This window comes from Bos indicus x Bos taurus, chromosome X (assembly GCF_003369695.1).
Source record: "Bos indicus x Bos taurus breed Angus x Brahman F1 hybrid chromosome X, Bos_hybrid_MaternalHap_v2.0, whole genome shotgun sequence".
Classification (NCBI taxonomy): domain Eukaryota; kingdom Metazoa; phylum Chordata; class Mammalia; order Artiodactyla; family Bovidae; genus Bos; species Bos indicus x Bos taurus.
Window position 1 is genome coordinate 11,863,961 of NC_040105.1, and position 72,089 is coordinate 11,936,049.

The 72,089-nt window shown below is 40.0% G+C and overlaps 1 pseudogene; it reads right to left on the minus strand.

Annotated features, from left to right (window-relative positions):
* Positions 1 to 2,773: 2,773 nt before the first annotated feature.
* On the minus strand, positions 2,774 to 56,604 carry LOC113887631 (annotated as a pseudogene).
* Between the last annotated feature and the right edge of the window lie 15,485 nt (positions 56,605 to 72,089).

Below are 72,089 nucleotides of genomic sequence, written 5' to 3' on the forward strand. Positions count from 1 at the left end.
TAGAATTGCCAAGACATGGAAGTAACCCAAATGTCCATTAACAGATGAATGAATAAAGAAGATGCAGTATATATATACAATGAAATATTACTCAGTGATAAAAAGAACAAAATAATGCCATTTGCAGCAACATGGATGGACATGGAGATTGTCATACTAAATGAAGTAAGTCAGAGAGAAAAAGGTAAATACCATATGATATTGCTTATATGTGGAATCTATGGGATTCCCTGGTGGCTCAGTTGGTAAAGAATCTAATCTGCCTGCAATGCAGGAGACCTTGGTTTGATCCCTGGGTTTGATCCTGGAGAATGGAATGGCAACCCACTCCAGTATTCTTGCCTGGAGAATTCCACAGACAGAGGAGTCTGGTAGGCATGGGGTCACAAAGAGTTGGACATGAATGAGCAACTAACACTTTCACTTAAAAAATGAGACAAATGAGCTTACAAAACAAAAATAGTGTCACAGATATAGAACAAACTTATGGTTACCAGGGGGGAAGGGGAGGGGAGGGATAAATTGGGAGATTGAGATTGACATATACATACTACTACATATAAATAGATAACTAATAAGAACCTACTGTATAGTACAGGGAACTCAACACTCTGTAATTACCTATATGGGAAAAGAATCTTAAAAAGAGTAGATACATGTATATGTATAACTGATTCACTTTGTTGTACACCTGAAACTAATACAACACTATAAATCAACTATACTCCAATGAAAATTTAAAAAAACCACAAAGATGTTGACACCCTAATCCAGAGAACCTGTGAATGTTACCTTACAAGGCAAAGGTGACTTTGCAGTTATGATGATGTGAAGGGTCTTGAGATGGGGAGGCAATTCTGGATCATCTCAGTGGGCCCCCTTTAATCATGTACTCAGTCACTCAGTTGTGTCTGACTCTGTGACCCCATGGAGCCCACCAGGCTCCTCTCTCCCTGAGATTTTCCAGGCAAGCATACTGGAGTAGGTTGTCATTTCCTTCTCCAGGGGCTGTTCCTGATTCAGGGATCGAATCTGCATCTCTTGCATCTCCTGGATTGGCAGGTGGGTTCTTTACCACTAGCACCACCTGGGAAGCCCTCAATGGTAATGGGAGACATGGCTGTGGGAGAATGGTCAGAAATGCTGGTTTGGAAGATGGAGGAAGGGTATCATGAGCCAAAAACTACAGACGACCTCTAGAATCTAGAAAAGGCAAGGAAATGGTTTCTCTCCTAGAATCTCCAGAAAGGAATGCAGCTCTGCTGACACCTCTATTTTAGCTCAGGGAGACCTGTGTCAAGACCTACAATCACCAGAACTGTAAGATAATAAACTTGCATTGTTTAAGCCAGTAAGCCTGTGATAATTTATTACAGCAGTAATAGAAAATTATGCATGGCCAGAGATAACTGACACAAGAGAAAAAAGTTAACAGATTTTTCTCTCTCTTCTGGTCTAAATAATCCTTTTTATATAATTCAGTCTGTATTATAGAATATTCAGTCAATTTAAATTTCACCTCCCCCTTAAGGCTGCTTTCCTGTTCCCCCTTTCCCCTAGATGTGGTTGGATGGGGAAGCTTGTGACCCTTCTAGTGTTAGGAGCAGTTGGGGCCCATTTTTGTAGGGCTACTCTGGTTTCTAGATGGGTATTACTGTGAGGTTGTGTTTGCTACACTTCTGGAACTGGCTGCCTTTCACATGCATGGCTCAAATCCATGGCTTGTACATCTTGTGATCTGTCGTCTCATTCCAGGTAACCATCTCTCCTTGCTTTCTGGGCCCCACTTTGATTTTCTTTGGCTTTTTAAACCCTTCAAGGTTTGACTCACTCTTCTGTTCGTCCACTCCCTCAATGGCCTTCACTATATTGCTCAGATACTAGGCTCCCTTCTCCTCCACAGAGACCCTTCATGGAAAGTTCCCCAGTAGATTCTCAAGCTTCACTTTGGTTCTTCCATGAAGCCTCTGGAAACTTTCAGATCCATTCCATGTATGGAAAGTTGGGGGACACACAAGAGAGTCACAACAGGACCACTTTCCACAATGTTGTCCCTCCTTACATGCCTGTCATCTCAGGAGTTCCCAATTAGGATCACACACACCCCAAACCACTCATCTTTCAACTTTTCTCTGAGACGATGTACCAGACCTCTCCACTGCAGGATTCAATCCAGAGCAAGGAAGCCAAGGCACATCTTCTCATGCTTTCCTTCCTCTTCTCCTTCTTCTTCTCTATATCCCCCCAAGATGGAAGGAGAGGACTCATTCTTTCTATCTGAGAGGAATTCCCAATGCATTCCAGACTCCTCCTAAATAAAGAGGTATTTTCCTTGCCCCAAATCACTGGGTTTATAATGGCAAATGGGATGCAGGGAGAAAAACTGTGTTGCTAATGATTTAAGTTCAAAAAATGTGTTTCTTTTTTCATGTCTATTATATGCCAGGCACTAAGCTAGGTACTATGATGTGAAGTATAGCATCATTCATGAAGATATTTCTGTTTAGAGAAGACTGCGGAGTGTGTGCACGTGTGTGCGTTTGCATGTGACTATGAAAGAAAATATGAATGAAATTTTGTCCAGTGTGATAGAAGATTATTTACACTATGTTTTGGGGCAGATTAAAGAACATGAGAGATTTTATTAGAATGGCATATAAAACTGGGTTATGAGTCACTTAAATTTGCAAAAAAAAAAAAATATTTATGAATAGAGTACTGTGGTCAATGTTGGGGATTTTCTCCCTGGGACTTGGAAATGATGAACCTGAAAGAATGACACTCGGACAGTCTCTTGCAAGGACTGACAAGTTTATTTCTGCAGTCAAGCCTTTTTATAGAAGCAGGAACGAAGAGCTTAGAGTATATAGCCAGCAGAGCGCCTATGGGGTTAACACCTAATTGGTAAAAATATTTCAAGGACAGCACACTCTAAGTGACCCATGTGTTTATCCCATAACCCATTTTCTCAAGAAACATCCTTAATATTTATTATTAAATCTTGGCACCGGACATAACCAAAGGCAGGAGATGTTTTTCTGCCTGCAGCACACAAAGCCGGGGTACTTCTGGCCCTTCGCCATTTTCCCAAGGACTTCCTCCAACCGGCTATTTTGTACTGCGCTTCCCAACATATCCTCCTTTTGTTTTTAATTTAAGCATGGCAGCTGCTAGTTAGACTCCGTTGTGGGAGGCATGGAGTCTTGAGTAGAGATATCTATATCCTATAAGCAATGACAGAAAAAGCGAGATGATTAATACATATATAAAAATGTTGTTTCCTGAAAACCAAGTTCTAGGGTCTAGAGATGATAGGGTTTGGTTAAAGTATCATAAAATTGAGTGCTGTACAATTCCTTAAGTACCTTAACTTGAAAATTAGCAACTTGTTGTTTCAACAAATTGATGTCTAAACTTGAGTTATCTGTGAGATACTGCAAATGCACTTTAACTTTATCCCAAGGATAATCAGTGCTATTATAGAGCATGTTAGACAAAAAGAAGCAAAATTCCAGTGACAACGTATACGTATTTGGAAAGTCAGTTGCTGCACTTGATCTCCTAAGTGGATAACCACAGTTTGTAACTCATTAATTCGTGTTTGTAATTGCTGATCTATTTGAGCTTGTCGAGTCCAAAGATCATGAGAGTCTTTGTGCCAAGCAATGATAAAATCATGATTTTGTATAGAATTATGTAAAGCCATACCAGACAAAGTTCCTACAGTCACAAAAAAATAAGGCTTAAGATGCCTGCAATAATCCACCCAATGATGCGCTTAGATCGCCTAAGTCCAGTTTTCAATAATACAGAAAGAAATACAGAATCAGTCCAAGGTTCAGTTAAGTTTACAGAAAGCCATAACTCAGATCTTTGTTTAACTAGCACAATGCTAGCATTGTGATATGAAATGGTGTGATTAAGGCAGGTATACAATGCACATGCAGTACAATTGACAATCTTGGTCGATAAGTCAATATCAAAATGCCCTACAATAAACAAATACGGAAGGTGAACACATGATTGAATATAGCCAGTACTATTGTATAGGAAGGTATAATTAGAAGGATGAAACATACCCATAGTCCCATAAACACTAGAGAAGTACTCTAAGGCTACTGGAATTTTCCAAATGTGCCATTGCTCTGGCCCCACAATGGGGATGATCATCCTGGGGTGTGGGGGTGATAAGCCCCCGTTATACCAATTCAGCAATATGTCCTTATCAGTCCAGAAACTTGTCTTAGATTTATGAAAGCCTCCAATGCTTGATCTATTAAACCAGGAGCAGTTATGATGTTCCTCCTGCTCTTCAGAACAGTTTACAAACAGCCCATGAGGTCCCCAGTCAACAAATTTAAATGTATGATTAGTATGATTTTGCTGAATTACAGAAACTTTCCCAAATTGGCCTCGACAGTCAGACCAATGTAACGGTTGTATCTCCTGTTTTCTTCTCCAAGATACAGTATGACATGAAGGTTCCTCTGGTTGAAAAAGCGAGTTTGAATAGTTGGCTATCTGGCCTGGATAATGTCGCTTGGAGCCATTAAGTAAGAAAGATGCCGTAGCGAACATTCCCGGATGCAAAGCAGTCCCATTGTTGGCAGAGTATGCCCACCACTGTGGGAGGATAGTCATGCAAAGGGGATGAGATCCGAAACAGATAGGCAAGGTTTTGAATCCCACGGAAATGTTGATTGGCTTTCCCTCATCTTCTTCATGAATTGGTAGCTTTATGGACCAGGGACTTGGAAAATGCACGCTATCATTAGTAAAGATCATAGGGGCTTTATCTACCCAATCCACTATGGAGAGAAGTGGTGGGTTGGGTATGTATGCCCAATAAACATATTTTGCACTTACCCCAGAGGAACAGGAAAGAACAGCTAACATTGCCAGAAACAGCTTATCTGGAGTCACAGGAGTTTCAGTACTCTTCAGTGTCTGCTCAGCCTGACGAGTCATGTTTTTCACTTGAGCCCATGTCGGGTAAGGATTCAGACGATGGTGTCTCCTCATTGATTCCTCCAGGGTCATTGACGAGACCCTTTGTGTCAACTTCATCACTTCCCAAGGGAGTCCAGTCTTGGGGTCCCTCTCGGTAACAGACATGGCGAAGGGGAACCCAGATTTTCTCTCCATCTGCAATGACAAGACCATAACCCTTGCCTAGGAGTCGTAAGATTCCTGGCAGCCACTGATTAAATTGCTTATACCATATTGGTGTATTGATTTCTAATTTGCTGTTTTTGTCTTCTGCAAAATTTCTATCTGCACGAGTATCAGAATTATGTTTTGTTAAGTTTAAAAAATTTAGGGAATAAAGAGTTAAAGATAATAATAATTGAGGGTTCATAGGATAAGAAGTGTATCTCCTCTTCTATATTCCCCCTTTCTGTTTTAATAAATGAGTTTTTAGGGTGCAGTGGGCTCTTTTAATAATGGCTTGACTTTGGGGATTATAGGGTATTCTTGTAATGTGTGTGATGTTTCATTCTGATAAAAATGAATGAAATGAGTGCGAGGTAAATACAGGTCCATTGTCTGTTTTCAGGACTGAAGGAATCCCCATAACGGGGAAGGTGAGTAAGGGTGCGGAAATGGCGTGTTTGCTGGATTCTGAAGAGATAAGTATTGTCCAGATAAAGTCGGAAAATGTATCTATTGAGACAAAAAGCAAAGAAAACTTTCTTAAGGAGCAGTGAGTGAAGTCAGATTGCCAAAGGGAATTAGGTTGTTGCTTCCAGGGATTAATTCCTGAAATTGTAGTCTGTAAATGCAGAGGGGCACAGACATTACAGGTTTTAATAATATGCCGTGCTTCAGTGAGAGGAATATGGTATTTAGAGTGCAATCTGTTAGCATTGGTATGAAGATTAGCATGTTTGTCATTGGCAGACGTAAAAATGGGAGCTATGAGCCTGTCAACAGCATCATTTCTTGCAACCAGAGGGCCAGGTAAACCTGAATGAGCACGCATATGTGCAATAAAGAAAGGTTCCGTATGTGATCAAATTAAGGCTTGAGTCTGTGAAAAGAAAGTATATAATTCTTCATCTAGGTTGTATAAAAAGGAGGTAACAAAATTGGGAAAAAGGGAAGCAAGGTATTTGGAATCAGTATATACGTTGAAGGATAATGGTTGAAGCGACAAAAGAGCATATAAAGCATACAATTCAACTCTTTGTATTGAAGAATAGGTAGTGGTTAATTTTTCTTTGATATCAGGGCCAATAATCCCTGTTATGCCTTTCTTGTTGCCATGAATGAAATAGGTGGGTGCATAGGAAATAGGCTGGGATGCAATGATATTAGTTACAATGAATTTAGTACATTGTAGAAAGTCCTATAATTTTCTCTTCAGCAAATGAAATAACATTTTGAAAATCATTTAATGCCATTTGCATGGTCAGGTTATATTGTAAGGCAATTTGCAATTCCTTTTTTGTCAAGGGGACGTGTATTGCATATGGATCAAAGCCAGTCAAAGTTTGTACATGGCTTCTTCCTGACATAATTAATTGCCCTATTTTCTCAATATATGATACAATTTTTTAGACTGTTTAGTTTGTAATATACCCATTCTATTGGGCTATGTTGAGTTATAATTGCTGTGGGTGAATGTTCAGTGGGGGATATATATAAAGACATTGGTTGATCATGATCTAGCTGAGTTGAGAAAGACTGTTGAATGCGTTTCTCCATTAAGGCCAGTTCTTCTTTGGCCTCTTTTGTTAGCTGCCTAGGGCTATTAGGGTCAGGGGATCCCTCTAAAATTTTAAATAGGTTTTTAAGGCATAGGTGGGGATGCCGACAGATGGCTGTAGCCAATTAATATCTCCTAGCAATTTTTGAAAATCATTCAGTGTGCGTAGAGATTGCACAGAAATTTGAGTTTTTTGAGGTTTGATTTTAGATTCTTCCATAACATGTCCTAAATAATTAAAGGGTGCTTTCTATTGAATTTTATCTGGCACAACAAGCAAGCCATGATTTTGAAGAGTAGTAGTAACTTCATTATATAACTGTTGCAAACAGAGTTCAGATTCCATAGAGAGAAATATATCATCCATGTAATGAGTTATAAATGCAGTAGGAAATTTATCTCTAATAGGTTGTAATAAAACAGATATGAGATATTGGCAAATGGTAGGAGAGTTCATCATTCCCTGAGGTAGCACCTTCCATTGAAATCTTTTAACAGGAGCCATGTGATTTATAGAAGGAATTGAAAAGGCAAAATGTTTTCTATCTTTAGGGTGCAGAGGTATAGAAAAAAAGCAGTCTTGTAAGTCAATAATAATTATAGACCATCCTTTTGGTACCATAGAAGGGGAGGGCAATCTGGGTTGTAAGGGCCCCATAGGTAACATGGTATTATTAACATTTCTTAAATCTATCAACATTCGCCATTTTCTTGATTTCTTTTTTATTACAAAAACAGGGGAATTCCACGGGGAAAATGAAGGTTCTATATGAGCTTTTTGTAATTGTTCATTTACTAATTGTGTAAGAGCTGCTAATTTTTCTTTAGTTAGGGGCCATTGAGGTGTCCATATTGGGGTATCAGATTACCAATCGAGAGGCAGCAGTGTTAACTCAATGGCCCCCATTAAAAAGGTTCATTTAAAGAAATTGTGGCTTTCGTTTGTTCAAGAAAATCCTGTCCCCATAAATTGATAGGGATATTAGTAATATATGGTTTAAGATAAGCTACAATTTGATCAGGGCCATACATTTGTAATAGGATGCATTGACAAAAGTTTGTGTGACATCAGTTTCACCCATTCCTAATAGTCTAGAAGGAGCCATAACCTTACCCCGATCAAGGGGCCATTTTGCAGCTCTAATGATTGAAATGTCAGCTCCGGTATCTAATATGCCTGTGAAATTTTTTCCCCGTATACGTAAAGTAAGCATGGGTTTCTGATGTTCCTTTAATAAGGTGGATAGTGCAGCAGTAAGGTTGGTACTGCCAAAGCATCCCTGCCGAACTTTATCAGATGCCTTCATTGGTTTGACATATGGCAAAAGTAATAATTGTGCAAAACGTTCCCCTTTTTGTAAGTATATATTTCCCATTTTCATAACATTTACCATAACATGTATTTCCCCTTCATAATCTTCATCCATAACACCGGTCAATACCACTAAACCTCTCATTGTGCAGCTATTACATCCCAAAATTAGTCCCACTGTCCCAGGTGGAATCAGGCCATAATATCCAGTGGGAATTTTGTGGGGGTTGTATAATTCTATTAGTTCCATATCATAAGGACTAGGTATATCAATGCAAGCACTTTTAGATGTAGCTGCTTGTAGCATCATAACACTAGGTCCTCCTTTTGTAGTGGGGCTAGAGGATGGCCCCTTTATTAGTTTCCCTGTTGTTTTTGTTGTGCATCAGGGTTCAAGGTGTTTCCATCCTTATCAAATTTAGAATGACATTCATTCAGCCAATGGAACCCCTTTTTACATCTTGGACGTATTTTTGGGGGTCTCTTCTTATTAGAAGTAGTATTATTTTTTTTTCTGGCCTGTGTTGGCAGGTGGTATTGTTTTTTCATATGGCTGGGCTTCCCATAATTAAAACATTTGGCAATAGTAGCTTTCTGTACATTAAAGGTTTCTAATGTTGCCAATTTTGCTCTATGGGAACTAGATCCAATATCCTTATAAGCTTTCAAATATTCCATAAGAGAGTTAGTCTCTCGAATTGGTCTAAGCATGGATTGACATTCCTCATTAGCATTTTCAAAAGCAAGTTGTTTTAAAATAATATTTTGTAAAGTCACATCCTTAATAGATTTTTCGATTGCATCCTTTAATTTCCCTATAAATTGAGAATATTCCTCTTCATGTCCTTGAATAATCTTAATAAATGAACCATCAGAGTTAGTGCTATCAACCTTTGCTTATGCCCTGCAGGCAGTTTCTTTAATGAAATGTAACATCTGAGGGGTAATATTAGCTAATTGCGCAATCATATCAGCCATGGCTCTTGTTCCAGTGAGTATATCATATGTTAAATTGGCAGGGTTACCATGAGATTGCTGGTCAATCATCAGCTGTTGGGCCTCATCATTAACCCACATTTGCCATTGCAGTAATTGTTGAGGATTTAAAATCATCTTTGCTACTTGAAAAAAATCATATGGCATCCAATGGTCAGCCCATCCTCCGAGAAATTCTATACAGTAAGAAGTAGGTCCATACAGAGTGCATGCTTTCTTAAAGCTAGACAACATGCCGAAATCTAGATTAGCCCAAGTATTTTGGCCTTGGGCAGGTTGATTAAATTGCATTGGGAAAGCGAAAGTGCAAGCAGGCATCTCCCGAGGAGGAGTGAAATGATTAGTACGAGCAAAGTTAGCAATTGCTGTTACAGGTGGAGCAGAAGGAAAAACCTCAGATTTGGGCTGTCCGTTGAATGAAATGACCTCTGTTCTAAGTGGCTTCAGTTTTGATATATCCTGTATATATATGTCTCTAAGTTGTTTTTCTAAGGATTGTGTCTGATTGAGCATAACATTCTTATATTTCAAAGCACCTTGCATATCTTGTTCTTTAAGCTCATATTCATGTAAAGATTGAATAGTTTTTACTTCCAAATCAACGTTATGCCCTTCAATTTGTTCTATGATGGCCTGTATGAGTGACCATGTAACCCTTGCTGATATGCTTGCAAACATTATTTTTAACCCTTTTCTATAAGTCTAGATTGAGTGTCCCCTCTTCTGGGAACCATGAATTGTTCCAGTAAAATATGATAGTAGTCGTTCAACTGATCTCTTGAAACATTAATACCGTTTTGTTTCAAAAAATGATGCATTATAGAAATGAAAGGAATTTTACTGTTATGTTGTCCCATCCTGCTTACCTCTTTCTGCAGGGGCTCATCGCTTTGTTCAGCCTTCCTTTCAAGTCCCTGTTCATGGCACCACTTGTTGGGGATTTTCTCCCCGGGACTTGGAAACGACGAACCTGAAAGAATGACACTCGGACAGTCTCTTGCAAGGACTGACAAGTTTATTTCTGCAGTCAAGCCTTTTTATAGAAGCAGGAACGAAGAGCTTAGAGTATATAGCCAGCAGAGCACATATGGGGCTAACACCTAATCAGTAAAAATATTTCAAGGACAGCGTGCTCTAAGTGACCCATGTGCTTATCCCATAACCCATTTTCTCAAGCAACATCCTTAATATTTATTATTAAATCTTGGCGCCAGGCATAACCAAAGGCAGGAGATGTTTTTCTGCCCGCAGCACACAAAGCCAGGGTAGTTCTGGCCCTTCGCCATTTTCCCAAGGACTTCCTCCAACCGGCTATTTTGTACTGCACTTCCCAACAGTTAGGATTCTGAGATTTCTATTTTTAATTGTAGTTGATTTACAATGTTCTGTAAGTTTCAGATGTACAGCAAATTCAGTTATACATATGTATATATCTATTTTTTCAGATTCTTGCATAGGTTATTACAAAATACTCAGTATAGTTCTCTGTGCTATATAGTAGGTTTTTGTTGGTTATCTATTTTATATACAGTAGTACCTATTAATCCCAAACTTCTAATTTAAGACTGAGCTTTTACAGCAATACACTTGGTTTTGAAGCATAAGGCAAATAATTTGTATGAACGTTGGGAATAATAAGAATGGAAAAGAGTCTTTGCTAAGCTTTGATATTTTAAATAGTCCTTTCTATATCCAGTAACATCAGATCTAGGTCTTGAATTTGATGTGCTGATTCATAACTTCAGATTTTATAAAAATAGGGAGCAGCTATGTTGACTTGTTGAACAAACTCCCAAGTCAAATTCTCAGCTTTATCCTGGTACTTGTTTTTTTTTTTTTTTTTTTTTTAATTATCCATTAAAAATCTAGTGTGCAAGTGAGGACAACAAAAGCCCACAATAAGGATTGTCAACATGGCTTGTGTAAGAGCACTCTGCAAATGGTACTGTGCTTCTTTAGCTTGGGTTCTCTAGGAAAGACTCCGAGGAGGCAAGGATTCCTCTACTCATGATACATTAAGGAAGTGCTCCTAGGGAAGCCTGTAAGAGAGTTGGAGAAGCAGAGCAGGGAAGAGAGAATGCCACAAACACTTCCAATCTTGGGCAAGGTTTTCAGAAAGTTAGCTTTGGTCTGATTCTTCAGGGGAGATCTGGGGTGTAAGTTAGGCTCTAGATTTTGCCTCAACTTGGAAAGTAGCGAGGCTTTCATGCTCTGATACCTACCAGTCATTGGTTCAGGGCTGCCAGGAAAATATAGTATGTGGGGAACATCAATCTCAGACACCACTGGGTCTCAACTGTGCAGAAGACAGCTCCAGTTACCTGTGGGGCTTCTTCCAAAGAGATCTACAGGTGCAGGGATTAGAAACAAAAGTCTTCATAAATCAAACATGGGCATGCACTGAAATGGCACAAGGGATCAGAAGGGATCTGGGTGGAACACTGTGAGTGTTCATGACCCATGTCACCCAAGCTAGCATCAGGTCATATGATGAGAAAAGACTAAACTTACCCAACATATTCTTACTGTTGCCTGAGGATTCTGGGAGAATCATTAACCTCAGTTCAGAACAGCCAATATATAATTGTGATGGTGCTTAAATCCCAAGTCACTCTCCCATCTCTTTCCATTCCAAGAGAAGAGACTCACTATGTCCAGAGCTAAGCTTTCATTATCAAGCTGAAATATTTTTCAGTTTAGGAATATTATTTTCCCAAAGATGGCACCATTTATCATGACAGAAGACCAAGGACATTCCTTTCACTGCCCTTCCAGTTGCACGGTGGTGGTTTAGTCACTAAGATGTGTCTGACTCTTGCAACCCCATGGACTGTAGCCTGCCAGGCTCCTCTGTCCATGCAATACTCCACGCAAAAATACTGGAGTATGTTGCCATTTCCTTCTCCAGGGAGTCTTCCCAACCCAGGAATCAAACCTGGGTCTCCTGAACTGCAGGCAGATTCTTTGCTGACTGAGCTATGAGGGAAGCCCCTAAATGCAACCCCAAAGTCCATGGAATTCTCTAGGCCAGAATACTAGAGTGGGGTAGCCTTTCCCTTCTCAAGGGGATATTCCCAACCCTGGGATCGAACCTCGGTCTCCCGCATTGTGGGCAGATTCTTTACCAGCTGAGCCACCAGGGAAGCCCAAGAATACTGGAGTGGGTAGCTTATCCCTTCTCCCGCAGATCTTCCTGACTCAGGAATTGAATTGGGGTCTTCTGCATTGCAGGCAGATTCTTTACCAACTGAGCTATCGGGGAACCCAACTGCATGATGCTCTCGTTTAAAGCTCCTTTTCCTGGCTTCTGAGGCCCTCTGTAATCTGACCCACTTGACCTTTTCTAAATCTGTCTCCTCCCTGTTCTTTCAACCTTCATACTCCCTTCTTGCCGGGTAGATTTTTAACTACCCACATCTCATATCCACTGTAACATGTTCATATCTGCTTTGCCCCTTTACCCTGGCTGTTTCCACTGCCTGGATTTCCCCTTCCTTCCCTTTCACCTGTGCAAACCCCAATCATTGTTCAAAGTCCAGCCTAAGTCATTCTCTCCCAATAATCCCTAGACAAATCCAGGCCTCACTGCTGACACCCTTATTTAAATTTGTTGAGTAAGTAGTCACTAGAGCATTTTACATGCCTCTCTATTGGGCTTTATCTATGCACTGTGAGTTTGTTGTGAATTATACTCAACTCTAGTGCTATGGTTTGGCCTAGTCCAGTTGTCATCAGCCCCGAATGCCTTTTAGACTTACTGGAAAGGTTTTTACAAAATACTATTGTCTGTTTTCCACCAAAACCAAATATATCAGAATCTGTGGAAGTGGAGCCCAGTGCATATCATTTTGTAAGGCCACTGAGTGGTTCCAATGTAGAGTCAGAGTTGAGAATTTGCTCTGAGATACAACTGAATACAACCACTGTTACAAGTAGTCACCTCTAGAAAACAGATACATATATTATGACAATGGGAAATATCCAACACTGGAAAGAGGTATTTTACAACCATCCTACAAAAGCCCTGCATCATCTTTTGCTAAACAAAACCATAAAAAATAAAGAAAGCACACCCATCTATCTCCATAACTTCAGATCCAACTTCAGATCCCTGTGTTTGGTCTTTAAAATCTCATTTTTGCTAACAACTCACAGTGGAATTACAGATATGACTATCATCATGTTCCCTAGATGAAAACTTTTTAGGAGTTTTAGGCAGAAAGAAATTCAATACAAAGAATTAGCTGCTTAGAGAACTATTGGTCAGTTTTCATTCCAATCCCAAAGAAGGGCAATGCCAAAGAATGTTCAAACTATTGCACAATTGCATTCATTTCACATGCAAGCAAAGTAATGCTCAAAATCCTTCAAGCTAGGCTTTAACAGAACGTGAACCGAGAACTTCCAGATGTGCAAGCTGGATTTAGAAAAGGCAGAGGAACCAGAGATCAAATTACCAACATCTGTTGGATCATAGAAAAAGCTAGAGAATTCCAGAAAAACATCTACTTCTAGTTCATTGACTACGCTAAAGCCTTTGACTGTGTGGATCACAACAAACTGGAAAATTCTTAAAGAGATGGGAATACCAGACCACCTTACCTGCCTCCTGAGAAACCTGTATGCAGGTCAAGAAGCAGCAGTTAGAACCAGGCATGGAACAATAGACTGGTTCAAAATTGGGAAAGGAGCATGTCAAAGCTGTGTATTGTTACCCTGCTTATTTAACTTATCTGCAGAGTACACCATGAGAAATGCCAGGCTGGATAAAGCACAATCTGGAATCAAGATTGTGGGGAGAAATATCAATAACCTCAGATATGCAGATGACAGCACCTTTATGGTAGAAAACGAAGAGGAATTAAAGACCCTCTTGATGAAGGTGAAATGGGAGAGTGAAAAAGCTGGCTTAAAACTCAACATTCAAGAAACTAAGAAAATGGCATCCAGTTCCATCATTTCATGGCAAATAGATGGGGGAAAAATGGAAACAGTGAGAGACTTTATTTTGGGGGGTTCCAAAGTCACTGCAGATGGTGACTGCAGCCATGAAATTAAAAGACACTTTCTCCTTGAAAGAAAAACAATAACAAACCTAGAGAGTGTATTAAAAAGTAGAGACATTACTTTGTCTACACAGATCTGTATAGTCAAAGCTGTGATTTTTCCAGTAGTCACTTATGGATGTGAGAGCTGGACCATAAAAAAGGCTGAGCACCAAAGAATTGATGCTTTCGAGTTGTGGTGCTGGAGTAGACTCTTGAGATTCCCTTAGACAGCAGGGAGATAAAACCAGTCAATCTTAAAGGAAATCAACCCTGAATATTCATTGGAAGGACTGATGCTGAAGCCACCTGACGCAAAGAGCTGACTCACTGGAAAAGACCTTGATGCTAGGAAAGATTGAAGGCAGGAGGAGAAGGGGACGACAGAGGATGAGATGGTTGGATGGCATCACTGACTCAATGGACAGGAGTTTGAGCAAACTCAGGGAGATAGTGAAGGACAGGGAAGCCTGGTGTGCTGCAGTCCATGGGGTAACAAAGAGTTGGACATGACTCAGTGACTGAACAACAACAATAACAAAGAGAACTATTAGAAGGGTTGGGTGTGTGTGTGTGGAGTCGCTCAGTCGTGTCTGACTCTTAGCGATCCCATGGACTGTAGCCTACCAGGCTCCTCCCTCCATGGGATTTTCCAGGCAATAGTACTGGAGTGGGCTGCCATTTCCTTCTCCAGGGGATCTTCCCTACCCAGGGATCAAACCTAGGTCTCCCGCATTGTGGACAGACACTTTACTGTCAAAATCAAGAGGCCCTCTCTTGGCTGACTGCAAGATTTTATTCCAATGCGATTGCAGTGCAGGGACCAGGAAACTACTATGTGCTGTGCTTAGTCGTTCAGTTGTGTCTGTCTCTTTGCGACCCCATAGACTAGAGCCCAGTCAGCCAGGCTCCTCTGTCCATGGGGATTCTCCAGGCAAGAATACTGGAGTGGGTTGCTATGCCCTCCTCCAGGGAATCTTCTTAACCCAGTGATCAAACCCAGGTCTCCCACACTGCAGGCAGATTCTTTACCATCTGAGCCACCAGGGAAGCCCAGGAAACCACTCTAGTGACCATGGAATCCAGCCAGCATCACACTACTGAGCCATATTTCTAAGTTCAAATAACAGAGAAAAGAATGGCTGCTATTTCCCTCTTGCTTTCCATATCCCTCTGAGTATATCTAGTTGGCAGAACCTGTATCACACCTGGAATATAAGTGTCAATGGAGAGTGGTAAATGTAGTTTTTGGATTTTCAGTCTTTTAGATATTTTGGGTGGTAATGATGCTGCACAGCTTCCCTGATGACTCAGCGGCAAGGAATCTGCCTGCAATGCTGGAGACCTGAGTTCGATCCCTGGGTTAGGAAGATCTCCTGGAGAAGAGAATGGCAACCCAATCCAGTATTTTTGCCTGAAAAATCCCATAGACAGAGGAGCCTGGCAGGCTGTAGTCCATGGGGTTGCAAAGAGTTGGACATGACTGAGCACAGAGCACTTCCCACTGATACTGGAGGCCAAAAGACACTATCTCTAATACATTCCTGAGGAAGCTTCTGAGTCAACAACTATAGAGCTCTTTGTGAAAAACAACATTTCATATCAATGGTGTTGCCATGTGTCGGTTAAAAAGATGAAAAAAGTCCCAGATCTCAAGATAATAAGTTCCTTTAGAGGAGTTCTTCCGTCTTCTGTCTGTGGCCCCTAGTGCCTTGGAGAATTTGTCTTATTATGTCAATCACTCCTGAAGCCTTTCTTAAATTAGGTGGACTCGTGCCAATTGTGCATGCTTGGGCTCAATGCTTAATCTCCCTAAGTAAAATTAATGCATGAAGAATTGGCATCCCTAATGGCAGCAGTTAAGTGCTGCTTTTCCAGAGACAACTCAAAGGTTAAGATAAATTTTAAACATGGAAATGGTTCAATATGAGAAGATTTGAAAGTTTTTAGTTTGCAGTACATATGGAACACTTAAATGTTTTTATTTTTTATTGTTTAGGCAGAAACAGTGGGATAAGATGAGAGTTTAAAATGTCAGTGCTACACACACACACACACACACACACACACACACACACACATATATATATATATACACATAATGCTAAACACTAAGAAGTTAAGGTTGGTCCTTATCTGCTTGCCTTATATACATTTCTGTTCAATCTGAGATTTAAACATCAGTGGAAATATTCCAAGTAAGGGAGCTAGAACATTTTGGGCAAATCAATAAGCTCTGCAAGCCATAACCTCTTCAAGTGTAAAATAGGAAACATCACACATTTGTTAGGATTAAATAAAGGAAGTGTGAGTCGCTTAGTTGTGTCTGACGCTTTGTGACCCTATGGACTGGAGCCTGCCAGGCTACTCTGTTTACAGGATTCTCCAGGCAAGAATACTGGAGCGGGTTGCCATTTTCTTCTCTAGGGGATCTTCCTGACACAGGGATGGAACCGGGTCTCCTCTAGGCCTCTCAAATTTCTTCACTAATATTCCCCTAATGGCAGAAAAAATACAAGGGTACCCACAGGAAATCCAAAACTTCTTCGAAATGTTTTGTTTCAGCATAAAATGTTGAGTGAATTCTACCTACAAATCCATATTACATTCATTAATATCTTAGGTTTTTTTCATCAACAAAGATTGACATTTGGAGGATATACCTGTTTTATCCTGTGGTTTCCAGTAGATTCTAGCATGTTCTCTTGAGAACCAATGTTAAAATTGGAAGTGTTTCACCTGTAGGAGGCCCCTAATTACTCTTAGTTGAATTTTTGAAGATGTTTTCAGGTACTGAGAATCTTTTTCTTCCAGTTTCATAAGTGTACAACATAAAGATTTGACTTATGTACATCATGAAATGATTACCACAATAAAAGAAAAGAATAATTTTTTCCTTGCAATGAGAACTCTTTGGATTTACTCTCTTAACAATTTTCATATATAATGTATAGCAGTGTTAATTATATTAATTACATTGTACATTAGATCCCCAGCACTTATTTCAGATAGAGGATTTAGAATATAAACATAGAGAAGGTAGGAAGCAATTTCTAAACTTTGAGGGTTACTATTTTTGTCTTGCTTTTACAGCTTTGCTGGAGAAGTTTTACTCCTTTGGGAATGCTGAGGCATGCTCAAGCCTTCCTTTTCCCATCCCATCCAGTTATAGATACTGAAAAGTTTTACCCAATGAGGTCTTCATTTTCTGGCCACTTAATTAGTCCAGACCAAGACTGCTTTTATGCCTTTATATTACAAGCTCTGTCAGTAAAGAGTTTCTCTGCAATGCAGGAGATCCACTTTCGATCCTTAGGTCAGGAAGATCCCCTGGAGAAGGAAATGGCAACCCACTCCAGTGCTCTTGCCTGGGAAATCCCATGAACAGAGGAGCCTGACAGGGTTCAGTCCATGGGCTCGCAAGAGCAATGAGCGATTAAACCTATTTACCTATACTTACTAACTGATGGTGTCTACTTCTAAGCTCAAAAGTCTCACATATGCAGAGTGTAGCCCAAGTGCCAAAAGGTATACAAACTACTCTCCCCACCACACTGCCAATCAACAGTAGGACTGAACTTGCTCTAGGTTCTCAGAATGCATTCTAGGTCCTTCTCTGTGGCAGGAGAACTTTCCTGATCATCAGACTATTCTATTGGGGTGCATCATGGGGGCACAAAAAACACATTTAGTTTAGCTTGCAAACATGCTGGTCCTATTTTTCTCTCCCTATGTTGACTAGCCAGAAACAGGGAATTTGTGTCTTTGTCAATCTTGGATAAACTGATTCAGAAATTTCTCAGTCTCCACCTACTGTGCCTCCACACTTTTATGGCTTTGCTCATAAGGTTCACCAGACATGCAAAAGTTCATGCTTCCTTTGTACTTGGAAAAATTCTGCTCTTCATTTAGGACCAAATTCAAATGGCAAGTGTCTAAGTTTTCCGTTCCTAGGGACCTACTGCTTCACCAACTATCTCCTTTCCCTTTCCTTCCAACTAAGGTGTTCAAAGATCTGTCATCTAAGTTTGTTTTAGCATTATCACATCATATTGGTGGCGGTTACATGTCATCTGTCACCCATGTTAGCCTGTGGAGACTTTAGAAGGGAGGGAGCCCTGTCTTAGCTATTATGGCATTCCCAGTACCTGCAAACTACGGGTGACCAAATGTTGATTGAAGGATGAATGAATCAATGAATGACCGGGATCAGTTCAGTTCAGTCGTTCAGTCATATCCGACTTTTTGCAACCCCATGAATCGCAGCACGCCAGGCCTCCCTGTCCATCACCAACTCCTGGGGTTCACTCAGACTCACATCCATCTAGTCAGTGATGCCATCCAGCCATCTCATCCTCTGTTGTCCCCTTCTCCTCCTGCCCCCAATCCCTCCCAGCATCAGAGTCTTTTCCAATGAGTCAACTCTTCGCATGAGGTGGCCAAAGTACTGGAGTTTCAGCTTTAGCATCATTCCTTCCAAAGAAATCCCAGGGCTGATCTCCTTCAGAATGGACTGGTTGGATCTCCTGGCAGTCCAAGGGACTCTCAACAGTCTTCTCCAACACCACAGTTCAAAAGCATCAATTCTTTGGCACTCAGCCTTCTTCACAGTCCAGCTCTCACATCCATACATGACCACAGGAAAAACCATAGCCTGGACTAGACGAACCTTTGTTGGCAAAGTAATGTCTCTGCTTTTGAATATGCTATCTAGGTTGGTCATAACTTTCCTTCCAAGGAGTAAGCGTCTTTTAATTTCATGGCTGCAGTCACCATCTGCAGTGATTTTGGAGCCCCCAAAAATAAAGTCTGACACTGTTTCCACTGTTTCCCCATCTATTTCCCATGAAGTGATGGGACTGGATGCCATGATCTTTGTTTTCTGAATGTTGAGCTTTAAGCCAATTGTTTCAGTCTCCACTTTCACTTTCATCAAGAGGCTTTTGAGTTCCTCTTCAATTTCTGCCATAAGGGTGGTGTCATCTGCATATCTAATGTTATTGATATTTCTCCTGGCAATCTTGATTCCAGCTTGTGCTTCTTCCAGTCCAGCATTTCTCATGATGTACTCTGCATATAAGTTAAATAAGCAGGGTGACAATATACAGCCTTGACGTACTCCTTTTCCTACTTGGAACCAGTCTGTTGTTCCATGTCCAGTTCTAATTGTTGCTTCCTGACCTGCATACAGATTTCTCAAGAGGCAGGTCAGGTGGTCTGGTATTCCCATCTCTTGAAGAATTTTCCACAGTTTATTGTGATCCACACAGTCAAAGGCTTTGGCATAGTCCATAAAGCAGAAATAGATGTTTTTCTGGAACTCTCTTGCTTTTTCCATGGTCCAGCAGATGTTGGCAATTTGATCTCTGGTTCCTCTGCCTTTTCTAAAACCAGCTTGAACATCAGGAAGTTCACGGTTCATGTATTGCAGAAGCCTGGCTTGGAGATTAGCAGCCTAGATTATAAACAAAATCACAATCCAAAGGATTGAAGTGCATCAGTACCAGCAAAATTCTTTGCTGGAGAATTTTTACTCCTTCAGGAACACTGAGGTGTACTCGAGCCTTCCTTTTCCCATCCCATCCAGTTACAGTACTTGGACAAAGGAAAACTGAAGGTGTTTTCCTTTCTTGTGAAAACAATGTGAAGAATGGAGACAAGTCTTTACATGAAGGTACTTCATTTGCAAATGAGACCTATAGAAGGCATTGCCTTAATACCTTCAGTCTGCTTGATTAGGAGAGTTATTTCTGAACAAAACACACTGGAAAGATGACCACACTCCCCACACCCCACTCCATTTCTGTTGTAAACTCTGTAGAAAATAGAATCAGCATATTTGAAATTCACTAAAGTATAGCTTCAGTTTGTGAAGCTATTGCATCAATGATGTTAATTATTTGAAGTTCATGGATTAATTAATGGTTAACAATTACAAGAGAATGTTGCACAAGCCACTTTTTCCAGTATTAAATTTCATATTCAACAACTATCTCACAGATTATTTATATGAGTAAAAGACAGTCTTATGGAACCTCCTTTCTCAAGAAAGTGTCAAACACTTCCATTTTTAATTTAGCACTGAGATTGTGGTTTCTTTGTCTTAGTAATTATGGGCTTTCCTGCCAGGGCCCCATTTTTTTGCTTCTACTTTACAACATGATCATGGTTGAATAGCTTTAATCAGGCGCCAATTAGTCCCAAATCTATAACTAATTTAAGTCTGGGATTTTGTTGGTTGTGCTTCCTTCTTTCAAACTGGGAGGGAAATTTAGAAAAGTTTTGAGCAAATGATCTCAATCCCTGATGAGTAGTTAGAAGAGAGATATTTCTGTAACCTGCCCAATAAACTGGTTATCATATTAAACTCATTTTTAGCAGCTTATATTCACTTAAGCCTTGCTCCAGATGGTAGCTGTCAAAATGTTTCTTATAATTAGCATCAGTAAACTTCTCCTGGGCCTTTAAAATTCATTGCAAATCACATGTTGTCTATAATCATAATAAGATTGGAAATGTTATTAATATCCTGCTCAGTATTCTGCTACACCAGTTTCTGTAAAACTACATGAATCAACAGAACCAACTTCTCTCTACTGTGCTATCTCAAAGGCTGTTAAATGGTAAATGTAACTATATCTAGATATTGTTAAAATTAAATATAAAATGGAGACTGGACGCGAGAATTCCTTGAGCAGACAAAAACACTTTAGCCATGTAAGCAAAGCTAAATCTAGCTTATTTCATGAACATAAGTGAAGCTTAACTTAGGTTATTTCTTGTAAATGTCTCTACAATCATAAAGGAAACTTAAGCCACCTTCCTAAAAATGGTACAAGATCATGACTTTTAACCAATCCCCTTGCCACCTGGAAACCTTCATTGCAATAATCAAATCATTGTAAAAGTTAAATAACTTGCTTATTTTCACTTTATAAGATATCCTGTAACTTCATGACCCTGAGTTTCATATCAGTTTTTATTTTGGGGGGCTCCCAAGTTTGCTAACTATTCTTATACACACAGTAAACTTTTACTAAATACTATTTATTGATTTGATAATTTTAATTTAGTTATTTCTGCATTTTTTACAATGAAAAAGTTGATTTGCTCATTTTCAGTTTCATCTCTAAAATATAAAGACTCGCTAAATCATTTGTTTAGTCAAACACATAAACTGTTCTTATTAACATATTCTATAACACAATCATTTGGTTCACACCATAGGTCTTCCCTGTAGCTCAACTGGTAAAAAAATCTGCCTGCAATGCAGGAGACCCTGGCTTGATCCCTGGGTTGGGAAGAACCTCTGGAGAAGGGAATGGCAATCCACTCCAGTATTCTTGTCTGGAGAATCCCATGGACAGAGGAGCCTGGCAGGCTACAGTCTGTGGGATCGCAAAGAGTCGGACACGACTGAAGCGACTAACGCTACACTATAATCCATAAACTAGGTGTCTCAGTTGTTGAGTTAATCAGGTCTCTTTTGATTGCAAATGACAGAACCTCTATTTGAACGAGTTTATGAAGAGGAAGCTGGATTGAAAGGGCACTGGGCATCTTTGAAACCAAACTTCAGAGGTATACTGAATAGTCCCAGGGATAACTGGGGCCAGTGACTCATCTGAATGCTGTCTTCATTTCTTCTTTTCATGCTCTTTGGAGAAACCAGCAAGGGAGTGTGAGAAGCAGGACAGGGAAGAGGAAGCCAAACAAATATGCTACTCCATGCCAACAGCGTGCAATTCCAGCTTCAGCCTGATCCTGCAGGGTGCTCCAAAGCATAAATTATAACTGAGTTTGCTTCACCTGGCGGCAAGGGAGCTTGGTCCTCATACGCCTGTACCAATCAGCCATTAATTAAGCTCCCAACCTCACCCAATCAGCCATTAATTAAGCTCCCAACCCCACCCTGGGGAAATGTCAACTCAGGCACTTCCGGCTATACATGTCAGGGCAAAAAAGCTCCATTAGCAAAAAGACGGTGACTTAAAATAATCACAGGTGTGAACCATTATATGCCAATGCACAGAGAAGTTCCGGTAATCCAAAAGCTATTGGCCTAATAGAATCACATTGTAGACTATTAGAAACAAATGCACACAGTTGGGGAAAGGGTACACAGAAATGATTAAAGGAGGTCTCAGAGGGGGACTTCCCTGGTGGTCCAATGGCTAAGACTCATGAGCTCCCAGTACAGGGGGCCAGAGTTTGATCCCCGGTCAGGGAACTAGACCCCACATGCCTCAACTGCAAAAAAAAGAGATTCTGCCTGCAGCAACAAAGATCAAGGATCCCATTTGCCACAACTCAGACCCGAATCATTTGTAGCCAAATAAATAAATAAAAAAGGAGTCTCAGAGGGATATGGGTGGGATGCCACAATGTCTACTACAAACACTATTAAAATTCTTTTTCATCCTTTATCTCTGCCTGTTGGCTTTGCCTTTCCTGCAGTATACAAGTTTGCTCAATGAGTCAGAGAACCCAGTTGCTAATTGTTCTTAAGCATCATATTCTACAGTTTTCACTACCAAATTGGGAGCTCTGTACTCAGTGCCAGCTAGAAAAGGCAAGAGGAAGAACTTGCACTGTCTTGGTTTGGGTTCAGTGGCCACTTTTTTTAACCATTCAACTGTAATTTCAAGAACAGGGTGACACAAAAACATGGTGGCCCTGCAAGAGCTACATTTGCAGGAAGGGATAAAGCAACTTCCAAGAGAGGAAGGCCTGTGATGTTGCTGGAAGAAAATAAATATACTGGGGGACAAAAGGGCATTTGGCGACAGGTTGGGCCACAGTTATGTGTTCACTGCCTGAAGGATCGTTCAGTACTCTACATAGACATCCTATTTCGATTATATCCTTGCTATGGCTGAGGACTGCAGGGGCCATTTTCTGGTCACAAAAATAAGAATGAAAGAAGAGATTGTAGATTGCTTTGGGGAAACAAATCTCAAAAGGACACCCTATTGGGATAGGTATAAACATGAACTCATAGTAATATAGAATCAATATCATATGAACATGAATTCAATGTTCATTAATTTATTCTATTGGATTACATGCCTGGAATTCCCTGTTAAATACAAAAGGGATTTCAATTGTAGGGAATATAGCTGGAGGGGAATCAGACCATTTAGACTATCTAAATTTATCTCTTAGTCTGATTTTCCTTTGTATGGCTACAGATGCTTAATAACTGTCTAATCCAAGGAGAACGCCACTACTAGTGTCTCAGAGGTGAGATACCTGCCTTTATTTCTCCAGTTTTAAAAGATTTCATCTTTGCTCATTTAACATCCCTTTCAACCTATATCCCCACTTCTGTTTATCAAGCATTTTTAGTGCAATGGGCTCTGATATTAGCACAGCCTTGCATGAATATTTCAATGTGCTGAGGAACAGCATTGTTATCAAGCACCAGCAGCTGCTGTTTATTGGTGATAAATGAGTTTTGTTCCATTGAGATCAATTTCCCTGGTTTTTACTCTATTATCTAGGTAGAGATGAAGGATATCATATATCCTTAAAGTGATACTCACACAGTTATCCAGTTAATGAGACATTGAGGAGTGGGGGTTGTGGAGAGAGAGAGAGACACACACACAGAGGGTGAGGGACAGAAAGAGAGAAAGTGGGGTGGGGGTGGGGAGAAGGAGACACATATGCACAGAGAAAGAGAGACAGAGACAAAGAGAGAGTTGGAGAAAGAAGGAGAGGCAGGGGTAGCAGGGGAGAGAGAGATGCAGAGAAGGGGAGAGAGAGATGCAGAGAAGGAGAGAGAGAGATGTAGAGAAGGGGAGAGTGCACAAACCAGAGGCAGAACCTGAAATTACTGTGGGTCCTCCACTGTGCATCCCTCTTCCAGGGTTCTGCTGTAATATCATTTGTAAGGAAATATTATCTGACATGGAAAGGCAGTGAATCATTAGTATTTATGATGAACACGTTTCCAGGATTGTAGTTCACCATAAGATGAGTGCTTCTGATGCTGTTTGGAGTCAGTCTCCCTCATATTGATAGCAGAGGCTTAATTCAATGAGTATATTCATGCCTACCTGTTGGCAGTGGCATCGCTGTGTTTACTTCTGTCAAACACGGACTCAAGGGAACGTAGTGGGAACAGTTCATCAGCCTGGGTATTCGGAGATACTGTGGGCAGGGCAGAGAAGCGTCACCTGTTGAAGGACTAAGTTTAGGGAAGATGGAGTGGTTTGAAAGTTGGCTGTGAGGAGTTGCTCCAGGACTTTAGGGCTCTTTTAAGGAATAGCACTAATTCAGATCAATTTCACAAACATTTATTGAGCATATGTCATATGGCAGATCCCATGCCACATACTAGGGATTCCAAAGCAAGTCAGAGCCCCTCCTCTCAGTAAGGTACATGCATTATTTCAAGCCACTGTTGTACACACTGTGGTGGAACTGAACTCATGACAGAGATAGTGAAGGACAGAGGAGCCTGGCGTGCTGCAGTCCATGAGGTCGCAAAGAGTCAGACAAGACTGAATAACTGAACAACAACATGGAGATACAGAAGAGAGTTATTTCATGTTTCCGGGTGATGAGTGTGGGCCAGGACAATTTGTAGTTCAAAATATAGCAAAGATGGGGAGGTTTACTGGTCAGGATGGACTACATGGAGACTACAAATCCAAGATCTGAGTAGCCTGGCCTGAAAGAGAGATCCTGTATGGTTATTCTAAGTTGTTGTCCTTAACACTGGTCAAGGGAACATTTGTCCTTAGTGGTTATCATTAATGCTGGTTCATAATGGTTGTCCTAACGTTGATTAACATAATGCTTTTTCTGAATATACTGGTCAACGGTAAGTTACCTTTAATGGTGGTCCATGTAAAGCTTATCTTTATGTTATCCTAGATGCTGGCCAAAAACGGTTATCTTTAGTGGTGGTGAACAATGGTTGTCATTATGTGGTTAACAGTGGTTATCCTTAATGCCTATTCTGAATGATTATATTTAATGCTGGTCAAGAACTATTTCTGGCTTCCTCTACTTTCTGGTCATATGATAGGTATGTACTTCCCGGCCCCCTTATGGATGAGTGGTTTCATGTGACTAGTTCAGACTGAGGCATTATGACTAGAACTGATTTGTGTCCCTTTTGGACTAGAAAAGAATTTAATCACTGGAGTGAGAGCCTCCAGAGCTGTTTTCCTTTCCTTTTGGATAGTGATCATTAACAGGGGCTGTGGAAGTTGCTCCATTAGCATGATCCTCATGAGCAAAGTAGCCCTGTAGCCCTGCCTATGTAACACATGTAAGGAGAAATGAACATGTTTAATTTTAAGCCACTGAAATTTGAGGGTTCTTTGTTTCTGCGGCAGAGCATAATCTCTCTCGACTGGTCTGGGGACAGTGGCTCTCAGATCCAGTTGCACACCAGAGTCCCCAAGAGAGCTTTCAAAAGATGTGAATATCCGTGCATGAAACTGTAACTCTGTTGGAATAGAATTCATAGGTTTGGGTCCTGAATTCCATTATCTTTAAAATTAAGTTTCAATAAAACTCCTAGAGGAAAACATAGGCAAACACTCTCTGACATAAATCACAGCAGGATCCTCTATGACCCACCTCCCAGAATATTGGAAATAAAAGCAAAAATAAACAAATGGGACCTAATTAAACTTAAAAGCTTCTGCAGAACGAAGGAAACTCTAAGCAAGGTGAGAAGACAGCCTTCAGAATGGGAGAAAATAATAGCAAATGAAGCAACTGACAAACAACTAATCTCAAAAACATACAAGCAACCCCTACAGCTCAATTTCAGAAAAATAAATGACCCAATCAAAAAATGGGCCAAAGAACTAAACAGACATTTCTCCAAAGAAGACATACAGATGGCTAACAAACACACGAAAAGATGCTCAACACCACTCATTATCAGAGAAATGCAAATCAAAACCACAATGAGGTACCATCACAGGCTGGTCAGAATGGCTACAATCCAAAAGTCTACAAGCAATAAATGCTGGAGAAAAGGGAACCCTCTTACACTGTTGGTGGGAATGCAAACTAGTACAGCCACTATGGAGAACAGTGTGGAGATTCCTTAAAAAACTGGAAATAGAACTTCCATACGACCCAGCAATCCCACTGCTGGGCATACACATTGAGGAAACCAGAATTGAAAGAGACACGTGTACCCCAGTGTTCATCGCAGCACTGTTTATAATGGCCAGGACATGGAAGCAACCTAGATGTCCATCAGCAGATAAATGGATAAGAAAGCTGTGGTACATATACACAATGGAGTATTACTCAGCCATTAAAAAGAATACATTTGAATCAGTTCTAATGTGGTGGATGAAACTGGAGCCTGTTATACAGAGTGAAGTAAGCCAGAAAGAAAAACACCAATACAGTATACTAACGCATATATATGGAATTTAGAAAGATGGTAACAATAACCCTATATGTGAGACAGCAAAAGAAACACAGATGTATAGAACAGTCTTTTGGGCTCTGTGGGAGAGGGCGAGGGTGGGATGGTTTGGGAGAATGGCATTGAAACATGTATATTATCACATGGGAAACGAATTGCCAGTCCAGGTTCAATGCATGATACAGGGTGCTCGGGGCTGGTGTACTGGGATGACCCAGAGGGATGGGATGGGGAGGGAGATGGGAGGGGGTTCAGGATGGGGAACATGTATACACCCGTGGCAGATTCATGTCAATGTATGGCAAAACCACTACAATATTGTAAAGTAATTAACCTCCAATTAAAATAAATTTAAAAAAATTAAGTTTCAAAGGGAATTAAAAAAAAAACAACTCAAATAATAAGTGACTAGAATGTAAACTTCACAAGGGGAAGGACAGTGTCTTGGTTACTGCTCTACACCCAGTGCTTAGAATAGTATCTGGCACATACTGAACACTAAATCAATATTGGTTAAAGGAATGAATACATGAATAAATACAATCACACTTAGTTTATGTGATTTTTCTACACCAGGGTCTGCATCCTGTTCCTATGCTATCTACTCAAAACCATTACCTGGGTTCTCTTTTAAAAGGATGCTTTGCCTTGGTTGCTTTGCCCGCCTTCTAGCAGTTGGATGTCTGCATTTATGTCTTTCCACCACTGTTCTGAGCCTATGTTTGCTACAAGTCCTGGGAAACTGATAACTAATATGTACAGATGAGTCCACGAAGGCCAAGGACCACTACTCTATTCCCATCACCTGTGTCCTGCCTGCTTCTGGCTTCTTTCCCTTCCCATACCCTTGGGTTGTGCATGATCCTCTGAGTCTGGGCATTTGCACAATTATATTCTTGTCTTTAATAATCATTACTATTAGAAAATCTTGTATTTCTTTAGTAATTGGTCATTTTTATAGAGTTCTTTAATCCACTTTAAAGCATTCATTAAAATGTTATCCTACTATAGAAATGCATATATCAACAACCTCAGATATCCAGATGATACTACTCTAATGGCAGAAAGTGAAGAGGAACTAAACAGCCTCTTGATGAGGTTGAAAGAAGAGAGTGAAAAAGCTGGCTTGAAACTCAACATTAAAAAACTAAGACTGTGGCATCCGGTCCCATCACTTCATGGCAAATAGAAGGGGAAAAAGTGGAAGCAGTGACAGATTTTATTTTCCTGGGCTCCAAAATCATTGCAGATGGTAACTGCAACCATGAAATTAAAAAGACGCTTGCTCCTTGGAAGGAAAGCTATGACAAACCCGACAGCATATTAAAAAGTAGAGATATCACTTTGCCGACAAAGGTCCATATAGTCAAGCTATGGTTTTTCCAGTAGGCATGTATGTATGTGAGAATTGGACTGTAAAGAAAGCTGAGAGCCAAAGAATTGACGCTTTTGAACTGTGGTGCCAGAGAAGACTCTTGAGAGTCCCTTGGACTGAAAGGAGATCGAACCAGTCAATCCTAAAGGAAATCAATCCTGAATATTCATTGGAAGGACTGAGGCTGAAGCTGAAGCTACAATACTTTGGCCACCGGATGTGAAGAGATGACTCATTGGAAAAGATCCTGATGCTAGGAAAGATTGAGGGCAAGAGGAGAAAGAGGCAGCAGAGGATGAGATAGATAGTTAGTTAGACTCAATGGATATGAATTTGAGCAAAATCCAGGGTATAGTGGAGGATAGAGGAGCCTGGCATGCTACAGTCCATGGGTTCGCAGAGTTGGACATGACTTAGCGACTGAACAAAAACAACTATATAAATGTGCTTTATAAATGGAAGATTCACAATAGACTTGAAGTTCCTTTGCCACTGATTTTCAGAATCATGGCCTTGACATCTGTGAAGAAGTCAGAGTGAAACTTGTTACTTGTTGATATTAGGAGCCAAATTTTTAAAATGTTCTCTTTTATCTCATTTTTACCTTTCCTATTATCTTATTCATCTTGACTGCTATTCCATTTCTGATCACAGATGTATAAAAAGAAAAATGACACCCATAACTATTAAACTTCTCCCCAGGCTTCCCAAATCACAGTGAACTTTTAATTCTCTGGGCTTCTCAAGAAACTTTTTTGGCCTGACCTAATTATCTTGGCACTTGGATTGTGTTTGATTATGTGTCTGGCACTGTGGATATTAAGTTCATTGAAAAATGACGTTTCCCTAGTAATTATTGTATATCTTCCATAGTGTTTAGCAGTAGAGTTGATAATCAATATATTAATATTCAGTAGATACTTGAATGAGTACATTTATTCAAGTATATAGTAAATATATGATATTTGACTGACAGATTGAAAGAATAACAGAATAAATTATATACATGTGTGTATATATATGTATGGCTTTACTACATTCATCAATTGAAAATTTATAGTTTATAACAAGACCATAATTACAGTGAAAATATACTAAATCTTAAAGCTCATGTTAGAGTATTTAATCACTCATAAAAATTAAGAGTTCCCAAATCCACACATCCATCATATTCTGTAGCATCTCACCACAACAATTGGTTCTGAATCTTAAGCAATGCTCAAAGCAAGACTAATGTCTGCAGTGTCAAACATAATCAAACATTTCCTAGTTGTGCAACCCTGCTAAACCCTTACAGGAAAGAGCTGCAGGTGCAGTTCGATTAGAGAATGGTTAGTGTTAATGAATTTTCCACCAGAAATAAAAATGCATAAATCTGGCCCCTAGCCAATCATTTCTTTCAGTGCAGTAAAAAATATTGTGTTTTAAACAAAGTGAAAGAAGCTCTACAAGATCATTGATATTAAGATATTTTTAAAACCTTATTTTTAGCCACTTAATATAGCAGATGGCTTAATAAATCTTAATTTTTAAAATATTATTATTATTTTTATGAATAAAATTTTAACTTCTTCAGAGAAAAAATAGCAACTTCTTGTAATCAAGAATAAAATGGTTACATAGCTGGCCAGGCTTCTTTGTCCATGGAATTTCCAAGGCAAGAATACTGGAGTGGGACGACCCAGAGGGATGGTATGGGGAGGGAGGAGGGAGGAGGGTTCAGGATGGGGAACACATGTATACCTGTGGTGGATTCATTTTGATGTTTGGCAAAACTAATACAATTATGTAAAGTTTAAAAATAAAATAAAATTAAAACCAAAAAAAAAAAAAAAAGAATAAATCAACAATAAAAAAAAAAAAAAAAAAAGAATACTGGAGTGGGTTGCTATTTCCTCCTCCAGAGGATTGTCAAAACTTATCAAACTGTACACATAAAATATATGCATTTTATTGTATATAAATTGCATCTCAATAAAGGTTATTTTTTAAAGTTTGTAAAATAGAAAAAGAAAGAATAAAGTAGCCTTGGTCAGCTAGGACAATGCTTTGAATAAGGGCTATGTTAATTAAATCTTTGCTGATTTCACCATTTATTAAATTGAATTAAATAATTGAAAATACTTAAATGTGCATGCAACATTGATTTCACAGTATCTGAAACTAACATGGCATTTTAAACAAACTATACTTCAGTAAAAAAAAAAGGAAAGTGAATGAAAGTTTCTCAGTCTTGTCCGAATCTTTGCAACCCCATGGACTTAGTCCATGGAATTCTCCAGGCCAGAATACTGGAGTGGATAGGTAGCCTTTCCCTTCTCCAGGGGATCTTCCCAACCCAGGGATCAAACTCAGGTCTCCCACATTGCAGGTGGATTCTTTACCAACTGAGCTATGAAAAAGAGTCATTAAAAGGAAATTGGGGGGAGGGGGGAATTTGAAGAAGGTGGTAAAAAAGTACAAACTTTCAGTTATAAGATACATATTAGGGATGTAATGTACACCACGATGACTGTAGCTAACATTGCCGCATGATACATAGACATGTTAAGAAAGTAGCTCCTGGTACATATACACAATGGAGTATTACTCAGCCATTAAAAAGAATACATTTGAATCAGTTCTAATGAGATGGATGAAACTGGAACCTATTATACAGAGTGAGGTAAGCCAGAAAGAAAAACACCAATACAGTATACTAATGCATATATATGGAATTTAGAAAGATGGTAACAATAACCCTGTGTATAAGACAGCAAAAGAGACACTGATGTATAGATCAGTCTTATGGACTCTGTGGGAGAGGGAGAGGGTGGGGAGATTTGGGAGAATAGCATTGAAACATGTATAATATCATGTATGAAATGAGTCGCCAGTCCAGGTTCGATGCACGGTACTGGATGCTTGGGGCTGGTGCACTGGGACGACCCAGAGGGAGGGTAGGGGAGGGAGGAGGGAGGAGGGTTCAGGATGGGGAACGCGGGTATACCTGTGGCGGATTCATTTCGATATTTGGCAAAACTAATACAATATTGTAAAGTTTAAAAATAAAATAAAATTAAAAAAAAAAAAAAGAAAGTAGCTCCTAAGAGTCCTCATTACAAGGAAAACATTTTTTCCCTTTTTTTTAATTCTTTCTTTTCTTTTTATTACATCTACATGAGAAAAGGGATGTTAGCTGAGCCTGTTGTGGTAATCATTTCACAGGATATGTAAATTAAATTATCATACTGTATGTCTTAAACTTATATAGTAATATATATCAATTATTTCTCACTAAAAATGGAAAAAATATAATCATGCATTTAAGAGAAAAAAGGGAAATTGGATGCAATATGAAGTGGCTCACCCATAAGATTTTGGTGAGAGCTCAAGGCCTACTCACCTATCCAATGCTTGCATCTTTGCTATAGCTGGTAAAGCTCACTAGAACTAAAAAGATGTGACCAACACTGATTTAAAATAATGAAAGCTAATCCAAATAATGCATATAAGAAATGTAAGTCTAGACCAGTGTTTCCCAAACTTAAGCATGAAACACCCGAAGGACCACAGATTGCTGGGCTACATCCCCAGAGTTTTTTTATTTTTGTCTAAGAATTTGTATTTCTCATAAGTTCTAAGTGGTACTGATCTGCTTTTCCATAGTTTGAGGTCTAGACTTCATCACACTACAAATAGTAGTGTAACAGAAGATTTAATGGAGTTCAGAGAAGGACCACAGAACATCACTTGAGAATTCCCATTTTTAAAAGGAATGGAGAAGAAAGACAGGAAGCAAGTATAGTTGACACAATATCAAAGATGTCCGTGTCCTAATCTCTAGAACATAAAAATATGTTACCTTATAGGGCAAAAGGGACTTTGCAGATGTGATTAAGTACCTTGAGATGGGGAGATTTTCCTGAATTATCTGGGTGAGCTCAATATAATCATAAGGGTTCTTTTAAGGGAAAAAGGGAGACAGAAAAGTCAGAGATGGGGAAGGAGATGTGATGAAAGAAGGGATAAGGAGAAAGAGAGGTGACAAACGGAACGAGAGGTTGGAGCGATGTTAGGAAGGGGCAGTGATATAAGGAATACAGACATTGGAACAGGCAAGGAAAACAGATTTTCCCTGAGAGCCTCCAAAAACAATGCAGCTCTGTTGACACCTTTTTTTTTTTTTTTTTCAGCCCAGCAGACCCATTTAAGATTTCTGATCCCCAGGAGTATGAGCTAATAAATTTGTGTTGTTTTAAGCCACTAAGTTTGGATGATTTGTTACAGCATCAATAGGAAAAAAATTACAGTAAGAGACAACCTAATTCTTTGTTTAGTTTACTCAAGCAAGAGATTATTATCAGTTATATATTAATATATATATCATTGCATTCTGAATATAATTATTATTGTATATAATATATTATATAATATATGATATATAATGATACATTATATATCATTATATATAATGATATATGTATATAATAACATATCATTATGTATTATATATCATAATTATAATAATTATACAATAATAATTATATTCAGAATGCAATGATATATATATTAATGATATATATCATTATATATTATATAATCATATATCATTATATATTATATATCATCATAATTATATATATTATATATATAATATATATAATGGTATATCATTATATATGATATATATATCATTATATATGATATATAATGATATATAATTATTATTTAATTGATATAATTAATCAATTATTATTGATAAATATAATTATATCATTGCATTCTGATTATTATTATATTCAGAATGCAATGATTTATTCTTGCCTTTAAGGATGTTGGTGAATAGTTACAAAACGAAGTTTCTAAGCTATTTAACAGGTCTATAGATATGCTATCCAGGCTTCCCTAGTGACTCAGCAGTAAAGAATCCACCTGTCAATGTAGGAGACACGGGTTTGATCCGTCTACGGGTGAGGAAGATCCCCTGGAGAAGGAAATGGCAACCCACTCCAGTATTCTTGCTTGGGAAATCCCATGGACAGAGGGCCCTAGTGGGCTGCAGTTCATGGAGTTGCAAAAAGTCAGACACGGCTTAGTGACTAAACAACAACAACAGATATGGTATCGGCCACCAGTCTGTTCAGAAGAACACCTCAATATCTCCTCAACATCTTTACTCCAATGCACTTCCTCACCAATTCAGGTGACTCTAGACTGTGGATTCAATGTAGCCATATGAGGCTCAATGTAAAATTAAGTCTGGTCTGATTCACTAACAGGAACTTCATGTGTGTTAGTCTTATTACTGTCAAAACTGTAAGATAAATAAAACACAAATGGATTGTGTAGTCAGCAAAAGAAAGTGCATATACTGTTCTTGGTTAAGTTTACAGAGACTTCTCTACCCATTCTTAATTTTCAAACAGATTATACAGACTGTTGTGAAAACTAAGGAAAAACAAATATATATGATTATAGATAATCAGAAAATATGTTTTAAAATATATAACTTTTAAAGAATATCTCTCTGATCATCAGCTGGCCCACTATAATATATCTGGACCTTTGGACAGCAAGCAGCTCAAATCAGTCAATCTTAAAGGAAATCAACTCTGAATATTCATTGGAAGAATTGATGCTGAAGCTGAAGCTTCAATACTTTGGCCACCTAATGAGAAGAGCTGACTCATTGGAAAAGACCCTGATGCTGGGAAAGATTGAGGGCAAGAGGAGAAGGGGGTGACAGAGGACAAGATGGTTGGATGGCATCATGGACTCAATGGACATGAGTTTGAGCAAACTCTGGGAAATAGTGAAGGACAGGGAAGCCTGGCGTCCTGTAGTCCATGGAGTCACAAAGAGTTAGAAATGACTTAGTGACTGAACAAGAACAGTATCTGGACACCTGGATCAGTGAAAAGCATGTTTTCATAATTTTTGTATGGTACCCACATCTTTCATATTTACAAACATTGATAGGTATTCTCTTCTTTTAGCAAATGCAAAATCTTACAGTTCATATTTATAAAACAGATGAATTGGGACATTGCCTCAATATTAAGGCACATGAACCCCTAATACTTTGATGGTATTGAAATAATTACATATGATTAATATGATATTCCATTTTTTCCAAAAAACTCTGTCATTGACCCAATGGTAATTTTTACAATTCATAGTGTGCTAGATGAACAGAAATATAGGAGTATTGTTATTATTATTTTTTGCTTGAAAATATTTATAATGAATTTTAAAAATGCACTTAGAATTTCTTGTGACCACTTAGAATAAAACTAAGCTACTAAAATGTATTTTAATACATGGATATTTAATATTCATAGTAGTGAAGATACACTTTACAAACATTTGAAAGCTTTCCTGGGTCTTAGAAGAGTTGAAGATGGTCTGAAGGTCTTTACTTCAGGGGTTATTACTGATATAAAATGACAAATGTGCCTTAAGTCAAGAGCAGAGATTGGAATCTGAGTGAATTCCTTATGAAGACAAGATTTTTCTTTAGAGAGTGCAATGCTGCTCATCAAGCAGAAGATAAAACTATACAAGATTTAAAATGTACTGTATATTGATTCTGTAGGTTTCTCTCTGTTGGGATATGTAAGAACAAATGACCTTATTAATTTTTGAAAGTCTGCAATCTTCATGTGGTGTATAGCCACATCAACAGTGGAGAATAAATTAGAATTATCCAAATTCCTCAGACTAAACTTTGGTAGGAATATAGTTGATTGCTTTTGATGTTAAGATATTGAGGATATGATATTTTTGGGCTCAGCGTTTAATGAGAGGTAGGTAGTGTGAAATGATGTTCTCTACCTCTCATTTGACACCAGTGGCCATTTTGTCTTTTCTAAGAATTAGGATAAATCAATGTTGTTGTTGTTGTAGCTGAGTCGTGTCTGACTTTTTTGCAACCTCATGGACTATAGCCCCCCAGGCTCCTCTGTCCATGGGATTTCCCAGGCAAGAATACTGGAGTGGGTTGCCATTTCCTTCTTCAGAGGATCTTCCCAATCCAGGGATCAAAACTGCATCTCCTGTATTGCAGGCAGATTTTTTTTTTTTTTAACTGCTGAACCACCAGGGAAACCCAAGTCAATGCTATGTATTCATTTTATCTTTATTTGTTCACGTGTGGGTGATAGTCAATGCAGATCTCCACTTTGAGTCTCTTTCCAGTGCAGCATGGACAAGAGTTCTCATTTAGACTTATAAGGAAGAGAAAAAGAGAAAATGCCTGAAAAGTAACAGGCAAGTTGATGATAACCTTTCGAGATAATATTGATTTCAGTTCAGTTCAGTTGTTCAGTCATGTCCGACTCTTTGTGACCCCATGAATCGCAGCACCAACTCCCAGAGTCTACCCAAACCCATGTCCATTGAGTCAGTGATGCCATCCAACCATCTCATCCTTTGTTGTCCCCTTCTCCTCCTACCTTCAATCCCTCCCAGCATCAGGGTCTTTTCAAATGAGTCAGCTCTTCGCATCAGGTGGCCAAAGTATTGGAGTTTCAGCTTCAACATCAGTCCTTCCAATGAACACCCAGGACTGATCTCCTTTAGGATGGACTGGTTGGATCTCCTTGCAGTCCAAGGGACTCTCAACAGTCTTCTCCAACACCACAGTTCAAAAGCATCAATTCTTTGGCACTCTGCTTTCTTTATAGTCCAACTCTCACATCCATACACGACCACTGATAAAACCATAGACTTGACTAGACGGACCTTTGTTGACAAAGTAATGTCTCTGCTTTTTAATATACTGCCTAGATTGGTCATAACTTCCCTTCCAAGAAGTAAGCATCTTTTAATTTCATGGCTGCAATCACCATCTGCAGTGATTTTGGAGCCCAAAAAAATAAAGTCAGCCAGTTTCCACTGTTTCCCCATCTATTTGCCATGAAGTGATATTGATTTCACTACTCCTCTAATTTGCCATTTATTATGATTGGAAAAGTAATTTAGACCAATAAATAATTTACATTAAATGAACATTTGTTGACAAAACGAGTACCTTAAAAACATACTTGATGGAATTGTTCCTCATTGGAGATTTACTCACACACATAGCTCATTATGAGCATATAGTTGTTGTGAGGAGCTCATGAAGGCAAGACTATATATGTGACTTTGGACTTCGAAAACTTCTATTTTGCTTCCCATATTTTCCTTTGAAAAGCTTTAGAATAATTTTCTTTTATCACATGAATGACACTTTTAAAAAGTTTCATTCCTTGCCCTTCTGTGTTGATGTTCATGCCTTCTTTCATGAGACCTATATTTTCTACTTCCAAATTTTCTATTTTTGTTGGTAAACTTATTACAGATCTATTCTGACACAAAGACCTTTTCATTTACCACTGTAATATCAGCATCAACACCTAACACTTACTGTACCATGGTTGTCAGATTTTTTTTGAGAACCGTAATTAACTAGATGCATGCATCATTGATGTTTACATGCAACAGATGGCTTAGCTGGGAGAATTAGATAAATTTAGCTTCTGTTGGGCATGTATGAGTAATATACTGGAAGGAAAAATGTGTAGAAAAAATGACTTAATTTTCCCATATTTTGAGAGTTTTTAAAATTCAGCTTTAGGGAATGATATCTTTTTATAATGTTGAAGTTCCTTGAAAGTAAAGATATGGCATATGTTTGCCATGGTGGAGAACTGGCATGAACAAGTTCATGGCTTCAAATTTTGGAGCAGAACCCTTTGCTGATCACGGACTCTTAGGAAATAGGCAAGTAGCTGATCCAAAAGGACAACAACTATTTATTATTATTGTAGTTAGAGTACGTGTTAAGTTCTTAAGAAATGATTTCTGGTACATAAATGAATGAGTGAGTGAATGAATAAATGACTGTGAAGATAATTAGTAAGGGCTACTAAAGTTACGGGCTTCCCAGGTGGTACAGTGGTAAAGAATCTGCCTGCCAATGCAGAAGACCCATGAGATGGGGTTTGATCTCTGCATTGGAAAGATTCCCTGGAGTAGGAAATGGTAACCTACTCCAATATGCTTGCCTGGAAAATGCCATGGACAAGAGGAGACTGGCAGGCTATAGTCCATAGGGTTGCAAAGAGTCGGACAGGACTGAGTGACTGAGCACACACGCACTAAAGTCATAGTTTGCTTACAAAATTGTTTCATATGCATTTTACTTGAACTTCATGACAAATCCACATGGTGAAAACTACCGTCTCCATTTAATAGCTAAGAAAGCGAGAGTTCAGAAAAGTACAAGGACTTGTCCAAAGGTCTTAGCTGGCAAATTGTGAAGGCAGAATTTTATCAGAAGTTTTAGCTCCAATTTCTCTATTCCTATGATTATATCCTGCCACATCCTATTATCAGACTTCAGTCTGGATTTGGGTGTCTAGAAGGATAATGGAAGGATTTCTGGTGGGATATTTGTGGGGCTGCAAACTTCCTTGAAGGCCTAACCCAGGTCTCCCTTTATTCACAGCTTATGAGAGAGGAGGCCCAATGATGCCTGACATTGGAGAAATATACCTGACCCACCTGATGGCAGCAGCTTACAACATAGAAACCAGAAGCTGTTTATCTATGTATCTATTTACCTATCTAACTACTGAGTTATAACAGACATATAAAATTGTATGATATTTAAATGCATGTGTAATGGGATGATATGATAAACATTGTGAACAGATTCTCCCCATCTACTCCAGGAAGGAAAAGCCATATCTCTGGAAAATAAAAAATGATTTCAACCATCTTCCCAGCTTAACTGTAAACATCAAGACGGCAGGGCGCACACCAGTCTCTTCTACAAGCTTTTCCTCAGTGCTTAGCACAATTTCTGGAGTATAGTAGTTCCTCAGTAAACACACTTATTCCTCACTTCTGGAGTTTAAATTGTACCTGAAAATCTGACTGCAAAGTGAGAAGACTTCAAATGATAAACCATTTCCATTAATATTAATGGGAACGATGCTGCTACATTCCATTCCAATGTGAGACCTCTAATTAATTTTTTACAGGTAGAAAAATATCTCAACTGAACAATGAAGGTAAACTTTTATAAGTAATAAACTATAACTTGTAAGTAAGTAAAGGGACCTTCCTGGTGGTCCAAGGGTTAGGAATCCACATTTCCAGTGTAAGAAGTGCAAGTTCCATTCCTTGTCAGGGAACTAAGATCCTACATGCTGTGAGGCACAGCCAAGAAAAATAATTATAAAAAAAAGTAAATAAATACTGTTTGACATGAGATATAATAAAAGTTTATTACACTTGACAAAGGCAGGGAAACTTCTTGAGAGTAGGTGGGGTAGCAAAGAAAGGGTATTAGGGTGTCATTCTTTAGAAGGTGCATTTTTCTTTCTGCCCAGTTTCATCCACTGGTTTTTCAGTCTTTTGGGAGATTACGGTTATTTTGCACTCAGGCTAGCCTTAAAAACATTACAGCACAGAAAATCTCTTACAGGTCAAAATAAATGCTAATATATGAGAAGACTTTGAAACATGTGAAGGTACTTCATGAACCCAACAGCTTGAAGATCTAAAAACTATTTCTGTTATTGGATAGATGAACCCAAAACAAAGCATCTGCATTCATTACAGTAAGTCACACAATTCACTCATGTTCCATATGATTTTCTCTGACTAGGAAACTTTTGTTTTGGGTAAATTGAGGAGGGTATCTTTTTCTGAAATGGTAATATTGATACATTATTTCTTTATGTTTTTTTCAAGTGAAAACAAAAAAGAATCATCTCAAAAGTGGAGTAACTTTCTAAGGGCTCTTAGGAAGACAACTATTAACTGACAGTCACTGTGTGAAGTAAATCCGTATTTGATGATTGATTTAATCCTGACTCTGAGCACACTGGAAGCTCTAAATTGACTTGGATGCTGCTGACCTCTGTGATGAACATGCACGGCTCTGTCAACAACTTACTAACTTTGCTTTTGTTGGAACAAAGCCCAAAAACAGTTGATCTGCTACTTGATGAGGGAAATGAGGGCACGGTAGGGAGAATGCTTGGCTCCAAAGACCCCCACAGCCCAGTCTTTCCCCGCTCAGGTCCCATCTGTCTACCCAGATGCCTTTCTCCTTACTTCCTTGTACCCCTGTGATTCATCACATTTTCGGTTTTGAAAGTCTCAAAAACAGTTCAAAAAGGCAATTTGAATTTCAAACCTTGGTTTAGAGATATACATATATTTTAAGTTTTCTAATGTTGGTAAAAAATGCACTTAACTCTTCAATTAGAATTTAAAGGTAGATAGATACTCTTGCAGAACTTTTAGTCTATCTCTATATTTTACTTTACATAATAATTACTAGTTTGAGTATCTTTTTTCTCAGAGTAAATGCAACTCCTCGTGGGAGAGACTTTATTTTTTTTTCATTGCATCATCTCCTATGCTTCTCACATACAAGGCACTGTTTTGAAAAATATGAATGCAATAGACGCCACGTGGAGAGCCTGAAAGAAAGTCTATTTTAAAGATTTCCCATATATTCACTCATAAAGTCATGCCCTTATCTATCTGCATGTTGAGCTCCCAAAGAAGAATCCAAGTAGGTGGCCAGTATTCTAAGCTTATCTGGTTTAAGTGCATACTAAAATTAATGGTAGATTTCCAGTTTTAATCATAGTCCATTGCCTAAGTGTCATGACTTTAAGGTACATTCTATAGGGTACATATTATAGCTGTGATTATCTATATTCTATATAATGGAATGATTTTTCCATCTCTTCATTCTGTTTATATGTACTTTGAAACTCTCCCTGGAACTTCATGTAGATATACTTGTTTTTAGGATCTCTTACCTTTGCTTTAGGTGGTTACAATTCATCTTGGGGTCCAGGCGCATTTGTCATCTGGAATTATTCTTTAACATAGCATGCAATTAATTGACCTTTAGCTTTCAATTTTTTGTGGCACTGAAATTGACCAGTTATGTCACTTGCTTCAACTCTTATCCATTTATTTAGTTTTTATCCTGTAGAATGGTGCTGGACATTATATGTTGTAACATAAATAATTTTTAGGAATCCAAAATTAGCAATATGCTACTCCCAAGGTATACATTCTTAAATGTTAATCAAATGCTTTGAAGTTGAAAGACACATTCAACATTCATGTTTGTCTTGTCTTCAACAAGAAAAAGTTGTTTTTGTTATACAAATGGTAAGGGATTACAGGAACAAACAATGGACAACCTGAATTTATGACAACAGTCTTTGATAAATAGAAAGATATGCTTCTATCTAAATAAAAACGAAGCATCCTTTGGTATCTGGGAGGGAAAATAGAATTCCAGAGATTGTTTTCCTCATCAAATGAGAGCTAATAAGAACTGATGACTGAGACAGGTGGTAGAATTAACTAGGCCAACCATCCAATCATACAAGCTGACACAAATCACTTGAATGTACTTTTCAGGCTGAAAACATGGGTTCTGAAACCCATCAAAATAAATTTTACAGATGGTTTGACAAAATGTCATCATGTAGAATACAAATCATTTTCTGTACTCTTTCAATGCATATTTGTTTTTGTTTTTTGAAATAAAAATTCTATCCTAGAGGTTTCCTTTAGCTCCTAACTCTATTAACAAGAGTTATTAAAATAAATCTATCTTAGATATTTCATGGTATTACCTGAAAAACAGATATGTACACACATCCATCCACTTTCCTCCTTGTTAGAAAGAATGAAATTGTGTTTTAAAGTGTTCTGATATTGTAATGTCAAAACATTTTAACAAGTGTTAAGGATGCTCTCTGCTGAGAAAGAGAGCATATTAGTTATACCTTAACATTGCTGAACTAATCTAGGTCATCATTCTTCCCTGAAATTAAGGTATGATAATACTCCTGACTGGTCTTACATGCTCTTAATGACCTGATTAACCACAATGGTGTAGTTACTCACCTAGAGCCAGACATCCTGGAGTGTGAAGTCAAGAGGTCCTTAGGAGGCATTACCCACAAAAAAAAGCTAGTGGAGGTGATGGAATTCTAGCTGAGCTATTTCAAATCCTAAAAGATAATGCTGTTAAAGTGCTGCATTCAACATATCAGCAAATTTGGAAAACTCAGCATAGGCCACAGGACTGGAAAAGGTCAGTTTTCATTCCAATCCCAAAGAAGGGCAATGCCAGAACATGTTCAAACTACCACACAATTGTACTCATTTCACATGTTAGCAAGGTAATGTTCAAAATCCTTCAAGCTGAGAAAACTGCATGCAAGTCAAGAAGCAACAGTTAGAACCTTACATGGAACAACTGACTGGTTCAAAATTGGGAAAGGAGTACATCAAGGTTGTATATTGTAACTCTGTTTATTTAACTTACATGCAGAGTACATTATGCCAAATGCTGGGCTGGGTGAATCACAAGCTGGAATCAAGATTGCCAGGAGACATATCAAGAACCTCACATATGCAGATGATAATACCCTTATGGCAGAAAGTGAAGAGGAACTAAAAAGCCTCTTGATGAAAGAGGAGAGTGAAAAAGCTGGCTTAAAACTCAACATTCAAAAAATGAAGATCATGGCATCTGGTCCAGTTACTTCATGGCAAATAGATGGGGACACAATGGAAACAATGACAGACTTTATTTTCTTGGGCTCCAAAATATCTGTGATGGTGACTGCTGCCAGGAAATTAAAAGATGCTTTCTCCTTGGGAGGAAAGCTATGACAAACCTAGACAGTGTATTAAAAAGCAGACATCGTTTTGCCAACAAAGTCCATATAGTCAAAGCTATGGTTTTTCCAGTAGTCATGTATGGAAGTGAGAGTTGGACCATAAATAAGGCTGAGCACCAAAGAATTGATGTTTTTCAGTTGTGCTGCTGGAGAAGACTCTTGAGAGTCCTTTGGACAGCAAGGAGATCAAACCAGTCCATCCTAAAGGAAATAAACCCTGAATATTCATTGGAAAGACTGATGTTGGAGCTGAAGTTCCAATACTTTGGCCACTTGATGCAAAGAGCAGACTCATTGGAAAAGACCCTGATGCTGGGAAAGATTGAGGGCAGTGGGAGAAGGGTGTGACAGGGGATGAGACGGTTGGATTGCATCATCGACACAATGGATATGAGTTTGAGCAAACTCCAGGAGATAGGAAGGACAGAGGAGCCTGGTGTGCTGAAGTCCATCGGGTCGCAAAGAATCAGTTATGACTTAGCAACTAAACAACAACAACATTCCTGACTGGTCTCATATGCTTCCAGGAGAAGGTTAAATGCTGATTCTAGAAGGATCAACTATCCCACCAAATCACATGGAAGTAACAACCCAGATGAACCTGAATTAAGTTAGGCACAGCCTGGTTAGTGGTCTCATGCAGACATAGTTGGGCAGGCTCATTCCTTAGATATGAGATGAAGATTGATTCTCTCGGGACTATGTGAATAGAATTTTCAACATACATCATTCTAGGAGAAGGATATCCATATACCCTTTCACAGAGATTCAAGAGACATTTGTAGACTTGTTCAAGGTTGGCTGCTTTTTCAGCAGGAATGGAACTTGGATGCCAATCTAGAACCTCAAACCATGATATTTTGCTTTTTCCATGACGTTACACATTACTAACAGCACTGGTGTACTGAAGTGATGAAATGAAAGTCGCTCAGTCATGTCCAATTCTTTGCGACCCCATGGACTGTAGCCTGCCAGGATCCTCTGTCCATGGATTTCTCCAGATCAGAACGCTGGAGTTGGGTAGCTGTTCCCTTCTCCAGGGGATCTTCCCAATCCAGGTCTCCCGCAATGCAGGCAGATTCTTTACCATCTGAGCCACCAGGGAAGACCAAGAATACTGAAGTGGGTAGCCTATCCCTTCTCCAGCAGATCTTCCTGACCCAGGAATTGAACCAGGGTCTCCTGCATCGCAGGCAGATTCTTTACCAGCTGAGCTACCAGGGAAGATGTATAACAACTGAGTCTCCAAGGGAAAATAAAAAAGCTCTGACTTGCAGCAAATTCTCCCATGATGGCCTATTTCAAGCTAACAATAGGATATAATTATATACAGAATTGTAATGTACAGTAGCACACCATTATATAATATTTCCACCCTGCAGAGGTAGTAAACACAAAGAACTTCAAGCATATAGGTATTTGTAAAATAACTGAAAAGTGATGAGTCTGAGTACTATCCTCAGTTCAGTTCAGTTCAGTCGCTCAGTCATGTCTGACTCTTTGTGACCCCTTGAATCGCAGCATGCCAGGCCTCCCTGTCCATCACCAACTCTTAGCTTTTGATAATTTATTTCATAGTAAGTTTTTTTATAATTTAATTTTGAGTAATAGCTATATTTAACCACTGGCTTGTAAAATTTCTGAATATGTAACAATTGTCTCCCATGAGCCAGTACATGCTGGACCCAGCACTTTATTGCCTGATATTTGCATAAAGACTAAGAATAATGAATATCGGCATTTTAAACATTTCATGTTAAATCTACACCTTACTCACCACTTAGTACTTCTTATGTATTTCTGTACCTGCAATCAGAAAACTTAGATGACAAAAAAAAAGAGGAGAATGTAAGCTCCTTTAGGCAAGTCTATGAAGGGGAAAATTTGGAAAGCTGAGCCAGACTTTGAAGCCAGGTTTGAAGAAAGGAACTAAGTAAGAACTAGGAGCTATCTCAAAATTAGGAAGGAAGTTAAGGGATTGAAGCAACAAGCAAGAAAGCCTGTTGCTCCTGGACAGACTCCCAGAATAATTTTTTCTCATTGTCGATCACCAATGTGTTTTTCCTAGACAACTCACAGATATATATGCCACTTTTATTTTAGTGCTATGAATTACTACAGGCCTATTAAAACTTCGCTTCCTCTTTTCCCATATCCCTAGATGACTCAGAATTTTTAATTTCCACGATGTAAGATCATCAAGCTTCATTTCTGGATTCCACTCAAATCTTTTCTCTAGCACACAACTCATTTCTGACACAAGTTTTGAATCCTCAACTGCCTGTAAGAGCATCTCTAAGAGAGTGGCCTCAAATGCCAATTTGATTACAACAACCTTATCATATCCTACCCAAAGAAGCTGAACCCACCTGATTTTCTGACTTCTGTGGGTGACCCCACTGATCACGTAGTCATCCACACTTGTTGACTTTTCACCTTCACCTGATTGGTTTAATCTAGTCAATTCTCCCGCTGAAAGGCCTTACTTAATACACCTCTTCTTTTCTGTCGAGATATTACTGACATATAACATCATGTCAGTTTAAGGTGTTCAGCGTGTTGATCTGATACACTCACATATTGCAAAATGATAATCACCATAGCATGAGCTAACAGCTCCACTGTATCATATAATTTGTTCTCTGGTGAGAACGTTTAAGAGCTACTCTCATAGCACATTTCAAGTATATAACACATCATTATTTACTGCAATAATAATGCTGTGCATTAGATCCCCAGAACTTATTCATCTTATAACCGATGGTTTGTGCCCTTTGACTAACATCTCCCCATAGCACCCCCTCCACCCCCGGTAGCCACTGTTCTGAAACCAAGTCTCCATAAAACTGAACTCCTCTACTGAGTTTATGATTAACCTCTCTACCCAAAATGTTATTCCTTTTCACATCCAACACCTGTTCCCCAAAAGATTGAGTGGTATCAAAGAAAAGGGGTGACTGAAGCCGCACACAAGCTGCTGTGTCCTTGTCCCTTGAAGTAAAAGGCTTTTGCTATAGTCTTCCGGGCCTTCCCTGAGCTTCAAAAGGCTGGCTCAAGAGTTAATGATTAGGAAATGTGAAGAAAAGATGTAGAAACAAAGATACTTGTTAGGTTGGGAAACTGGTAACGATTTAGACTATAAGCTAGCTACAAAGCAGAATCACCAAACTCCCAGTTTCCTGAAAGATAATAACAGTCTGACATACATGCCGAAGTTGTTTTTACAGGAAGCAGACCCCCACCAGATGAAAACTTCTGACCATAAGCATGTAGACCCCAGACTGGTTGAGACCAGAAGATTGGTGATGCACAAAACTTCACCTTGATGCCAACCAATCTGAGACCAACCAATCTGAGGGCTGAGCACAAGCTGATCACACACCCTGTGCCCCTCTCCATCGCACTGCCTATAAAACTTTTGTCTTCTAACTAGCAACTTGGAGATGGTCTTAGGACATTAGTCCACCATCTTCCCAGACTGATGGTCTCCTAAATAAAGCAACTTTTCTTTTCTCACTATTTGTATGTCAAAGGCTTTTTTAGACTCCACATACGTTATATCATACAGTATTAACCTTTCTGTATCTGACAGAATGCCCTCTTTCTATGAAACTCTTCCTTTCTGTAGAATTGCCACCCACTAACTCTACTAACAGGACTTCTGTGTCTTATGGCAATGATTTGTGATTTTATTATCTGTGATTATGGCAATGATTTCCCCTCTGGCCTCTTTGTTTCTGATTCCTCCAATCTGCTCATTTTGTCAAATTTTATCTCCCTCAAGCGTCTACCTAAAATGTGTCAGTGCCTCTTGAATCTAGCCTAGATGTCTTCTTCTGGCTTCATAGTCTTACGTTCCAACTGTGTGTCCCATGACTCCAACTTCTACCCTACACTAGTTAAGGCCATTGTGTCCTGAATATGCCTGTCCCCTTCCCAGCTCCCAACTTTAACCATTCTACTATTTCTGCCTGGAGTTACCTTTTCATCAATGACATCACTTTTCTTCCTGATCTCAGCTTTCCATCTAGTGGAATCATTTGTTCTTCTTTTATGGCATGCAGCACCTTCTACCTTTTATAAGTCAATTGGGTAATTGTTTTATTCTCCCTATTAGAAAATGTAAAATAATGTCTTACATTTTTTCTACATTTTTGCAGGCCTCAGACTAGAGATATATGATGACTTATTGAGATGGGAAGTCAGACATGTTTTAGAGTTTCTTCTAGACTAACTTTGTTGGGACTGTGAGAGAGAAAAAAAGCCATGGAATGTCGATTGCCAGTTCAGAAAAAAATCAATAAGAACAATAATGTAACAGTATTAATAGTTATAATTCGTAAGTGTCTGCTCTGTTGTCAGACACTTGCTAGGTGATCTCTCTCTCTCTCTCTCTCTCTATCCCTCCAGATTCTTACTACTTAGCAAGGGATGCATTGTACATGACTAAATTGCAAAGGAACTAAGTGACTTTTGCTAGAATTTTGACTCAGGACTCCCTTTAATCAAAGCTCATATATTTCCAGTATCTGTTGGGAAGGAGGACAATCTCAGAAATACCTGAGAATGGGAGGATGAGCCCACCTCTTTATCAACTTTTTTCTGCACAAACATTTAAAATTTGCCTAAATGTTACACTCACAAATCACTTGATTTCAAGAAGGGTGTACTCTTGACTTTCTCCTGTAGGAGGTACACCTGTTGGGTGTGACTCAGATTGACTTTTTCAGCTTGACTCCTTTCACAGCTTCTTTCATATATACACAATATTGGCATCACCTCAGAACAAGTTCTTCATACTAAGAAATGTGATAAAAGATTAATTATTAAGGACCAAGAGATATGTAAATATCAAATATAATAAAATCAAGTCAACCCACATGTGAAAAATTCTATTGAAATGAAAAACATGGATAATAATCTATAAATAAAATTCCAAAGTGTGATATCATAGGGGCCATTGGACACCCAGTTTCTGGGCTAGAAGACGGGGGTTGGGGCTCAAATGACAGCACTTCCCAATGTTGGCTACTGAGCAGCATAATTGAACTTGTATTCAAGGGGCTTTGAGATCATGTAGAAGTCAACAGATCTAAATTTTGTTTATTTTTTGTATTTTTACTTTATAAACAGAATGATATAGAAGAAAGGGGGCTTTGGGATTAGGCAGAATTTGATTCCTGGCTCCACCCCTTGCTAGCTGGGTGTTCTGGGGTAAGTCACCTAGCCTTTCTGAATCTGAGTTTCTTAAAATGAAGCTAACATTACCTACTTAAAGTCACTGTTTTCAAAATAATGACATATACAATCATTGTCTATGGATGCATAACTTAGTGGTTTAAAAAAACAATCACATTTATTATTCACAAGTCTAAGGTTGAGTGGTTCTTTTGATCTGGACCAGCCTTGGTCAATGTTGACTGGGTTCACTCATGCATCTGCCATCAGTAGGCAGGCCAGCTGGGCCAGGATGGTCTAGGGTGGCCTCATTCTCATGTCAGATGACTGGCTACCTGTTGGTTGGTATGAGAGAGTTGACCTGGCCACACGCTTTTAATCACTTAGCATGCTAGATTGGACTTGTATATACGGAAGCTGAGGAAGATTCTTAAAGAGCTAGTCAGAGCAAGACATGATACAAGTTCACATTCAAAGGTGGAGGAAACAGACTCCATCTCTTGATGGGAGAAGCTACAAAGTCACATCATAAAGAGATATGGATATTGGAAGGGACCATTTTTGCAGTCTATCACATGACCACTTTGAAAAATTGTCAGTATTTTCTAAAATTGAGCATGTGCATTCCTTTTGATCCAATAATAGCATTCATAGACATATACCTAAAAGATACATTCATATGAGCTCAAAAAAGATACACTGAAATGTTCATAGCAACACCATTCATAATAGCCCCAAACTGCAAACTACCCAAATATCCATTAGCTTGCCTATTTAGAATTACTATTATATTATTATTATTTACATTATGGTATTTCCATATCATGGAATACTATGTGCAATGAAAATGAACAAACTACAACTACATGCAATAATACAGATGGATAGTACAAGAATTATGCTGAAAGTAAAAAGCCAGACATAGAGAAGTACATATTCTCTGGTTCCAGCTACATAAACTTCAAAACCAGGCAAAGTCAATCTATTCTATTAGAAATCAAGGTAGTGGTTGGTTACCTTTGGGATAAGGGATTGGAAATGTGCAGAAGGCAGAAGAGGGTCCTCAAGGGTGCTGGCCATGTTTTGTTTCTTGATCTGGATGCTGATTAAACAAGTGTGTTCAGTCTTTGAAAATTCATTGAGCTGTACTCTCATGAGTTAAGCACTGTTTTGTATGCATACCTTATATCAATTAAAACGTTTCTAAAAGATAGCATATTTGAAGGTACCTATTCATAGCAGGCTCTCAAATATTTATCTTTCCCCTTCACATTCCCCAAACAGACTATGTTATGTGGTAACAATTTTCATTGTTATCTATTTAGCATGAAACAATCAATCATTTATGTGAATGTAAACAGGACACCCAAAGATAATTAAAACAACAGGCACACTTAAATCTTGTGTTTTTAAAATAACTCTTCTGCCTGAGATATGATATTGGTATTCAAAGGACTGCATCCAGTATGACTGGACAGAGTCTCAGTTGCCTTGATTCTTTTTGTTTGTTTGTTTTTTCCAGTAAGATCAGCAAGCGAACTCAGGGTTATACTCAGTTTTCAGGTGGTCAATGTCTTATGTCCATTCCTTTTTTCCTTACTCAAAAAAAATTGGAATGCAAGAAATCAAGCATAACTTTATTGCAGAGATAACTGTTCATTCTCTCTGATATATAGAAGAGGGGAAAATCAGTCCAGACTCTGAAGATACAATGATGAGCTAGACAGATTATATCCCTACTCTAAAGGAACATGACATCATTCATAGTGATAAAATACTTGCAAAATATCCACAGTTAATCAGAATAACGAGTGTATTTTGGCAGTAAACTAACAACTGCTAAATCAGAGCATGGCACTAAGTGAAGTGAAGTCGCTCAGTCATGTCTGACTCTTTGCGACCCCATGGACTATAGCCCACCAGGCTCCTCCATCCGTGGAATTTTCCAGGCAAGAATACTGGACTGGGTTGCCATTTTCTTCTCCAGGGTATCTTCCCAACACAGGGATCGAACCCAGGTCTCCTGCACTGCAGGCAGATGCATTACCTTCTGAGCCACCAGGAAAGCCAAATAATATAGTGTTAATCTGGATAGGGCTGGGTTTTGCTGTGGCAAAAATTATCTCCTCGGTTCAGAGACATGAAAACAATGAAGATTTCTTTCTTTTGCAGCATATTTTTCAACAGTTGACTGGGAATTTTGCTCTACTTTACTCCTAACCTAGGAACAGTATCAATCTGGAACACTGTATATCATCATAGTATATATAGAGAAAAGATGACAAACACACACTTGCTATTAAAGCTCCCACCTGAAAGTGACACATGTCATTGCAGCTCATATTTTGCCAGCCAAAGTTAGTTATGTGGCCATACCTAACTTCACATGGTTAGTGAAGTTCAAAACAATCATTCAGAAGAAGAGATAGCCAGACCATTGGGGAACAACCTTAATGACTACCATGTATTGTCAATGTGAAGGTCTTAAAATATTAAAATAGCTTTCTTTCATTCTTGGTCACCAAATATACTTTGATCCCTACCCTTCCTACCCAAAATATATCTTGATAATCACAAGAAGGAATGACTGATAATCTGAACATATATTAGCATAAATCTATCCTTGGAAGGAAAGTTACGACCAAACCTAGATAGCATATTGAAAAGCAGAGACATTACTTTGCCAACAAAGGTCCGTCTAGTCAAGGCCATGGTTTTTCCTGTGGTCATGTATGGATGTGAGAGTTGGACTGTGAAGAAGGCTGAGCGCCGAAGAATTGATGCTTTTGCACTGTGGTGTTGGAGAAGACTGTTGAGAGTCCCTTGGACTGCAAGGAGATCCAACCAGTCCATTCTGAAGGAGATCAGCCCTGGGATTTCTTTGGAAGGAATGATGCTAAAGCTGAAACTCCAGTACTTTGGCTACCTCATGTGAAGAGTTGATTCATTGGAAAAGACTCTGATGCTGGGAGGGATTGGGGGCAGGAGGAGAAGGGGACGACAGAGGATGAGATGGCTGGATGGCATCACTGACTCGATGGACATGAGTCTCAGTGAACTCCGGGAGTTGGTGATGGACAGGGAGGCCTGGCGTGCTGCGATTCATGGGGTCGCAAAGAGTCGGACACGACTGAGTGACTTATCTGATCTGATCCTGGTATTATTTAGAAGATGTCAGAGCTGGAAGAGACCTTTTCTAGGATATAGAGACTTTAATATTAGACTTTTATATTAGCATCTAGAGTCTTTTATGTTAGAGACTATGTAAGTCAGAGGCAACCTGTCTCGAGTCAGAGATATTTGTAGTAAAACCAGAACTTGAATCGAGTTTAATGCTTTTAATTCAGTGTCCGCTTTGTATGTAAAGGAAAGGAATTGCAGGTTGTGATACTGTCTGAAGCGTTTATAACTTTGGCTGAATTATATTAAGTCTTTGTCCATTCAATAAATATTTATTCAGCACTTACAGACAATGAACTAGATACTGTAGTAAATAAAAGATGAAACAGCCACAGAATCTACACTCAAAGAGTCAGAGGCTGGGAGAATAAACTAAGTAATGGGATAAGTATATTAAGAGTCACAGAGGAAATAGCAAAGGTCATTTTTGCCCTTGACAGGATTAACTGTTAATAATAGCTGGTCAAGAATTGGTATGTAAAGGTCACCTGATCTTTGACAAGGGAGCCCAAAACCTACAATTAAAAAAGGACAGCCTCTTCAAAAAATGGTGCTGGGAAAACTGGATATTCACATGCAAAAGAATGAAATTGGACTTTTATCTTACACTATACACAAGAATCAACTCAAAATGGATTAAAGACTTAAACATAAGACTTGAAATGTAAAACTCCTAGAAGAAGAGTAGGGGGAAAAGCTTCATAACATTGGTCTTGGCAATGATTTCACAGAAAATGGCAACAAAAGCACAGACAACAACAACAAAAACAACTAGGACTATATCAAACTAAAAAACTTCTGCAAAGGCGATAATCAGTGGGGTGAACACAACCTACAGAATGGGAGAAAATATTTGCAAATCATATATTTGATGAGAGATTAATCCTCAAAAAATTTTTTAAGAATTCCTACAACTTAATAGCAGAAAAATCCCCCAAAACAAACCAATGTAGTGGCTCAAAATGAGCTAAGGAACTGAACAGACATTACTCCAAAGACACACAAATGGCCAATTGGTATATTTTTAAAATGCTCAACTTCACTAATCATCAGGGAAATGCAAATCAAGACCACAATGAGATATCACCTCATACCTGTTAAAATGGTTATTATCAAAGAAACAAGATAACATACTAGCTTTGTAAAATAAGTTTGACAATTTTCTCTTCTTTTTTCTCTATATATCTGTGTGTATATAGATAGATAGATATAGATGGATAGATACATACATACATATAAATGTTTTGAAAATTTTGGGGGGCCAGTCTATTGACCAGAAATAAATCACTGCCCACATGTAATTGCAAGGGCATGTGGATAACAGAGTCAGGTGTGTATCCAGTAAGAAAAGAATACACAGATATTGATTTGCACTAGTGGTCTGCTACAGTAATTTATATTATTTTAGAAAACTTCCATTGCATCTACACTTTTATATTTATCGACGGAAATTTATTCACCAAATTGTTTATGATTTTTATAAATCTCCATTATCCTTGGTTATGTGGATATAATAGTGTTTGTTGACATATCCTCTCTTTATCCATATATCTGTCTGGCTGGAGGCTTATTATTAGTAATTTCTTTCATAAAGCTAGGTTTTTGTTTTGTTGAGTTTATTATTTTCTGTTTTCTGAATTCCTTTGCTAACATTGTGTTTTCCCTTTATTTTCTTGCATTACTCTATTCCTTGAGCTCTTCTGTTTGGAATCCTCAATGTTTCAAAAAGTTCTCTTTTCTTTCATAAAAAAGTTCTCTTTTCTTTCATACACTCTTTCCTCTATTTGTACCACCCCTGACGGAATTCCAGTTGAGCTATTCCAAATCCTGAAAGATGATGCTGTGAAAGGGCTGCACTCAATATGCCAGCAAATTTGGAAAACTCAGCAGTGGCCACAGGACTGGAAAAGGTCAGTTTTCATTCCAATCCCAAAGAAAGGCAATGCCAAAGAATGCTCAAACTACCGCACAATTGCACTCATCTCACACGCTAGTAAAGTAATGCTCAAAATTCTCCAAGCCAGGCTTCAGCAATATGTGAACCATGAACTTCCTGATGTTCAAGCTGGTTTTAGAAAAGGCAGAGGAACCAGAGATCAAATTGCCAACATCTACTGGATCATGGAAAAAGCAAGAGAGTTCCAGAAAAACATCTATTTTTGATTAATTGACTATGCCAAAGCCTTTGACTGTGTGGATCACAATAAACTGTGGAAAATTCTGAAAGAGATGGGAATACCAGACCACCTGATCTGCCTCTTGAGAAACCTATATGCATGTCAGGAAGCAACAGTTAGAACTGGACATGGAACAACAGACTGGTTTCAAATAGGAAAAGGAGTTTGTCAAGGCTGTATATTGTCACCCTGTTATTTAACTTATATGCAGATTACATCATGAGAAATGCTGGACTGGAAGAAACACAAACTGGAATCAAGATTCCCGGGAGAAACATCAATAACCTCAGATATGCAGATGACACCACCCCTATGGCAGAAAGTGAAGAAGAACTCAAAAGCCTCTTGATGAAAGTGAAAGTGGAGAGTGAAAAAGTTGGCTTAAAGCTCAACATTCAGAAAACGAAGATCATGGCATCCGGTCCCACCACTTCATGGGAAATAGATGGGGAAACAGTGGAAACAGTGGCAGACTTTTTTGGAGGGGCTCCAAAATCACTGCAGATGGTGACTGCAGCCATGAAATTAAAAGACGCTTACTCCTTGGAAGGAAAGTTGTGACCAACCTAGATAGCATATTGAAAAGCAGAGATATTACTTTGCCAACAAAGGTTCGTCTAGTCAAGGCTATGGTTTTTCCTGTGGTCATGTATGGATGTGAGAGTTGGACTGTGAAGAAGGCTGAGCGCCGAAGAATTGATGCTTTTGCACTGTGGTGTTGGAGAAGACTCTTGAGAGTCCCTTGGACTGCAAGGAGATCCAACCAGTCCATTCTGAAGGAGATCAGCCCTGGGATTTCTTTGGAAGGAATGATGCTAAAGCTGAAACTCCAGTACTTTGGCCACCTCATGCGAAGAGTTGACTCATTGGAAAAGACTCTGATGCTGGGAGGGATTGGGGGCAGGAGGAGAAGGGGACGACAGAGGATGAGATGGCTGGATGGCATCACTGACTCGATGGACATGAGTCTCAGTGAACTCCGGGAGTTGGTGATGGACAGGGAGGCCTGGCGTGCTGCGATTCATGGGGTCGCAAAGAGTCGGACATGACTGAGCAACTGATCTGATCTGATCTGGTACTAAAGAAAATTCCCAATCAGTTGTAACAGGGATTTTCCCCTGTCTAACTAACACAAGGCAAATATAGGAGGAAGTAATCTGTGGTAGCACCAATAATGATACAGAGCAGGACCCTGTGGGGCTCCTGGGTACAAAAGCCTTTCTGTGTCTACCATGTCTTGATTACACGAAATATGTTTGACCTTCCCTGAGTTCCAACCAGAAGGTTCAAATAGTTGCTAATTAGGGAAGGGAGGGGATGCAGTAACAAGGGAGGAACAGTCAAAAGAAACAATAGTGCAGCCTTGGGGCAGGGTCCTGGACCCCCCCAGTCAAAGCATATACAGAACAATGTATTTGAGCTGTTTTACATCAGTCCTGGGTGTTCATTGGAAGGACTGATGCTAAAGCTGAAACTCCAACACTTTGGCCACCTCATGCGAAGAGTTGACTCATTGGAAAAGACCCTGATGCTGGGAGGGATTGGGGGCAGGAGGAAAAGGGGACAACAGAGGATGAGATGGCTGGATGGCATCACCGACTCGATGGACGTGAGTTTGAGTGAACTCCGGGAGTTCGTGATGGACAGGGAGGCCTGGCGTGCTGCGATTCATGGGGTGGCAAAGAGTCGGACACGACTGACCGACTGAACTGAACTGAACTAACAGATAATGAAACCCCCACCAGGTGGGAGAAGTTAACTGCGTGCTGCCCACAAGCACTAGCACCACCAACCAATCAGAAGAATGCCCATGAGCTGACCACGCCCTCTTTGAACCATTCCTGTAAAACTCCTCACTATCCCCTCCAGGTTGGGACACAGTTTTGAGGGCAATAAGCTGCTGGGACCCCCCTTTGCCTGGCAAAGCAGTAAAGCTATTCTTTTCTACTTCCCCCAGACCTCTGTGTCTGAGATTTAATTCAGTGTCGCGGGCACAGAAGCCAGATTCGGCTTCAACAACACAAGGTGATTTTTAGACAGGAAGGCACTGATGTAAAACTTAGCACCGCCCCGCCCCCCGCCCGCCCCAAATAACTGGTAGCAAGAAAACACTCTTCAAGGATTGGGGCTTGTGGGTTTTTCTCTGGGTGAGAGAGATGAATGTAGAGAAATGGGTGGAATCAGTAAAAGTCATTAGGAAAGTAATTTCCAGTGATCCTGTAGCATTTAGAGTTCATTTCCTCAAGAGTGGCATTGCCTCAGTGCATCTTTCAATGCTGCTCATTCAGTCAGATCGCCCTTTTGAAAGGCAGTGGAATTTGCCCTTCTCAACACAACCCTCAGCATCTGGGGAAGTGGAGCTTGTCATGGCTGAGGGCTCGCTGGAAGGTTTACATGCAACCCAGTGGCAGGAATGCCGCTTGGAGGAAAGAGAACAGGAAGCTCAAGACCACAGCCAGTTAAAAATGCCTCCTCATTAGTAGCAATTAGCACTCAGTCATGCCTGGGAGATTGTCCCCATAAAGCAGGTCAAATCAATTACTGCCTGCCTCTTAGACAAAGGAGAAGACCATTGCAGATTGCTATGGCTAGTTCTGAGCTTTTGTGTCTGAGACCAGGAGAAGATTTGATGACACTTGAAAATCTCCTCCCAAGAGGAGGGCTTCCCTCTTTTCTTCTGTTCTGTGTGCACAAAGAAATATAGCTGCTGTCAAAAAAAGGCCTGTGAGCGTCTTGGAGGTTTTGGTTGCAGGAGAATTGGGGCCAACTTCAAGGATGCTGGAAACTTTGTGACTTTGTGAATGGATGCAGGGAGCTGGAGGGGCTTGCTTATGGTGAGAGAGATGGAAAGAGAAGGAAATTCACACGTGACATGGATGCTAATTCCCTTCCTAACATAGATACAAACCAGCTTGAAAGAAAATCAAAGAATTGATCGTTTCCCTGCTAATGGCTATACTGGTGACAGAGTTTTTGTCTTTTTAGGAGGTGATGGAGAAGGGTCAGCCAAGGTGCTTTTATGAGCTTCTGGGAAAAAAAGAAATATAAGTGCTGGCCAGGGCCCTGGTGTGGATTCTTAGCAGCTAGTGAATGTGCCCAGAGGCAGTCTCCGTCCTCTTGCACTGCTGGAGCCCAGAGAATAAAAAAGCAGACTCCTTGGGAAAGAGGAAGAGATCTCTGCTTTTTATGTATCATTTCATGTCAATAACAGTTTGAGTAATTTTCATTTGGTGTTCACAATAAGGTGCTCTCAATTAATATTACCTTGCATTTATATAGTTCATTTTATCAGATGATAAACACACTTTACAAGTGCCAAGAGCTGCTGTCCTGTAGAACAGCGATGCCCTAGATAATATAAAGCTTCTCTTCAGTTGCCCTCTGTCTCAATGTTCTGAGAAAATTCCCTAGGCCCCTGCCCCAAGTGCCCCTCGGAGGTGTCATTAGCTGGAATCAGGGTGGGAAGCTGCAGCAGGGTTATAAACTCAGGGCAGGAACACCCTGAGATGTGGCTGGGGTTCTACATCTGCCTCCTCAGTTTTACAACATCAAACCTCCTCCAAAACATTATATATATATATATATATATATATATATACACACACATACAATCTCAGGGGAAAAAAAAGGTGTTCTTGCTATGCTCTCTGAGTTTTATGACAAGTCCCTTCCTCTGGGCTAGATTGCAGTCCTGAAATCACTGCAGTACTAGAATTCATCAGCAAAAAGCTTCTAATGGCATTTCTCAAAATATCTGAGACAACCTGCAGGACAATCACTGAGGATGCTTATTAAAAAGCAAAAGGCCAGGTTCCTCCAACTCCTATTGAAGAGGAATCAGAGGGTAAGGGGTTCATATAATTCTCACATCCACCAAAGTCTGAGAAGTGCATGTTTGATTTCCTAGTGACATAAAGTTTTTCTTATAGTTAATAATACTGGGGCTATAAGACTTGATATATGCTCTGTGTGATTCCTTCATTCATGGTTTTTCAAATTCTTACTGTGAAGCACAAACCTTTTTTTGATGAACCTTTTTCTTTCTTTGGCCAGGGTTCCCAGGATGGAGGTGTTCCCAGCCTAGGTCAGGGCCTGGGGTAACCAAGAGGCTAGAGGAGTTAAGGCTCTAATCACCACAAGTCATGGAGATTTCCATAGGAAGAACAGAAATCGAGACAGGCGAGGTATGGAGTAATGGGCTAAAAGCTGTGGTTGGGAATCCAGTCAATTAAGTCAAGACACCAACATCTTGAATGCACTCATATGAAAATGACCATAAGCTTTCCAACAAGGCTCCCTAAATGCAGACTTCATAACATGGATGGGGTGAATGGACTTCACCAATGACATTTGCACCGGCCTCTTTCACTGTTCTGTCAACACCCTTAACAGCATCAATACCTGTATTGTTTACCTGTTTATCCATGCAGCTTTCATCCACTCAGCCAGCAGGTGTTCTGAAGATCCCACTATGCTCCAGGCACAGAGCTCTGAGATGAGGACTCAAAGATGAATAATTCCTGCACCTGAAGGATATCAGAAGAAAACAGATGGATGGATGAGAAACCAAGGAAATGTGCAAGCTGTTCCTTCCTCCACCTTCATTTTACTTCCATCACAGCCACCTCTGAGTGTATTCCAGTGGGAATCTCATCATCAGTCAGAGCAACCCACAGGCGTGACCTTGAGTCCACATCTTACCTCCCTAGACCCCGAGATCTTTATCAGCCATCTCTCTAACTCTCTTCCACTGGTTCCCCAAGCATCATGTTGGCATTTGTTCTCTTCCCTTTCTCTATTTTTCATGACCAATTTGGACCTTGCTTGTCCTTTTCCCCATTTTCACTCTGGGTGCACCCTTCCAACACTTCCTACCTGATCTTTAGAATTTCTTTTCTCCTTGAACTTATGTGGAGATTTTGCTAGGTCAATTCAAGCTGCCAAGTTCCATTTTAATTTGCTTTCTCTATTCACATGCAGTGGTCATTGCACGGGTGGAGAAAGTCATGAAAATGTACCGGCTGGGACTGTTCCAAACCTATCCTCTGTGGCCTCCACTTGGCCCTTTCAGTGGCTCTGCTGTTCTTTTATTTATATTTCCTTTATGGCTTTTGCGGACATTTTCTTCACTTCTCAAGGTCTTAGCCTCACTCCTGTCTCCCTTACTCAGAGCAGGCAAGCTTGTCTCTGGTGTTCTGTAGACCATCCAGAAGACTCAGCTGAACTTTCCGATTCCCCCTCCTCCCAGTCATGATATTCTTCACACTGCTCCAAATTTCTGTTTCTCGTTAAGTCACACGTTTTGTCTGAACAACTCATCTCATCCTTTCAAGACTAACTCTTGCATCTGGGTTCAATGAAAGAAAATGTCACATTCAAGTAATTTTTGGAAGTCAAGTTTATTTTACTCCTCCTTTGGGGGATTTACATGGCACATTAGCATATTAAAAGCTTTGAGAAGCGGTGCAGTAATAAAAATGTTTAATTTTGTTTAAACCAATGTTTCTCATTAACTATAGAACCCTTTATTTGAGCAACACCTATTAATACTCTGGGTAACTCATTTTGAGAAACATTCCTTGAACATAGATTATAGAAGCTTGAGAACTTGTTTTAATAATCTTTTCATCCTATCTCCGAGTATAAACCCCCTTCCCTGTGGCCTGGTTTCTTTTTACAAATAATTGATCTTCAATAAATGTTTGCTTCAATAAATGAATGAGTTTATTCATTTAATACCGAGTATTTATTAGGCAATTATTGTGTTCTAGACAATGAAGTTCAGTGATGAATAAGACAGAAAATCACTTGCCCCCATCAAGCTTCCTTTTTAGTGGAGGAGAGCAATTGTAAAGAGATAGATGAGTAATGTCAGGTGATGATAAAATGCTTTGAAGAAAAGTAAAGTGGTGAAATAATGTAGAGAGGGACTTGGATACGATTTTAGATGGAATGGGGGTGTCAGGAAAGACCTCTTTATAGTTGTGACATTTGAACTAAGGCTTGAATAAGGTGGACTAGTAAGATCTTTGAATATGAAGAATTCAGGTAGAGGGGAAAGCAAGTGTGTGGAGGTTTTAAAATATGTCCACAGATTCTTTCATATCCTCTCCTCAAGAGATGGAACCTACTTTCCATTCCCATGAGTCCCAAGCTGACCTACTGACTTATTTTTCACAAAGAGTATATGGCAGAAGTGATGGTTGTGCTTGCTGAGACTGGTCTGAAATGGCATTGCAGATTTCTTCCTGACTTTTCTCTTGGATCACTTGCTCTGGAGAAAGCCAACTGTGAAGTTGTAAGGACACTCAAGCAGCTCAATGGTATTATTTCTTCCATTCTCATCTGGCTTGATTTATGTATTATCCTGAATAAAATGAGATTATTCAGTCCTCCTAAACTCCACTTGGTTGGTACAATCTCTTCTGTTGAGCCTACTTCAGCCTGTGAAATAAAATCACCCCAAATCCGAAGTCCTTTTGAAGCTAAGGAGATAAATCTGTGTTGTGCTGGCAGAATCTGAATTGAAGGGTAAGCAAATAGCAGCAAGGGATTATAAATCCCTGCTTGCCTCAACTATAAACCAATCTGTCCACAGTGAGAAAGCATTTAATAAAGGGTTTCATTGTACTGGAGGAAATGGAAAATTATACTCCATGAGTGCATGGTCTGCCAGCAACAGCCTGGAACCAGCAGCATGGGCGCCTTTTAATAGTTTTTAAAAATCAATAACCTTAGTCTTTTTAATTAAATTGCTGCAAGTGGGAAGAACACTTAATTACAGCTTCTATCCCTTCATAAAATGTTCTCCATGAAGAACTAGTGTAATCTGATTTGGATCCTTCCCAACCAACATACATATATATTTTTCATTGTATTAGTGGGCTGAATTCCACATTTTTAGTGGCCTAGAAATAAAAATGAGAATAAATTGGGGAAAAAAATAACAAACTGAAAGCCTACCTAGACAGCATCTGTGACATCATAAATCCCAACTTGGGCGCTAAGGAGAGGATGGAAAAAAAAAATCAAGATTTCAAGTAGCAGACACAGCACATCCTGTTCCTATTCTAAGCAAGAGCCAGCGAGAATTGGCCAATGTCCAATCTTGGGAAGGCACCTAGAGATTTTTAATATACTGGTGAGAGTAGTGGGCGTTTTCAGGGATAAAATGCTAGCATGGTGCTTCTAAATATATCTTTAATGCAATGGAAGTCATCTCTTCAGTTACTCTATTTTAATTAGATCCTCTCCTCTGTTTATTTCTTATTTGTGCTGCTTTCTTTGTATTTTTCTCATCCTCCTGCTGTCCTGGGGGCTCTTCCCCGTTAACACAGGCAGTGATGCTCAGTGGTACTGACAGGTTGCCAGGCCGATGTTGCTTCTCGCCCCTGGAGCCCAGTTTACACCAGCCCCCCTGCTCTGATTCATGATCTAGAAAATTCCTTCAGCTCAGGTAGGACAGAATTTACCCTGAAAAGAAGCTGTGCATAGCTTAAAGACTTTCCTATTCCTTGTTCATGATTTTCTAAAGCTACAAACCTGAAGGTAAAGTAATATAAAACCTTCAAACTTAAAAAACAAAACAAAACAAAAAACCTTCTTTATCTTACACATGAGCTAGTTCAATGTCAAAGTCCCTTGCTGTGCTATTAGGTGAGGAAATAGCATATGTGGTGGGGAGGTGACCCTTTCTTTGATTGCTATGCAAAGTGATGGCTTTCTGCGACTTGTGTGAGAAACCCAGGAAGCTATTAATAACACAGGTTCAACAAGCTCAGTAAGTAACTTTAGACACATACTAGCAGTTTTATATAAAATCAAATATTGTTGTAGATGAGCTGAGGAACATGGATTGAATATCAATCTTACTATATATAAAGTTGCAGCATCATCAACCAGAAATAGCACATAGGACATGGCAGCTAACCCTTGCCACTACCTCAGCCCTCCTCATTCCAGAAGACATGCTTCATCTCATGAAAGGTGAGGCCAATTATCTTGTCTTATTTTACTATTTAAGGGCCAGTCTTCCCAACCTACAAGCCCCTAAGTAGGCTCACAGGAAAAACACTGAGATGAACTGGTCATAAAACGCATCCTAGAAAGAATACTCACAGACATGAAGACTCTAGCTTGGAAAAGAACAACCTTATAACAATACGGGAGGGCTGATTTTTCTCACTCCACAAGTATCAGAAGAAAGCTATTTGACTAGTAGTGAAGGATTGGTTCATGCCACAGAGAAGTCCTCTGAATGTGTCTACACTAGACAGGTGGGGGACAGGGCCACTTGACAGGGCCTGTTTTGCCAGCAAAGCTCACCCTCAGCTAATGGTTAGAAGAGGCCTCTCCTGGCCTGACATTTCCTTCTGTCCTCAACCTTCTGCAGCTCCCATAGTTTTGCCATATTGGGATTGAGTTGGGATCAGTCTCTCGCTTTTGTATTGAGTTGGCAAAAAACTTCATTTGGGTTCTCCCTGAAAGAAGTTTTTGGCCAACCCAATAGATCCTTTGAAAGAATCCTTATTGATAATATTATAGAGGACTATTTATTGTGATGAGATTTGGATTTTTCTCTACTGGCATTTCTCTGTCACTCTTTCCTGGAAATAGATCATGTATCTCTTACTTGGCAACTCCCCCAAAGAGAGGTATCTGGGTGAGGAGTCACCATGATTACCTAACTGCCCTTGAAATTTGTCAGAATCTGGATTAGACAGTCTTGTACAGGAGTGATCCAGTGCACTTCCTCTGACTGAAATATTGGCCAAAATTAGTAACTATCAATTATAATTGACTTAATGGGAAGGAAGGGGCTGATCTTCCCAAAGCACAGGTTCCTGGGAGGGAGTCCAGATGCTATGGAAGATTTCTTTTCAGAAACAAAATTTTTAGTTAGGAACAAGATCATACTTGCAAAAGTCAGAGGAAGAAGGAAATAGGAAAAGTATTGGCCCTTCCAAGAAATTGTACATGATGAAATTCAGAGCATGCCATCTGACACAAATCTATTTTAGATACCTTCTGGAATTCTGTGGTAGGTGATTGGCTCTGTAGTCAACCTTTTGTGTATCAGTCGCTCAGTCATGTCTGACTTGTGGCAACCCCATGGACTGTAGCCCGCCAGGCTTCTCTGTCTATAAAATTCTCCAGGCAAGAATACTGGAGTCGGTTTCCATTTCCTTTTCCAGGGGATCTTCCTGACCCAGGTATTGAACCCAGGTTTCCTGCATTTCAAGCAGATTCTTTACCATCTGAACCACTAGGGAAGCCCATAGTCAACCTTGCCATGACTAAAAAGCATGAGCTGTTCCCCTTTCTTCATACCTCCATCAAACCCCACCAAACACACATTTCTTAGAACACTGGTTAGGATGATCAACTTGTTTTACTTTGCCTGGGACTTTCCGGGTTTTAGCACTGAAAGTTTCAAATCCTAGGAAGCTCCTCAGTCCTATGCAAACGGGGATGGTTTGTCCCCCTACTTGTTTGTACAATAGAGTCACCTGAGTAGCTTTGAAAAATCATGCCACATTCCAGACTGACAGCATCAGAAACTGTGGGGGTAGATTGGAAAAGAAGAAGTAAAACTCTTACTATTTGCATATGACATGATACTATACAAAGAAAACCCTAAAGATGCCACCAGGAAATTACTAGAGCTAATCAATGAATATAGCAAAGTCACAGGAAACAAAATTAATACACAGAAATTTCTTATATTTTTATACACTAATAATGAAAAATCAGAAAGAGAAATTAAGGACACAATCACATTCACCATTGCAACAAAAAAGAATACAATACCCAGGAATAACCTACCTAAAGAGACAAAAACCTGTATGCAGAAAACTATAAGACACTGATGAAAGAAATCAAAGATGACACAAACAGATGGAGAGATATACCATGTTCCTGGATTGGAAGAATTAATATTGTGAAAATGACTATACTACCCAAAGCAATATACAGATTCAATGCAATCTCTATCAAACTACCAATGATATTTTTCACAGAACTAGAACAAAAAATTTCACAATTTGTACGGAAACACCAAAGACCCTGAATAGCCAAAGCAATCTTGAGAAAGAAGAATGGAGCTGGAGGAATCAATTAGCCTGATTTCAGACTATACGACAAAGCTACAGTCATCAAGACAGTATGGTATTAGCACAAAAACAGAAATATAGATCAATGGAACAAGATAGAAAGCCCAGAGATAAACCCATGCACCTATGGATACCTTATCTTTGACAAAGGAGGCAAGAATATACAATGGAGAAAAGATAGTGCCTTCAATAAGTGGTGCTGGGAAAACTGGACAGCCATATGTAAAGGAATGAAATTAGAACAATTCCGAACACCATACACAAAAATAAATTCAAAACGAATCAAAGACCTAAATGTAAGACCAGAAACTATAAAACTTTTAGAGGAAAACACAGGTGGAATACTCTTTGATGCAAATCACAATCACAGCAAGATCTTCTATGACCCACCTCCTAGGGTAATGAAAAAAACAAAAAACAAATGGGACCTAATTAAACTTAAAAGCTTTTGCACAGCAAAGGAAACTATAAACAAGGTAAAAAGAAAACCCTCAGAATGGGAGAAAATAATAGCAAATGAAACAACTGACGAAGGATTTATCTCCAAATTATACAAGCCGCTCATTCAGCTCAATACCAGAAAAACAAACAACCCAATCAAAAAGTGGGCAGAAGATCTAAACAGACATTTCTCCAAAGAAGACACATATATGGCTAATAAACACATGAAAAGATGCTCAACATCACTCATTATTAGAGAAATGAAAATCAAAACTACAGTGAAGCATCACCTGACACTAGTCAGAATAGCCATCATCAAAAAACCTAAAAACAATTAATGCTGGAGAGGGTGTATAAAAAAGGGAATCCTTTTGCACTGTTGGTGGGAAAGCAAATTGATACAGTTGCTATGAAGAACAGTATGGAGATTCCTTAAAAAAACTAGGAATCTCCTGTGATCCAACAATCCCACTCCTGGGCATATATCTTGAGAAAACCATAACTGAAAAAGATACATGTACCCCAGTGTTCATCACAGCACTATTTACAGTAACCAGGATGTGGAAGCAACCTAGATGTCCATCGATAGATGAGTGGATAAAGAGCTGTGGTACATATACACAATGGAATATTACTCAGCCATAAAAAGGAATGCATCTGAGTCAGTTCTAATAAGGTGGATGAACCTAGAGCCTATTACACAGAGTGAAGTGAGTCAGAAAAAGACAAATATCCTATATTAATGCACATATATGGAATCTAGAAAGATGGTACTAATGAACCTATCTGCAGGGCAGCAATGGGGACACAGACATACCACAAGTCTATTCTCTATGTCTGGGAAGGAGGAGAGGGTGAGACGAATTGAGAGAGTAACATTGAAACATATACTTTACCATATGTAAAACCATATAGCAAGTGAAAATTTGCTGTATGATGCAGGGAGCTCAAATCTGGTGTTCTGTGACACCCTAGAGGGGTGAAATGGGGTGGGAGGGAGGTTCAAGAAGAAGGGAATATATGTATACCTATGGCTGATTCATGTTGATATATGGCAGAAACCAACATAATATTGCAAAGCAATTATCTTCCAATTAAAAATAAATTTAAAAATAGAACTCTGGGGTGGGACCCAGGTAACTCCAATGAACAGTCAAGATCAGATGCTGAGGCCTTCTTTGTTAACTTTTACTGTGCTGAACAAGAGCCTCCAAAGATAAAATGACAGAGATATATTTACCTTTCCTATTTGACTTGTGACAAATGGTGTCTGCATTATAACTAGATTAAATTTATCAAGAGTATTTTCTTCGTTCCCAAGATTGAAGACCACTTTGTATGACAAAGCCATTCCCTGAAGAAACATTGATTATAAAAATGAGGAGTCCCTCAAGAGCTAGCAATATTTGTCAGAACTTTGGAATGCCACCCTCCCTTCCCAGTCTTGCTATCTTTCAGCTTGCTGAGATGAGAGACTCATTTGGAGCTTCTCATTTCAAGTATTGGTCACCATTTACGGGCTCTCAGCAGCTTGCTGCCTTTCGCTGTCTATGAGATGATTACTAGTGAAAAATGTCCCTCGCCCTAGTTGTGTTACATCATTTTTTAAAGACGTTGTTCACTTAACCTGAAACATTTCCAAAAGAAGATAATAGTATAATTTCTGCTAATAGCAAGGAGGAGGACAAGTGTGGAGGGGTCCTCAGCAACTCTACACTCCTTTCCTTTCCTGTTTTTTTTTTTTTTTTTAAAGTTATCTATTTTCAATATAGTAGTGTGTTCATCCCCACTCCCAGTTTATCCCAAATCCCAAACTCCCAGTTTATCCCTCTCCCCCATCCTTCCTCCCTGGTAATCATAAGTTCATTCTCTAAGTTTATGAGTCCATTTCTGTTTTGTAAATAAGTTCATTGATATCATTTTTTAGATTCTGCATATAAGTGATATCATATGATATTTGTCTTTCTCTGTCTGACTTACTTCACTTAGTATGATAATCTCCAGGTCCATCCATGTTGCTGCAAATGGCATTATTTCATTCAAGTGGCTGAGTAATATTCCACTGTAAATATGCACCACATCTTCATAATCCATTCAGCTATTGGTGGATATTTAGGTGTTTCCATGTCTTGGTTATTTTGAACAGCACTGCAATGGACACTGGGATGCATGCATTTTTTCAAAGCATGTTTTTCTCTGGATGTATGCTTGATGAAGGTGAAAGAGGAGAATGAAAAAGTTGGCCTAAAGCTCAATATTCAGAAAACTAAGATCATGGCATCAGGTCCCATCACATCATGGTAAATAGATGGGGAAACAGTGAAAACAGTGGCTGACTATATTTCTGGGCTCCAAAATCATTGCAGATAGTGATTGCTGATGCTGCATTGCTTCAGTCGTGTCCGACTCTGTGCAACCCAATAACGGCAGCCAACCAGGCTCCCCTGTCCCTGGGATTCTCCAGGCAAGAACACTGGAGTGGGTTGCCATTTCCTTCTCCAAGATAGTGATTGCAGCCATGACGTTAAAAGACGCTTACTCTTTGGAAGGAAAGTTATGACCAACCTAGACAGTATGTTGAAAAGCAGAGACATTACTTTGTCAACAATGGTCTGTGCAGTCAAGTCTATGGTTTTTCCAGTGGTCATGTATGGATGTGAGAGTTGGACTATAAAGAAAGCTGAGCGCAGAAGAATTGATGTTTTTGAACTGTGGTATTGAAGACTCTTGAGAGTCCCTTGGACTGCAAGGAGATCCAACCAGTCAATCCTAAAGGAAATCAGTCCTGAATATTCACTGGAAGGACTGATGCTGAAGCTGAAACTCCAATATTTTGGCCACCTGATGCAAAGAACTGACTCAGTGGAGAAGACCCTGGTGCTGGAAAAGATTGAAGGCTTGAGGAGAAGGGGACAGCAGAGAATGAGATGGTTGGATGGTGTTCTCACCGCCTCGACGTACATGACTTTGAGCAAGTTCCAGGACTTGGTGATGAACAGGGACCCTGGTGTGCTGCAGTCCATGGGGTTGAAAAAGTCAGTGACAACTCAGTGACTGAACTCAACACGGCATGGCTCATAGTTTCATTGAGTTAGACAAGGCTGTGGTCCATGCGATCAGTTTGACAAGCTTTCTGTGACACTGGTTTTCATTCTGTCTGCCCTCTGACAGATAAGGATAAGAGGCTTATGGAAGCTTCCTGTTGGGAGAGACTGACTGGGGGGTGGGGGGGAACTGGGTCTTGTTCTGATGGGCGGGACCATGCTCAGGAAATGTTTAATCCAATTTTCTGTTGATGGGCGGGGCTGCCTTTCCTCCCTGTTGTTTGACCTGAGACCCAACTAAGGTGGAGGTAATGAAGATAATGGCCACCTCCTTCCAAAGGTCCCAGGCAGGCACTGCTGCACTCAGTGCCCCCGACCGTGCAGCAGTGCGCTGCCGACCCACGCCTCCACCAGGGACTCCTGGACACCCACGGGCAAGCCTGGGTCCGTCCCTTGTGGGGTCCCTGCTCCTTTCTCCCGGGTCCTGGTGCACGCAAGGTTTTGTTTGTGCCCTCCAAGAGTCTGCTTCCCCAGTCCTGTGTAAGTTCTGTAATCAAATCCCACTGGCCTCCAGAGTCAAATTCCTTGGGGGTTCTCAGTTCCCTTGCCAGATCCCCAGGTTGGTAATCTGTTGTGGGTCCTAGAACTTTCTTAACAGTGCGAGAATTTCTTTGGTATGATTGTTCTGCAGTTTGTGGTTCATCTGCTCGGGGGCTCTATGGTTGGGGTTAATGGCGACCTCCTCCAAGAGGGCTTATGCCACAGGCTGGGTGACCAGGGCTCCTGCACCCAGAGCCCCTGCCCCTGCGGCAGGCCACTGCTGACCCACTGTCCCTCCACAGGAGACACTCAAACAGAGTTCTGGCTCAGTCTCTGTGGGGTCTCTGAGCCCTGCTGTGCACAAGGTTTTGTTTGAGCCCTCGAAGGGTCACTGGTGGGTATGGGATTTGATTTGAAACGAAATTTCGCCCCTCCTAAATGACAGTAAAGGAATAAAAAGAAAAGATATGTTCTTATTGACAAAACAGGAGAGCAGGAAACAGCAGCCAAGTAGGGACAAGGGCACTTTAATGCTTCAGAACCCTGGAAAGGCTCAGGAATTCTAAGCTATCTCTGAAGGTTGAGGAAAAATTGATATCAGAGTGGGCATCTAGCCTGTCTGCTACAGTTTAGAACAAAACGAAGAAAGAGCCGTGTAAGCATATTATGAGTTATAGAAGCAAACAGATGAAACTGCTAACGATTTAAAATGGTTGTTTCTGGGAAGTGGGAACTGGGATCGGAAAAAGCAATTCTGGGTTTTGCTCTTCTGAGAGCCTTGTGTCACTTGGCCTTTAAAATTAAATTCTGTAAGCAATTATCCTTCAATTAAAAAATAAATTTTAAAAACAAGTAAATTTCTTTTTTAAAACAAAACCAAATGAAAATATTAAGTATATACAAAACACAGATTTTTTTTAAGTTGCTTTTGAAACACATTTGGGAGTAAAGGTATGCAAATACTGTAGATAAGAATGTAAAATCATAAAATCTTTCCAGGTGACAGGTGGGTAATATGGATCAAAAATTTCAATGTGTGGAACATTTAGTCCAGCATTTTCACTCATGGAATTTGTTCTGAGGAAGTAATTGGACAACCACTGCTTTGAGTATAAAATAGAAAAATTGGAAACTATCTACACGCCCAACACCAGAATTTTGATTTGAACAAGTGATGGTTCCTCCAAACAGTAAAATTATATGCAAATACTTTAAACGATGGATTGCACACGTCCCAGACGCTCAAAAACTCTAAAAGCCTGAAAACAACAAGAGTGCTGGGCATGTGAAACCGCGAAATGTTGATATAGTGCTGTTGAGTGTGCACTGCTACAGTCTTTGGAGAAAAAGCAAAAATTGGCATTACATAAATGAAAAGTTAAATATACACCTTGGTCAGCAATTCTCATAGGGAGTCTAAAATGACTCCCATGAACTATACAGTGCATGGAATTCTCCAGGCCAGAATACTGGAGTGGGTAGCTGTTTTCTTCTCCAGGGGATCTTCGTGACCCAGGAATCGAACCCAGGTCTCCTGCATGGAAGGTGGATTCTTTACCAGCTGAGCTACCAGTGAAGCCTGACACCGTCTATGGATTTTTACAAATACTACATCCTGGGGTGGGAAGGGGGAGAACAGAACAAACACATCTACCTGCATAGGTTTACTAACTACCTCCGTAAGTTTATGAACCAAGGAAACGAACCTATACGAATAATGCAGCTATGAAAGTTGACTACCACTAAATCCAGTAGTAATAACTGTGGATTAGGAAAAAAAAAAAAAAAAAAAAAAAAGGTGGCTCACATGGTAAACAATTCGCCTGCAATGCAGGAGACTCGGGTTCGATCTCTGGGTCGGGAAGAGTCCCTGGAGAAGGGAATGGAAACTCACTCCAGGATTCTGGCCTGGAGTATTCCACAGACAGAGGAGCCTGGCAGGTTACAGTCCATAGGGTGGCTAACGGTCCCACAGGACTGAGTGAATGACACTACAGAAAACAAAGCACAGCCCAAAGACAATTACACCTGCGACAGAAATGTGGGATCACGCAAAAAGAGTTCTCCTTTTCCCAGGTGGCTCTCTCTCTGAAAGTCGCTCAGTCGTGTCTGACCAGAGCCTGTCTGGCTCCTCTGCCCATGGGATTCCCCAGACAAGAATACTGCAGTGGGTAACCATTCCCTTCTCCAGGAGAGCCTTCCCCAGGAACTGCCTGGGTCTACCACATTGAAAGCAGGCTCTCTAAGCCATCAGGGAAACTCTAATCAGCAAAAAAAAAAAAAAAAAAGAAAAAAAAGAAAGAAAAGAAAAAGAAAAGAAAAGAAAAACAAACCTGTCTGCCAATATCCGAGGCCTGGGTTCCGTCCGTGGGGAGCGAAAAATCTGGCTGGTTTATTTGCTCAGCCATGTCCAATCGGCCATCCTGTCTTCCCCTGAAAAACCCCATGGTGGTTTTATGGACATTGGGCTTCCCTTGTGTCTCAGCTGGAAAAGAATTTGCCTACAATGTGGGAGACCTGGGTTCCATCCCTGGGTTGGGAAGATCCTAGCAAAAGAGGAAGGCTAACCACTCAGTAGTCAGGCCTGGAAAATTCCATGGACTGCATAGTACATAGGGTCACAAAAAGTGGGACACGACTAAGCGACTTTCGCTTTCAACTCACCAAAGGCCAAACCGGCAATCTGAAACGGTAAACACACAAGCTTCAAGAATCTAAAAAAATCGCCCGAAATCACTTATTTTCCAAGTTCTACTTTTCTACACAATATCGGTCTTATTTAAGCTCATAAGACCTCCAAAAACCACTGGCAAATGTAAAATTTCTTTCTTTCTTTCTTGGTCCTACTTGACTTAGTCTGCACGGCAATACTAGAGTTTAAGCTCAAGATATCGGACTGTGCCTGGGCACGTACTGATGAGGAGAAGCTCACACCTAATACACTGAGGATGAGAAGCAAAAAAGGGTAAGTCCCCGTGAAGAGGTTGTAGCAGATCTCTTCACATTAGTGGACGAAGGCTCATTCTTCGAAATAGTATGTTTAAAGGAAATCTACGATAAATTCAAATAATACATTGAACATACTGCGTGCAGTGCATTCTGGCTATGCAAATAAACGCTGAGTCCCCACCCACGAGATTCACGCCTTTGCCACCCCGGCTCCCGCGAAGCCTGCTTCCAGTCCCTTGATGCCAGGCCCCTGACTCCATGTCTTCTCGACGCTCTCCGTCTGATTTCTTTCAAATAAAGGATTTTCTCGATGGCTTAAGAAAATTATATGGGAGTGCTGTATTTGACACAGAAAAGGCTCACTATAATGTCAAATGAAACAGAGTGCCCTGAGTGCACAGTCGTGCCAAACTATTTGCGACCCCATGGACTGTAGCCCTCCAGGCTCCTCTATGCATGGAATTCTCCAGGCAAGAATACTGCAGTGGGTAGCCATTCCCTGGTAGCTATACCCAAGTGGGTAGCTTCTCCAGGAGATTCTTCCCCAGGAGCGAGCCTCCGTTCCCCACACTGTAAGCGGACCCTTGGAGAAGAAAATGGCAACCCAGTCCAGTACTCTTGCCTGGAAAATCCCACGGACAGAGAAGCCCGGTAGGCCACAGCCCATGGGGTCGCGCAGAGTCAGACACGACTGACTGACTTCACTTCGCTAGATAAACACACGTAGAAGTCTTAACTGATGCAGGCATAGAAAAGTGGTTTCACTTTTTAAATTCTGCTTTTCCACACAGCTATAGTTAGCCTTGTTTAACACAAGGCCTCCAAAAATTGGGAGAGTTCTGGTAGCCCTTGCTTGGACCTACCCGGCCGAGCCCTCGGTAAAACACCAAGAGCTCTTGCAGGGTAGAAGCAAGGGTAAGCCTAGCTATACCACGGAGCCCCTGAACATACTGACTACCTCATAGCCACTCCTAACACTGTGAGGGTGAGGAGCGTCAAGGGTAAGTTCGGGTCAAGAGTTTGCAGATCTTCTCACGGAAGTGGATGAAGGCTCATTCTTCGAAATACTACGTTTTAGATAAAATTATGATAGTTGAAATAATAAATAGAAACTACATTGCGCGCAGTGCATGCTGGTTATGCAAATGAAGGTTGAGGCCCCGTCCCCGAGATTCACGCCTCTCCCCGCCCCAGCTCCCATGAAGCCAGCTTCCAGTCCCTTGTTCCCAGGCCCCTGACTCCATGTTTTCTCCTCCTGGACACTCTGGGTCTGATTTCGTTTGAATAAGGCTTTTCTTGACGGCTTAAGATAACGATATAGGGGCGCTGCATTTGACACAGAGAAGGTTCACTATATTGTCGAATGAAATAGAGTGCCGACCTCCAGGCTCCTCTGTCCCTGGAATTCTCCAGGCAAGAATACTGCAGTGGGTAGCCATTCCCTTCTCCAGGAGATGCTTCCCCAGGAGCGAATCTGGGTCTCCCACTTTGTAAATGGACTCTTTACTGTCTAGGCCATCAGGGTGACTCGAATCACCATATTAAAAAAAAAAAGTGACCGCCAAAATAGGAGGGCCCGGATCCGTCGCTGGGTCGTGAAAATTGTCCAGTTCATTTGCGCAGTTCTGTCCGACCGGCTTTCCTATCCGTCACTAACTCCCGGGGCATGCTCAAACTCATGTCCACCGAGTCGGTGATGCTATCTAATCGTTTTACCCAAAGTCGTCCCTGTCTCCTCCTGTCTTCCATCTTTCCCAGCACCAGAAACATCTCCCAAAGACCCATTCACGACTGTGAGAACCTTACTGACCAAAGACCAATCAATCTTACTGACCAATCAACCTGACGTGCCCCCAGAGAAATCTGTATGTAGGTCAAGAAGCAATGGTTAGAACCGGACATGGAACAACAGACTGGTTCCAAAGCGGGAAAGGAGAACCTCAGGGCTGCGTGTTGTCACCCTGCTTATTTAACTTTTATGCAGACTACATCATGCGAAATGCCATGCTGATGAAGCACAGGCTGCAATCAAGATTACCGGGAGAAACATCAATAACCTCAGATATGCAGATGACACCACCCTTATGGCAGAAAGCGAAGAACTAAAGAGCCTCTTGATGAAAGTGAAAGAGGAGAGTCAAAAAGTTGGCTTAAAGCTCAACATTCAGAAAACGAAGATCATGGCATCCGGTCCCATCACTTCATGGGAAATAGATGGGGAAACAGTGGAAACAGTGTCAGACTTTATTTTTGGGGGCTCCAAAATCACTGCAGATGGTGACTGCAGCCATGAAATTAAAAGACGCTTACTCCTTGGAAGGAAAGTTATGACCAACCTAGATAGCATATTGAAAAGCAGAGACATTACTTTGCCAGCAAAGAGGTCCGTCTAGTCAAGGCTATGGTTTTTCCTGTGGTCATGTATGGATGTGAGAGTTGGACTGTGAAGAAGGCTGAGCGCCGAAGAATTGATGCTTTTGAACTGTGGTGTTGGAGAAGACTGTTGAGAGTCCCTTGGACTGCAAGGAGATCCAACCAGTCCATTCTGAAGGAGATCAGCCCTGGGATTTCTTTGGAAGGAATGATGCTAAAGCTGAAACCCCAGTACTTTGGCCACCTCATGCGAAGAGTCGATTCATTGGAAAAGACCCTGATGCTGGGAGGGATTGGGGGCAGGAGGAGAAGGGGACGACAGAGGATGAGATGGCTGGATGCATCACTGACTCGATGGACGCGAGTTTGAGTGAACTCTGGGGTTGGTGATGGACAGGGAGGCCTGGCGTGCTGTAATTCATGGGGTTGCAAAGAGTCGGACACGACTGAGCGACTTAACTGAACTGAAAAGTTAAATATACACTTTGATCAGCAATTCTCATAGGGAGTCTAAAATGACAACCATAAACTATAGAGAGCATGGAA